This window comes from Trachurus japonicus, chromosome 1 (assembly GCF_045865225.1).
Source record: "Trachurus japonicus isolate A0001 chromosome 1, Traja_1.0".
NCBI classification, from domain to species: domain Eukaryota; kingdom Metazoa; phylum Chordata; class Actinopteri; order Carangiformes; family Carangidae; genus Trachurus; species Trachurus japonicus.
Window position 1 is genome coordinate 3599606 of NC_140907.1, and position 72089 is coordinate 3671694.

At 41.5% G+C, this 72089-nt stretch overlaps 4 protein-coding genes across 4 annotated transcripts; 1 reads left to right on the forward strand and 3 right to left on the reverse strand.

The window, feature by feature from the left end:
- Positions 1-351: 351 nt before the first annotated feature.
- Positions 352-3418, forward strand: LOC146991192 (keratin, type I cytoskeletal 19-like). Its single transcript, XM_085789521.1, has 8 exons — positions 352-859; positions 1280-1362; positions 1484-1640; positions 1740-1901; positions 2052-2177; positions 2822-3042; positions 3153-3166; positions 3277-3418. The coding sequence occupies exons 1-8, from the start codon at positions 431-433 to the stop codon at positions 3324-3326; spliced, it is 1242 nt and encodes a 413-aa protein (XP_085645647.1). The 5' UTR covers positions 352-430; the 3' UTR covers positions 3327-3418.
- A 6277-nt stretch (positions 3419-9695) lies between these two features.
- On the reverse strand, positions 9696-19593 carry LOC146991193 (stromal membrane-associated protein 1-like). The gene is made up of 10 exons (XM_085788284.1): positions 19319-19593; positions 18667-18800; positions 18065-18150; positions 17895-17958; positions 17719-17781; positions 17527-17602; positions 15760-15887; positions 14717-14924; positions 12408-12745; positions 9696-10369 (listed from the first exon to the last, which is right to left on the reverse strand). The coding sequence occupies exons 1-10, from the start codon at positions 19434-19436 to the stop codon at positions 10235-10237; spliced, it is 1350 nt and encodes a 449-aa protein (XP_085644410.1). The 5' UTR covers positions 19437-19593; the 3' UTR covers positions 9696-10234.
- Positions 19594-20676: 1083 nt separating this feature from the next.
- cenpk (centromere protein K) lies at positions 20677-27358 on the reverse strand. Its single transcript, XM_085789152.1, has 10 exons — positions 27216-27358; positions 26844-26945; positions 26670-26726; positions 25218-25281; positions 24932-24978; positions 24731-24813; positions 24494-24592; positions 24260-24395; positions 24099-24152; positions 20677-20984 (listed from the first exon to the last, which is right to left on the reverse strand). The coding sequence occupies exons 1-10, from the start codon at positions 27216-27218 to the stop codon at positions 20829-20831; spliced, it is 801 nt and encodes a 266-aa protein (XP_085645278.1). The 5' UTR covers positions 27219-27358; the 3' UTR covers positions 20677-20828.
- Positions 27359-31851: 4493 nt separating this feature from the next.
- lbx1b (ladybird homeobox 1b) lies at positions 31852-34591 on the reverse strand. Its single transcript, XM_085789015.1, has 2 exons — positions 33900-34591; positions 31852-33370 (listed from the first exon to the last, which is right to left on the reverse strand). The coding sequence occupies exons 1-2, from the start codon at positions 34225-34227 to the stop codon at positions 32883-32885; spliced, it is 816 nt and encodes a 271-aa protein (XP_085645141.1). The 5' UTR covers positions 34228-34591; the 3' UTR covers positions 31852-32882.
- Positions 34592-72089: the final 37498 nt, after the last annotated feature.

Below are 72089 nucleotides of genomic sequence, written 5' to 3' on the forward strand. Positions count from 1 at the left end.
TTACAGTAGGATACAGCATGACTGGCGTGATCCAGACGAGAGCTGCAGGTGTTGATGAAAGCATACAGAGACCATCACATACTATACTTGCACATATATACTCCCACAATGAGGTCCCCACAGACCAATAGGAGCCCCCCCTGCTACACACACACACACACACATTCCATCACAGTTTCCTCACAGGAGTGGAAAGAAACCGAATCCTGGTCCTTAAAGGAAAACAAATGGAGGTTCTGCCAAGCCTGTGGCTGAAGTGCAAAGGAAAACTCCCTCCACCTCCCTCCTCCCAGTCAGACCCGCCCCTGGTCCAGCACTATATCAAGAGCCTGCCTCCCTTTATCAAACTCCACAGTCCTGCTACAGTGTACAGCTGTATCACAGTCCTCTCTCCTCCAGTCCTCTCTTGATCAGCAGGCAGTCAGCCATCATGTTTTACAGCCAGAGCATCGCCACTGGTCCCATGATCACCAGACAGAGCCGCAGCTACACATCCAGCGCTCCTGCCCAGAAGGCTCACAGCGTGTCCGGCCTCAGCTTCAGAGGAGGCCCTCGCATCTCCTCCGCCAGCTCCGTGCGCACCTACTCCTCCGGGTATGGCGGTGGCATGGGGATGGGCGGCGGCGCCGCCTTTGACCTGTCCGGCGCCCTGGACCAAAGCACCGTGCATCTGAACGAGAAGGCCACCATGCAGAACCTGAATGACCGTCTGGCTTCCTACTTGGAGAAGGTCCGATCTCTGGAGGCGGCCAATGCCAAGCTGGAGAAGCAGATCAGAGAGTACTACGAGCAGAAGGGACCAGCAGCAGAGAGGGACTACAGCAAATACTGGGCCATTATCAATGACCTGAAGGACAAGGTATAGTGTGTGCCAGCCTGAGTAGTTTTAACACCATACAAGTCAAATGTTTGCAGTTCTGTTAATTATTACCAAGGGAGGATTTTAAGAGGGCTCAAACGTTACCATAAACTCTCCTGCCATAACCATGACGTAACAGCTTTCCCCAGAGACTGCATGATCTGTTCTGTGTATTCCCGAATCCTTGGTGGTCCTTTGTCCAATAAAGTCTCCTTAAATATTTTCTCCTTAAGATTTCTAAACAAGAAAAAGTGGTCAAATATTGTGCATGGCAATGTGCTGAACCAGATGTAGTTTAAAACATGTGAGGTTACTAGATTGAAATTAAAACCAATTTATGCTTGTTCACCAGTGTGCAAGTAGTTCTTCAATATAAATGTTTGCATTTTAACCCACTCCCTTTGTCGTTGCTCTTCTCAGATCGCTGGTGCCACCATTGGCAATGCCAACATCCTGCTCCAGATTGACAACTCCAAACTGGCTGCCGATGACTTCAGGACCAAGTAAGTGTGAACCATCTCCTTGTCTGTGGACGCATCTTTATCATGTTTCAAACGAGAATGAAGAAATGAAGCTCCAGTTGTTTCTCATAACTCCAAACTAACTCCACTCCAAACTAATTAGATTCGAGCACGAGCTGATGATGCGCCAGTCGGTGGAGGCTGACATCGCCAACCTGCGCCGTCTGCTCGACCAGACCACCCTCACAAAGGCTGACCTGGAGATGCAGATCGAAGGCCTGCAGGATGAGTTGGCCTACCTCAAGAAGAATCACGCAGAGGTGACCGATGCACTTTCTTCAATTATAATGAAAACTGCTTCCCCTGCCCCCCAAAAAATCTCCATGCTGACCTCTCTCTCTCTCCCCTTGGTTGTTTAGGAGCTGGAAGCAATGCGCGCGCAGCTTACAGGTACCATCAACGTGGAGGTCGATGCCGCACCCCAGCAGGACCTCAACAAAGTCCTGGAGGAGATCCGCGCCCAGTACGAAGGCATCACTGACAAACACCGTCGCGACCAGGAGTCCTGGTTTAATGAGAAGGTGAAAAGACTTCCTTATAAACAAAGGCTCTACAGTATATCCTACTCTTTGCAAATGACTGGGTTCTCTCCCTCAGCAGGTCTAACATGTAATTAAACATAATCTTGTGTGAAAGTGGACTTCTAACTGTGACTTTACTTCTCGCTCTAGTCGGCAACCCTGAGCAAGGAGGTGGCCATGAGCACAGAGACAATCCAGACGTCCAAGACAGAGATCAATGACCTGCGGCGCTCACTGCAGGGCCTGGAGATCGAGCTGCAGTCTCAGCTCAGCATGGTGAGGAAAAAAAAGAACCCTTAAACCCAAACCATCTGTTCTCATTTCACTGATCTTGCCTTATATGAGCAAAATCCCTAGATCCCTGTCTTGTCAGGAGGAAATGGAGAAGCACACACTGATAGAGGGTAAAGAGCAGAAGGGAGGGTAAAAAAAGAAGGAGGCTTTGTTGAAAGAAAGAAAGAAGGAAGGGAGGGAAAGAGAAGAGAGAGAGATAGAGCAATAAGAGTGATGGGAGCTATGGAGAAGAGGAGGGAGGTGCTCCTGCTGAGGAAAACATTTTACAGACATCTGCTCAAAGCTTGCACAGAAAGCTGCAGGAATGCCAAACTGGATTATACTCCCATGTATTATCTGTGGCGAGCTGGAGTTAATCATTCAACACTCTCTGCCCACTGCCTCCCTCCTCACAGTGGAGGAGCAGCATCAAAGACCTCTACAAAGGCCTCCATAAAGGAACGCAGACATCCTACTGTAGCCTACCTGTCTGATATATATAATCCAGGGCGTGGCCGGTGGTTGCAAATCTGCCTGAACTGTCACAAAAGATGCATTATGGCAAAGCCAGCTTGTAAACGTGAACAACAGTGTATGTGTTGCAATGTGTGTGTGCATGGATTCAGCCACTTTCCCCTCGCCAACAGAAAGGGGCTCTGGAGAACACGTTAGCAGAGACAGAGGCCCGCTATAGCTCCATGCTCGCCGGCTACCAGAACACAATCAACATGCTGGAACAAGACCTAGCCAACGTGCGCGCCAGCATCGAACAGCAGGGCCACGACTTTAAGATGCTGATGGACATTAAGACCAGGCTGGAGCAGGAGATCGCAACCTACAGAAGCCTGTTGGAGACAGAAGAGTCCAGGTAGACACAGTGACACACGAGCATGGACCTCTGCTAATGCTAATAAGGTGAGATCACGCCTCTCATCGTCTCTCTCTCTCTCTTTTTTTCTCCTCTCTCACTCATTATAGACCCATTTCTACAGGTAAGTGTCGTCTGTTTAAACAAGACATTACACAACCACGGTGTAGTCAGACTAATAAAACCTCATAGCACTGCCATCATCATCTTTTTTTCCTTCGTTTTTTTTTACAGGAGGCGGAAAGACCACAATCACAACCACCACTGTGCGCTCTTCCAGCTAGAAGGTCCAACTGGCAGGACAAGCTGTTCTCGGACACACAGACACACACAGACAATGACTAATGAAAGCTGTTACACGAGATAAGTGAAACTGTACTGAATAAAGGACTGAGATAAGTGAAGCCCGTGTTAAAGTTGAAGTATGAAACAACAATGTAACTCAGAAGAAAGTCTGACACACTGTGTTTGTGTGTGTGTGTGTGGCCTGTCTGAAAAATAAATCTGCTGGTGAACATAAGAGTTGTGTTATTTTGTGACTTAGCTGGTCTTTTTCTTTCTTTCTTTCTTTCTTTCTTTCTTTCTTTCTTTCTTTCTTTCTTTCTTTCTTTCTTTCGGGTCTTCATTTTTCCATAACATCGCTCTATTTATGTAGTTGTCATGGTAACAGCATTACATTCTGGGAGGTGGGATATAGGGTTGCGGAAATCTGAGTTACGTAACAGGGGCTGTTGTCAGGAAAGGGTGAACAATGGTTTACAGCTCCAGTGTGGAAAGCATTAGGGGTCCGAGAAAAAAGAAGTCAGAGCGCCGTGTTGAGCTGGAAGCTCTGAAAACTCAAACGGCACAAGAAAACAGTCAGAAAAGTGCAAGTTATATGACCAAACAAAGAGAGTGACCCCAGAGTTTGACCAAAGAGGTTTTTCAAACAAGACACACCCAAATGGTTGACTAATCTTTGCCCTGGAGACTTTTCAACAGCGTGTTGCATGAAGTCTGTCACCTAGTAACAAGAACACATGTAGCTCAGGACAGAAACACTGAGTGGGAATGCAAACACACTGACTAACTGAACAAAGAGGGTCATTGTGGAAGCAGGTGCTATCGGTGCTGCACTTTGGCCACCTTTATGACCCTGCGTTGATAGTGCCTGACCACAGAGCCGTTATGATAAAGCATCGTGAAGGGTGGGGTTACTTTGCTGCTGGTGACTAAATGTATGTTTGGTGTGAAAGAAGGGAGGAGAATTATTACATCCATGTGTTGTACGTGTGTGTGTTTGTGTGTGTTAGGGAGAGAGGGAGTGGAAGTAGGCTTTGAGGCTCTGCACAGGTCAGCAGTTAGCCTGCCTGCAGCCTTTTAAAATTACAGTGAAATCCTGTGAAAGCTTCATAATTCTCAAATGATGGTGTAATGTTGGTTTTGGAGGAGAGAAAGAGAAGCCAACCCCCTCCGAGGAGCCTCGCTCACCCATATTTGGACCCGTTTGTTGCACATCAGCGTCTCTTCCACACTGTTATAATGATAGCTGATGACAAAGCCCTTCCAGTAATGCTTGTAATTTGATATGAAAATCCAAAGCAGAGGTCATAAAGAGATGTTACACCAACATCAGACCGTTTTACCCACATCAGTGTTAAAACCCAGTGGGGCAAAAAAGGGGAAAACTGTGCAAAACCATAACTAAGCATTCAATTATAAGCAAGCTGAAGTCAAACATGATGAATTCCACAAAGATAGATACCACTATCTGTTAATATTTGAATGTCAGGCGTTCATTTGCCTCTAACGTGTCCCACACTGTCTCTTTTAGTTTCAGTTTGTATAGTAGGCTATAGTATATAGTTTAGTTTGTATAGTCAAATGCTGAACGTCTCTGAATATGCATTATGGACTCTGTCCAAATCTTTAGGTTGTATGCCAGTATGTGACTATAGGTGTAATTGTTAAATATTTGAGAATGTAGACCTGACTGATGAGATTTTGTGCAAATAGCCGTTGTTTAATTTAGATTAAGGGTTTGTAAATATATATCTTGCAGAGAGCTGGATGAGATCCTGACATCTGTAGTCTATACACCAAACAGAGCCAGCAGCTTCGCATAGCATAAAACTGTTAGTTTGGTGTAAAGGTAGGAAAAATGAAGAATCTAAATTCACAGTTCAACAAATGTATCTTATATCTAACCGGTACAGAAAAGTAAAAGCAGTTTCTGCCATCTTGAGTAGCTACTTTTGCTAAGCTAACAGACCTGTGGTACTACCTACAACTGCGCCCAATCCAAACATAGGTAAACACTATCAAACCACACAACAGAAGTAGTTCCCCACAACAATACACAAAACACTTCCCAAACCAACTTTATCTTACATTCCTCCCTCTCTTTAAATGAAATGTCCTCATTTCAGAAATGAATGAAAAATAAACTGTATACATTAGATTTATAGCTGGTCAACAAATATCAGAGTGGCGTTAATCATCATGTCATTGCCTACTCTCAGCAAAAAAAGGAAAAAATAATTAATGAATTCATTAAAAAGTTAGGCCTATCTAATACTTACATGGAGTCTCAGAGTTCTGAGCAGACAAATCAGAAACTGAAAATCCAGCTAATCCTCTGGGGATCATGATCAAAACATTAATAATCTCAAATTTGCTCTAGGCCAAACATGTTCAGTGGAGCAGCACAAACAACAAAGTAGCGCTACAACTGCACCTTACTTTTATAACTTTTATGAATGATTACAATAGCCTACAACCTAGGCAACTGAACTGGAAATGGGAGCTTGCTTCAATTTGTAGTTGAGCCCCACCTTAGCACTGAGCTGTCATTGTAAAAAAAAAAAAAATTAAACATGATCATGAAGTTCTGTTTAATGAAGGATTTAGTAGATAAGGACAAGACAGACAAGAATGACATGAAAAGACCGTCTACACGTGGCTGCACAGAGCAACATGTTAGAAATCAGTGCCAAGCTGCCAACAGTCATTTCTCCATGTCATGGCTGTCTGCCATTCACGCCAGCCCGAGGCTAGAAGAGTGAGCTCATGAGAGGAGAAAATTAGATGTTATTCACTTGATGTCATGAAATACTTGGCCAGCACAAGAGATTGATTCAGTTCAATTGAAGATGAGTTCATCCTAGAACATGGCAGCCATTGTCGTTTAGGTACTTTGATGTAGAAGTAACGGTAACTTTCCCACGATGTTTGTAATCCTTTCTCGTCCTGCAACTATATCTGTTAGCTGTAAGCCAAGTTACTGTAACAAGTGGTCCAGGGCTCCGAGCTACACAGAGAATAGCACTAATTAGAGGAGTAGTTTTGGGAAGTACCCTTTGCTGAGTGTAAACACTTGCTTCACCGAATTGAAAAACCTAAAAGGTCCCATCAGATACCTCGGTCATTTCAGTGCAGCCCTGTTATATTTCATTGTGGTATTTTACAAACTGACATTAAAGCTTTCATATCAGTGAAATGTTTAGTTTAGTATTAGTCATGTCTGCAACAGTTAAACCAGAGGCTGACGCCCGTATCAGCAGCAGGAATGTTGCTGTCTCAGGGTCAGAAAGTCCATTAAGGGGCTGGGGAGAGAGAGAAGGAGAGATAGAGAGAGAGGCAGAGAGAGGGAGAGAGGGAACATTCTTCACTCGGCTGGCGGACTCTATTCTGGAGCAGTGTTAGGTTTGACACACAAGCTTACAGGAATGCCGAACCTCTTCGCTAAAGGTCTCAGACGCCGTATGGCATCAGATGTTGCTGTGAAAGTTTTCAAACTGTACCGGAGCAGCAGCAGCGAGGCGTAGGAACAGTTGAGAGGCAGAGAGTGGAACGAAACCAAATACATTTCAGGGGCTTTCAGACCCTGCCAAGCATGAGACAGATGCGATTTTTCATCCACTTGCATGGCTGTGAGTTTGGCCGTGCTGTGCAGGCACAGTCACTGTCTATTACCGACTTTCAGTAGCTACCATGCCCTGGTGTTTAACCAGTACTGTTTGAATAAGACAGCATGAGGTTCAGAGTGGGGTATGCAAGGAGGCTCCAAGGTGGGGGTTTAACAGGTAGGTCTGGTCTGAGGAACCACACCTCATATACAAATCCTAGAGCACGAAGACCAGGATGGACCTCCTTGGGCGTGGCTCAATGGGTTCTACATACAGCGCATGGTGTTATATAAAAGAGGGAGCTGATGCAAAGAATAGTCCTGATGCTGTGGCATTTTTCTGCAGTGACGGTCAAAGAGATTTTTCTTACAATACGCACTTTCAAAGCATCCCATGGGGTGGGTGTATCTGTACTGGAGAATATCCCAGAATGCACTGGGTGGGGAAAGCCAAACCTAGGCATATAGTGTGTGATTTAAAAAATACATTTTGTTGAAATCTATTCTATGACACACAAAACTCACAGAGAAACAACCCAAAAAGAAAGAAGAAAGAAGCATTGATGAAAACCACTCAGAGGTAGAATGAGGCACATTTTCCCTACAAAGCTGCTACTGCTGCTGCTACTGCAGCATGACTCTGATTTTCCAAATTCTGTATGTTTGTGTAAATGGGCCTCGAGGGCTCACAATAAACTTCAACAAAAGTGCATTCATTACACCAGCGTAAAAAAAAGAAAAAGAAAGCTGTCGTAATGGATCTGGTGATCAACAAATGGGGCAGGAAGGGGAAAACAAGAAGAATAAATTAGATCAGCAGAGACCATCCAGTGATGGGATCACATCAGCTGCAATGTCTGTCAACATGGTGACATCCTGACCATTACCAATACTACTATTATTACATGAGTACTCACTACCATACCCGTCTACAAACCTGTCCTTCACTTTGATCTCACGTACACACCTGTAAAGATCCATGACTGTATCTAACACAGCTGTGACACATACGTAGCTGTGACACTATCAAAGTCACAAATCTGTCCACAACAGACAGAGACGTTCAGACATATAATCACTGACCAAAGTCCTCAACACCTCCTCTGTGGGTACTCCCACTACAGTATAGGTGACTGCAGGAAGTTTTTCCATGATGATACACACAAACACAAACACACACACACACACACACAGAAAATAATACCAGTTACACTTTTGTGACAAGTAATGAATAAAATACAAATAAAAAACAAACATATTACATGATTATTGGGACAGTGAGATCAACATGTGGAGTGTTGGTTGCTTTAGCCACAGACTTCACAGGGCACCTCCCCTCTCTCTTACAAAAGTCAATACAACACTGCCACCACCTGCAGGTTTACTCTGCTCTAACAGTCGGGTGTTTGTCTTCTCCCAATGAAACCATGACTAACACCTGTACACTGTCAGATGTTGCACCTTGAGACCAAAACCCGAGCCAAAACCACACAGTGATTAATGTGTGAAGCAAAGCTGATTCAATATGCACGACAAGTGCCAAACAAAAACAAATTAGCGTTACTGAACATTTGGTGATCAACAGAAACTTAGTTCGCGTGCAAATTTGAAGAAAACATCTGGCACAGTTGATGATACCAGGTATTGCTAAATGGGAATCAACCTAATAAAAGATCTTGAAGTGAGATGAAGGAGCTTTTTTGTTTTGGCACTGCTAGCAGCAGCACCTAAGGTGGAAGACTTCTTATTTATGTAGTGCACAAAGAACAAATTAAACAACCCTGAAGTCAAGTGACCCTGAAAATCAAATGTCTCCCACGCCATCCTCTGCAAGCATTCAAGTGTGACACACTGCTGAGAGACTCCTCAGGTTTACAGGCCTCACTGCTTAACTGCCCACCGAGACTTTCTGTGCTCACCATGTTTTTAGTGTGGGTCCACTAACCAAGTGTGATTGTGCTGTGAAGCATTTTCCATTAACAATGCTGCCACCTAGCGGGCAGGAACACTAATATAATGTCCATGTGTCCAATAGTGGGACATGACTGTGTTGACCACAGATGATATAACACATGAGCTCCAACATTACAATACAACTATTGGTTTTTAATGAACCAATATGAATTTTAGACAGTGGATCTGATTTCCAGACTAAATATACATACAGGGCTGTTGTATAGGGGAGAAAGGTGATGATAATTCTAGGGGCCCAGCGCCCAGTGGGGCCCACAAAAAAACCCAGTAGTCTCATCTTTGTATGACTGATTTATTGTGCTTATACCCTGACTAATACTCATAGTAATGCTGCATTAGCATCAAAACAAAGTAGGCTAAATAAAAAATGATAATACATACGCAGTCTAAGAAAAAGTGGAAAAGTCAGGGGGTAGGGGCCCACTTTATATTGTTTCAGGGGGCCCAGAATTCCTAGCAACGGCCCTGTGTATGTACATACACTATGTGTTGTGTTAAACTGAACCTCAGAGGAAACCTGAATGTCAGATGGCATGAAAGTGAGTCCATCCATCCATACGTTAGCTGTTCCTTTGACAGTGGTGAGCTCTACATTTTCCACCAACTGACTGCAGCCACATTTTATGATCTAAGGCAAAGATTAAGCTACAACCAATATTAGAACAATACACTATTAGGTTTGATGTAAGTCAAGACCCTCTAAAGGCCTTTGAAGAATTTAACTAAAAAACTCAAAATGTTTCCCAGTTTTGAGCTTTTACAAAATGAACAACAGAAGACACATCAAAGCAAATTATTTATTATCACTTTAATTTTTATAGGGGAACCACAAGTACTTTAAAAGAAGGTTATACAGCGCTGTACATCTGGGAGCAGTACTGACAGACTTGATAGTCATATCATCTCCCTTTAAATACGATTCATTTAAATGATCTATAATCTTATAATGATACAGTGATACAATAAAAGCTTGTGTAACTGGTCCTGCAGCTTTTCTGATATGTCGATATCATTTTTGTTGGGACTGTTATTTCCTTGTAATTTTTTTCCCAAAAAAGGAAAATAAAAGTTATGATCAAAAACCATACGACAGGCAGAAACTGCCAGGCTGTAATCCTGCATGACTCCCAATTCACTCACACAATAGAGAGAAAGAGAGACAGAGAGAGGGAGAAGGAGAAAAAGAGAGATACAATTTTCATGTTCCGAAGGCTGGTCCGTGATGGAGAGGGGCATCAGTTCATAGTGAAGAACAGAGAAGCACAACATATATTTTTGCGCTTTCTGCAGCCTCGACTCTTACTCTGCCCGACCATCAACCCGCTCCAAGGCTCACTTCCATAGCTGTGTGCTCAGAGTCTGGCCGGATCCAGTTGCAGCCCAACCACCCATAGCTGATGGAGGCTGACCGAAGGCCATCTGTCCGCCCGCACCGTTCAGGGTCATTCCTGACATCTGCTGATTCATCTGAGGATGTTGGAGAGATGGGTGTGAGTAACAGTAAGTAACTAATACTACAGTTTTTCTCAATTGCTAAAACACTAAACCCTATTGTCACTCTTTTGACAAAACCATCAGCACTTTTCACCTGTTTAGACACAACTCGCCAACACATTTTCATTGTGATGCACCTGTGTTGCATAATGCTGAGCACAAGTGGCAAAAGTCAAACAGAATTAATGCACAGGTTTCACCGGTTGAACACAACTCAAAATTGATCACACTTGTGGCTAATTATGTGAGGGAACATAATGCCAGTTCAGGATGAAGTCCTGTGGTCTGATCCAGTATGGAGAAATGATGCTGTGGCTGAGTAATGCACTTCTCATTTCTATATTTTTGTACTTTATTTTTTACGTGGGCTTACTGTATACAAGTGCTAAATGCACAAAATGTCTGTTTGTTTTTGTACTGTACAAGTGCTACATGTGAATACACAGGATTTGTTTTTTTGCTTTTTACTATGTACAAGTGCTAAATGCACAGGTTTTTTGTTTTGCAACATGCATTTAGCCTACAATGAACAATAAACATTTATTTCTACAGCTTCATGTGCTATTGTGTTTTCTATTTTTCTATGCAGTGTTTAGTGACTGCTCAGTAGTGTTTTTAATTAATTCATTGGGGCACGATTTGACAACATAGTTCAGTTTTGAGCACAGATTAAACTGTTTTGGGGTGAAAGTTTGGTTTTGCAAGAAGAGTCTGAGGATTTGTGAATGTAGCTTGAAAATTGGGGTTTGTGTTCACGGTTTAGAGAAAAGGAGAGCCGCTTTCGAGAAATGTGTTTTAGCAATCGAGAAAAACTGTAAGAACTGTCTTGAGGTTTATTAAGACATAATTTTACCAGTCCTTATCCTTTTCTGAAGGGTGCTTATTTGACATATCAGCAATGGACATAAATGTGGTATCAGAAAGACGTTGGGCTGTAACAGTAGAATTTTGTTTCAAGCCCATTAAAATGGGCTTGATGTTTAAGTCCAACATTATATTGTGATGTTTTAACAGGCATGTGACATTTAGTCAGTGTTTTCTGTTACTTGACAACGTAAAATCAACAAATATCAACGTCAGCCCATCGTCAATATTATACCTCTAATTGACGTTGACATTGAGTTTTAGTCACACACCATCACAAACCACATTCAACCAAATATCAACGCCTAATGTTGATTGGTTGGCAGCAGCATGCCTGCAGCAGAATCCTTTTGCCTTTGACATCGTCCATGTCTCACAAACTGGTTACAGAAGCTGCTAGAATATATACATCATGTGTTATCATTCTCAGGTTGTGATGACAAGTGGGGCCTGCTTTGGTTATTTGATCAACTGATCAAGAATGATTCTGATTGGTTGTTTACTTTTGTGTATCCAAGAACCATTAGGTAAAAGAAAATCATGTTATTTCAATTTCCTTTGTGTCAAGCTGCAGAAATATGGTTAATTTGCAATGACAAAGCTGAAATGATTGATTGTGTGGCCCTTTGTATGCAATATTTGTAATCCGCATTATTTACAGGTAGTGTACTTTTCCTTTTTACTGCCAATGAGAAACCATACGCACCACTGAACATCAGTTAAACTGCAGCTTTGCAGAGTCCATTGCTTATTACACAACAATGTTGTTAGTGTTATCAATTATTAATTTTTCTTTTCTGAGATTTCCCACATCCTGCTGTATAATATTACACAGTGAGGATTCGTCATTGGTGGAGGTCTGTGCAGAATCCTGTGCAGATTTGTGACAAGCCTAACTTTAAAATTATGTATGTGCTGCCATCTAGTGGTTCAGAAATGCTCTGCATCACAACTTCACAGAACGACCTCTGGTTCTTGTGCAATGCATCATCAGAGCTGGGTGTGGTCCCATAAAAAAACAAACAACACCTTGTCAGGAAGGCCACACACTTGACACAGCCTAACAATACAAGACTTATTGTGGGGCTTGTTAAATGATGAAAAGCTTAGAGCAACATTTACGTCATAAATGAAACCAGCTTCGTACCTGACCCATGTTCCACTGAGCCTGCTGGCCAGGCTGGATGGCGTACATGCCCTGAGCCGGCACCATGCCTGCAGGCATCGCGCCGCCCTGGGGTCCCATCATTCTCGGGGCCATGCCCATCACACCGGTGGCGGGCGCGTTTCCCATGAAGCCGTTGGGCATCGTCATGCCAACCATCATGCCTGGACTGGGCCCCATCATGGCTGCCCCGCTCTGAGCCATCATGGCGCCCATGACGGTGGTCGGTGGCATGGCGGTGCCCATGCCGGGGAAAGCCTGATAACCAGCAGGGGCCTGGACAGGAAACTGCATCTGGGAGGGGCTCATGAACATGCCAGCTGAGGAGGGATGGAGACATGCAGAAAAGGAGGAGAACATTAATAACTGTCACTCCAGTATTTTTATGTTTGAGGTGTGGTGTGATTTCCAGAACTTGTAAAAAAGAAAAAGAAATCAGTTTTATATCTCAGATGCCTGTTTGTATTTCAGACAGATGTTAGAAAATCCCCTGAGGCACGAAGTCAGGAAATGTGCACAAGTATCTACTTGCTCCTCTGTGAGTCTGTTCTACACTGCATGCACAAGTGAGTATTTTCACCTTATTATCATACATATTTTTCAACTTCAACCTATATAAACTTGAATATTTGTTGGATTTAAGCATAATGAGGTGACGTGTATTGAGGGAGGGCGTGGCCAAAGTGATCAACACCCTATATTGAGGTGTGCATAATAGACAATTTCTCTACCTCATCTGCAGACAGATTTTTCAAACATTTTATGGACAGATGAAATGAGACTGCACTCGAGTACTTGGAAGCATGTGGTGGAGTATTGTGCTGTATAACAATCATGGTGATCTTGAATGCGCCTTTTTCCTGTACCACTGCTTGACGAAAGCAACATCTAAAAACTGGCAGTAAAGGTTTGGGAGTTTATTTTAAGACCATCTTCAACCAGAGAAGGTTCAACTTAATTAATTGTTAATTGTTGTTTTGTTTTGGGGACTACGGATGTAATTTAGCACATGGGCTAAATCCGGTGTATTTACTGTGGGTACTCTAGTACTCACTGTTCATTAATATGCATTGTCCCGACTAAATAAACAAATAAAGTAAAGTAACTAGCTCATTTTTAATAATAGGAGCCCATACGAGCACTGGATCACTACTGTGACCAGTAGTGATCCATCTGGTCCGTCAAGAGTTACTCTCATTCCATATGTCCATAATATGTTCTGAGTCTTGTTTAGTGGTGGTTGTTTCATCCGTCCTTGCTGCGGCCATGTCCCTGAGCACTGAACACCTTGTTCTTCTGGACACTCAGTTCTGGACTATGGTGCACTGAAGGATAATGGGTTCCTGGCAGCTTCACATCTAATTCTTTTCAAGTTTTTTTCTCCACACAATTCTTGCAACCCTATTGGCTATGTACAACAGGGTCTTTTCTTTTACTTTTCAGAGACCATGCCCCAATAATTTAGCTACTTTTAAGAGCGCTGCATCCATCTGAAAGGCATTTTACAATTTGTGACTTTTCAGAGTCTGTTAAATCTCTTTTTTTGGCCCATTTTGTCTGAGGTAGAGAAGTTGCCTAATAATTATTCACTCCTATATATAGGGTGTTGATCACTTTGGCCACACCATCCCACAATACACAAATACGCATCACCTCATTATTCTTAAATCTAACAAACATTCAAGTTTATGTAGGTTGAAGTTGAAAAATATTCATAAAAGTGATAATAAGGTCAAAATACTCACTTGCCTAATCATTGCAGTGTATTGATGTCACTGCTTCACTGGTGAGTAAAATGTTACTACAGCTGATAAGAATGATGAGAGAAAAAAAAACTATGATCACCATGGGAAAAATGTGGTTTTACCCAACCCTAAAAACTAACAATAAATGGTTACAATTTTGTGGAAAGATGGTTTTAAGATTGACCCAGGGGCTGGGTATAAAAATCCAATATTTTGGGGTTTTTTTTCTGAGATGTGACCAGAAAGTATGTTTTGCCAATTTGGGATTATTTCAAACAGTCAAATTCTGGAATAGTTACTCGAGTTAAGACATTGGCCAATTGGGAACGTCCACTTTTGATTCATGAAAGTACTGGTTTTGTTCAGAGGGAGCAAAAGACAGGGGTCATAGGCCTGTCCTGCAACCCCAAAACCAGTAGTAAAAGTAAAAATCAAATTTTCAATTAAAAAAAATAAGAGACACCTCAACAACAACAAAAACCCAGGTCAGGGGGTATTTCATAAGAGCTTGTGTGTTGATTCATTTTGAAGTGCTGTGGTCCTCACCAGCAGGTGCCTGGTGGGACATGCTGTTGGTTCCATAAAGGGACAGGATGGAGTCCTTGGACAGGGGCTTCTTGGCCATGTCATCGGTTTTAGTGGTGCTACTGCTGTCACTGAACAGATCGAGGTCTCCCTGTCCAGACCCTGAGCTGGCTCCGACCGCTGCTGCTGGAGCTTGTGTCGGAGTGCTGGCCGCGTTACTGGAGCTCACCTGGAGGGGGGAGGAAAATTGTGGAGACGCTGTTGCTGGTGTTGATGATGATTTAATACTAATTTACACTAGTCAAGAGGCTCAGCTTTGATAATCAGGCAACATATAATAACCGGTGAAAGAGATACGTTTCCATTCCAAATAAATATGGACATAAGTGCATTCGTCTGGTGTTGCAGCAATGGGGTGACAACAAAAACAGAGGCAAAGTACAGGTTTTTTTTGTCCTGTGTAAACAACAGAAGGCTGGACACAGTCTTTGGGAGCACAGTATTACACCGTGCAACAACAACAACAGTATTTAAAAGAAATGGCATCGTCAATCATAAGAAAATGATACCATGATAATTCAATAAGTAGAAAAATCGGAATAATAGAAATATTGTTTAAAACATTTCATAACGATTATTACTAAAAGCCTAGGCATGGGTTACATTGGCTTCTGCCACTGGGTAACCAGACACTTAAAGGACATGACCATTTGCTTGTAAAATCTTCATTATGGCCATTTATTGCCATTTTTAGAAAATGTATAATCAACAAATGAATTATTATTTGCAGTCATGTCTACATGTTTAGCCAGGATTGCCTGATTGGCTGCATTCATCTTGTGAAGTGTGTTCCTGCCTCTCTTTCATTTGAGTTCACCATCCCTGAGTATTGGTGTTGGCGTCTTGTGGCCCATTGGTGCCGACGGTAATCGTTTGACATTTTATTTTTTACTGCACACTTAATTTTTGTTTGACAACCTGACAACCATTACTGTTTAGCCCTGCTGAGCAATATTTAGACATTAGCGCTAAATCAGGGCTGGGGAATTCTGCCTCGGTTTTACCTGAGAAAACTGAGCTGCAGGCGTGGATGCGGGGAGGGGGTTGGATACCATGGGGCCGAATATATCCAGGTCGTTGTTCTGGCTTGTGCTCGTGCTACCATTGTTAGCTGATGCAGCTGCTGGTGCTTCTGTGACAGGAAGGTGAAAGAACAGGTTTTACAGGCTGAAACTAAGTGTACACCATTAGGAAAAACAACACTGTGTGAGCCCTCAGCATAACTCACTGACAATTTCCCAACAGTATTCAACCTGTATCAACTCGGAACTTATGAAAAGTCATAAATAAAATCATAATACAGCCATAAACTGCTGCGAAAAAACTGTCTGAAACCAACAAACCTGTTTGCTAATGTGGAATATATGTTGTCTTTGTATTTATTTAACTGCTCTGCCCTCCCAGAGCTGCAGAACTGCCCACACAGTGAGAATAGTGGTTAGTACAATAAAAAAAAAAAATCAGCGTACCCTTAGTAACCCGTTGGCCACAACACAAACATAACAGTAAACATTCCATCCAAATAACGCAACACTCCTCCAAGCCACTCGGTAACATCAGTATGTCATCGTCTTTAAACTGTTGAAATGAAATTGCTATAATTAAGTATCATCATTCAATTACTAATGCCTGTACTGTTGCATTGAAAAGACAGCTCACAAATGAGCAGATAAACAATAACCTGCAGTGCAGTTCAATCCCAACATTTGATTATGAAAAACTACAAATTTTCACAACGACCTCCGCATCGAGACAGAAATGTCCACTAACTGACACTTGCACACTGCAAGATTTACTCTAAGTGATGCAGCAATGGATCCATGAACAAACCTTTACTTGAAAACCAACAACACTGGCCACTTCTCCATACGTTCAGATGCCTGTGCTTCTCCTCCTTAGTTCTGTCTTTTGCGTGACACTTAGCACTGATTCTTCAAAAAGGCACCAAAGTGTTGAAATCTAGATTTTAAAGTGAAACAAGAAGTTGCTACGCAGTTGCTAATGGTGCATGGCAGTAGCACTTCCTCTAGCTAACTCAAAAAAAAAAAAAAAAAGCCTTGTGGTAATTCTGTGTAAAAAGCAGCAGGAGGAGTTTTATACTTTGCATTAACAACTACTTAAAAGAATAACAGACTCCACTACAGCTCAACAGACGGCAAAGCAGATACGAGATCAGTGGCAGGCTGCCTTTTAGCCCAAAGAGAAAGCACAGTAACAGCGATGCCTGTGTTACACAGCTGCCAGGAACTGAAGTGAAAAGGGAAGACAGCCAGCCATTTAAAGATGTCACTTTCTCTAACGTCCGCAGCCTGATTGGTACAGAATGAAGCCAACAAGTTCACAGTGACAACACAAGCTGAGGACGGAGACGGTCATGATTTAACACTGATTGCGTCCTGAACTACAATATCTCTGCTCGGTGCAGTTCTCCTCTGCTGGAAGGGCAGAGTACAGATACCGTACAGTCATAGAAAACACAGCATCGACAGTGGTTACCGCAACCAACTCCATATACACACGGAAACATCCTTGTTAATATCAGTGATCAAAAACAACACGGCACCCAGGGTTCATAAAAGTTAATCTACAGGCTCATCAAGGTCTAATCACTCATTAAAGCAAGTAACAGTAGTAATAAACAATAGACAGAGGACAACTGCAAGTTGAAACCATATTCAGCCTGATTCCATCAACAATATCTCAGTTCTCACAATCATAATGGCCTTTTTTTTTTAAATTTTCTTTATTTCTTTCAGGAGAGAGACACTCACCAAGGACTAGTAGGTTCACAGAGGGTTCTGAAGTCTTAGAGGGACTGATTTTGGGAACTGGCCTGGACTCTTCATTCTTTAAACAAGTCAAAATAGTTCAAATTAGCACATCGAAATGAGTGTAAGACAATAAACAATGGAGAGGAGCATGTTTGTACAGCTCTTATTCATGAGGGAATGGATGAGTGATACCTTGGTGTAAGGTGACACCTTGCTCCCTCTGTCTGGCTCCCTCTCTTTCTTATTATCTTTTGGCTGAAATCACAAACGAAAACTCACACGTGAACCACAGGCATGAGCAGATGAAACAATGACAGACAGATGCATGCACTTTATATTGAAATGGTAACGCTGTGGTCAATACATACACTGCTCTTCTTGCTGTAGTACTTCTTCTTCTCATATTTATCCCTGATGAAGAATTCCACTGCTCTGAAGTCAGCGTTAAGGAAAAAGGAGCAGGTCACAAACCTAAATGAATGACCATCTACAGTTTGTCACGTCACGTTCAAGTGCATCAGCTTAGAGTGAAGGATACTGGTCTGTTTGAGGTCTTCTGAAGCTATCTGGAAGGTTAGCCTCATAAAGCTGCCTGGCATTGGTGTTGCCCATTTCCTGTATACTCTGAAAACAGGGAGGACAGGGGAGTTCATTAGGAGACAGAAACAATTTATGAAGGCATTCTGAAATATTTAACAGTGCACGTGACTGTATTGATGAACACATTTGCTGATCCTGAGCATTGCGACTACGATGTATGAGAAAACTACTCTGGCAATGTTTCATATCATGGGTTCAGCATCATTTGACTAAAGGTCTGTGTTGTAAACTGGGGGTCTGGTGAGAGATCCAAATGCCCAAATGCAGCAGCCTGACTTGCTCCCTGTAAGTTGCATTATGGAAAATTTAAGATACAATTTTCTTTAATAGAATAATACACACCAATGAGTAAATGGCAGATTGTGTTGACCTCTGTTGCACAGAATCTGACCATATTACTAACATGCAAATACACTTTGCATTGAGGTAGTGCTGGATTACTGAGTTGTGATACTGTCACAGCTTTACTTTGAGGATTGGGTTGGACCCTGACAATGGAAAGAACCGGGTATAATTTAGTGTTTTGTGTATGAACAGTACCTGGATTTGGTCTGAGGTCCATTGGTCCAGGTTGACTGACTTCACTCTGGATATGTGTACTCCCAGGTTCCTATGGATACCTGCACATCGGATGCAGATAAATACTCCCAGATTCCAGGATGCCCATCTTGGACCTGATAAAGTAAGAAAAAAACAAAATGAGCCAAAAGAAGCAAACCAAAGGAACCAAACAGCTGCAGAAAATGGAGAGATGCCTGAGGAAAAGCATAAACATGCGTGATCTTGTAGTGACTTAGAGTGCCAAGAACAGCCTTTGCATTCTTTATCAATGAGTTCACATGAAAAGAGCAATCTGGTTTATGTGGATGAGCTGCCACAGTTTGTCAAAAGCTTGTAAAAACCATAGGTGAAACCGGGTACCGAGCTGAAGGCGGCGGTTAGGGAGGGAGAGGCGCTGAGAGGAGCTTATGTAGATTTAGAGAAGTTAGCTTGCTAGTTAGCCACTTAGTTTAGCCTTGAGGGTAGAGGTGTCAGCTGACTAGACTAAGCCAGATACACACTAAAGAGTTAGCTTAGCGAAGCTAACCAACGCATATGCTACATGGTTGCTAGGCGCTAACGGTGGATACTGAGTGAAAATGTTAACTTTGTGATGTTACAATGAAAAACGTCGACAGTGTGAACGTCGCACCTTTCGCCTCGCAGTCGGCGCAGTACTTGTTGTCTTCCTCTCTCAGCATTTTGGACAGGATGGCCTGGTGCTGCTCGTTCAGTTTCTGGGCCTTCTCCCTCTCCGAGCGAGTCGCCATAATCGCGCCTTTTGTGGGTCTTGCTTAATGAGAAGATCTTCACTTAAATCGGTCGTCAATCGAAAAGATGCTTCTGGTAAAAGACCATAATCAGAGGTATGAACGCCTCCGAGTGCGATATGAAAACACCCGGAACCGGAATCCCTTCTCCGCCCACAGGAATTCTAGAGCTGACGGGGCGGTCGCACCGGATTGGACGAGAGTGCTGACGTCGTCTGACGCACAACGTTGAATCAAGTTTTACATTTTCATCAAAAATTCATATGCACTCAAAGTTTATCCCCACTTCCCATTGATAATCTTAAATCGAAACATGCATATTGTTTGTCCATGTCAATGTGATCATCATGATTTTGTTTTTAATCCAAACACAGTATAACATCACATCACCACAGCTGCTTCACACGTTTATTGGACATCAACAAGACAAATATATACAAACATTTAAGACTGTGCATATATACAGTGACATGGGTATGTTAAGGCCTAAGAAATATCAGCTCTTAAAACTTTAAATAAAACTGAATTTGAGAGCAATTTATAGAAAAGAATAAACTGCATACACTCAGATTAGCTGCCAGACTAATAACAAAACTACTACAATGTTTTAATACAGTCCTGCAATAAACCCTTCCTCTTTCCTTGAAGGCTACATTGTTGAATGGATTTAATCTGTGGTGCTGTTGATTTATATTGTGTTATGTTACAGGTGTTTCTATCGTTTTGTCTGTCTCAATTGAGGGCGGGCTAAACAACAGACAGCCCTAATGCAATACATTTCAACATCACTACAAACTGTAGCCTCCACAGTAATAAGACAGGTGAGCCAGCACCACTTCAACAGTTTCAATAAAACTGATCATTAAACCTTTATAAAAGGACATTTTACAGGACTGTTACATTTATTTTTTAAGGTCTTAGTCTACATCAGTTTAACCTATGTGTTCCTAATAAACTGACAACTGAGGGTGCATTGCTCATTGCTACTTAAACTGACTTGACTTGAAATAAGTAGTTAAGAGTGATGGGAAGACCTTCAGCCATACTGAGTATTAATCTTGAGTTTATATCTATAAGTACAAAGCAATTTACAGTGGAAAAGCATCAACATGTATCTCTTATGCATAAGAATACTTCCATAACTTTAACTAAGATGTTATCAGAGTTGTTTTTTATAAAGACCAATGTTTTACTCTGTACATAACCTAAAAATACTAAATGGATAACGTAGAAAAAACTAGTTTAGTTATTCACTCTAACAGAGACTTATGCTGTCATTACAGTGAATCACTGATCTCCCTGATTGTTCAGCACTGATAGCACTTCACAAGAGAACAGAAATACTAACACTTGCAGATAAGTGGTGCTTGAGATGGAAAACGCACCAGTGCCTTAAAAGTAGTTTTCCAAGCGGATCTTAAAGTTGTTCTCTTGGTGCCTCACTGCGATGTCATAGCGTAGGAGGATCTCTATGTACGGGGGCCAGAATGTGTCATCGATCGTCACATAGGGGTCGTGTGGTGTGTTCAAGGCCTTGTTCATGAGCACCTGGAGGGGTGCAGAGGACAGTTAGATGGGAGTTAAACACATCATAGTCACAGTGCCGCTTTTCAAGATGGTGATGACTTATTTGATAATACATCCTGGACTGAGACAGGAAAGATTAAAAAGAGAGATGGCATGTGGCAAAGCTGCTGCCTCAAACTTAAATAATGTTTACATGATAGAATATTTACAAATTTATGCAATATGAAGTTGTGAATGGGACACTATTTTGTGGCTGAGAAAGAATACACTTGAACTTGAAGACTAGAAAAAGCAGAGCAGAGTCGGTTTTGTTGTTTGGTTTTTTTAAAGGAGAATTCCGGTCATTTTTGACCCCTAAATCGTTGTCCTGATAGTCACCCAGTGTTGGGGGAGCAAAAACGCGTCTAAAATTGATGCAGGCAAACCAGAGTTACACCATGGCTAGACGGCGCTAGGGATAGCAACAACGCTAACCTATGGGGGCAATTCTTTCAACCACAACAAACACTCAAAAAACAATCAAATATCTATGGTACATGAGTGGAATCCTTATGACACACCACTGAACTCATATAGTGTACAGTAAACAGTATAAACTTTGTGTTTTTGCATGTAATCACTCACCTCAGATAGCTGAACTCTGAAACATCCTGGAAAGACATTACTATCTGATCACAGAGCGCCTGCTCTCCCCGCCACAGAAACAAACACTTTTTCCTTGTTGTGATGATTTCTTTACAAAAATAAACGGTCTGAGATATTTTGGACATTACCACTGTGTCAGTGCCCGATCCGTACCCGGAACACGATCCGTTCCAGCGCTTCTGCGCATGCGCCGTTTTACGGCATTAGCTTCAAAGCTATGCTAACTGATAGCCTAGCAGTAGAGCAGCTAAAAGTCCGCCGTAGCGTTGTTAAAACGTCACTTTATTAATTTTAAATATTTTTTCATGCGAGAAAGTCACAGTTTAGAGTCCTAATCTGTGGTCAGTTTATCCAACTGACGTCTGTTTGGAAGTTTGCTCCGGTTTTGGGAGAAGTGCAGAGCTAGCTGGGAGCAGAGCTGGGAGCATAGCTGGGAGTAGCCACCGGGAGCTAACGTTAGCTCGCTGCTCGGCTCATCTCAGAGGCAGCAGCCGGCCGGCTGAGGTGATCGACCGGTCACCCAGACGTCGTCATGCCGGTGGAGAAAGCGAGCAGATTAATTTATGGTCTCATTGATTAGTTTGTGTAAATGAAAAGTGAAGCTTCAGGAGGAGCTGGTCAGAGGAGCAGTGCTGACTTGCTGCTGTCTGTATGTGCAGAAATCACCACATTTACATCAATAAATAAATGTTTTACAATTAACTGATCGGTCTACATTACATTTAATTTAATCAGAAATAGAACAGAGGGGAATTCGTTGCGACGTGCTTGTGTTTTTCCTCATAGAACGTCTCTGTTTTCATCCATATCCGCGGTGTCTGCCGTAAACTAAAAGATGGGGGGAGTGCGCATGTGCGTGCGCATGCGCAGAAGCGTCCTGGAACGGATTGTGTTCCGGGTACGGATCGGGCACTGACACACTGCACTGCTTGACCGTTTATTTTTGTAAAGAAATCATCCCTAGCGCCGGGTAGCCATGGTGTAATTCTGGTTTGCCTGCATCAATTTTAGTCACATTTTTTGCTCCCCCCAACACTGGGTGACCATCAGGACAAAAATAGCCATGTTTCCACTGCAGGAGTTCCTGATAAAGGGAGTAGGAACTCCTACAGGAACCGTCCTCTCACTCGGCCCTCTCAGTGGCCGTGTCTCCACTGCAGAGTAGGACCCCTCGGCGACGTCATGAGTTTCGATCGCCGCTTAATCGTTGTGCGACGTCACCCAGGCAGGTCACAAGCACATGCACAAAAATCATAACAACAACGAAGAAGGATGGAAGGAGCTGAGGTGGTAGGCGCGTTTCTGGTTTGTGTGTTTGTGCGCATGGCGGTTGATTGTAATCCTGCTTGAGTTTTTTTTTTTTTTTACTTTTCACGGCATTGTTTTTCGGCGTGATGGATCCCCAGTGTGTCGAGGTGCGCTGATATTTTCATTTCGCCACGATGACTCAAACCTCCTCTGAATCTCCTCGGTGCTGTAGACTGCAATCAATGTCTGCACCTCATCGTCGGTCCATTTGTCGTACATCTTCCTGCTGTTTTCTTGTTGTTTACAGCGGTGTCTGCTAGGCTAATGCTCTCCTTCTGCTCCCCCTTTTAAAAATGCCGGTTGTTTTGGTGCTTTCTGGTAGCGTCAGAGCCTGCTCTAGCTTTAGCCAATCAGTGCCGGGTTAACCTCGAGCCCCACCCAGGAGCTTTTCAGGCTTTTCTACCCTGGAGTAGGTACTCCGTTGGCCCCTGTAAAAGTTCCTGTAAATGGCCCTGTGGGGGAGGTTCCTGCAGTGGAGACACACACCAACGGGGCTGGCCCCGTAAAATTAACCCGAAGTTCCTGCAGTGGACACGCGCCTAATGTTACTAAAAACGGAAAAACGGCTGGAAAAAAGAGAGAATAACTCAGTAAAAGATGAGAGTAGCAGTAGGCCTGGTAAAAAAAAAAAAGAGTGGTAAATAGGCGATCGCGGGATTATGTGACGATCGAGACGGCATTTTTTTTTTAAAGAAAGCGTCTATACTGACAGAAAAAAACAACATGAGCAGTAAAAAAATAAAAAAAAACGCTGCACAACGACCACGCAATGATCGAAACTGTTGCACATCGCCGTTAGGGCCCAGTGGGTCCTGTCTGCAGTGGAGACACGGCCACCGAGAGGGCCGAGTGAGAGGACGGTTCCTGTAGAAGTTCCTACCCCCTCCTTTTACCAGGAACTGCTGCAGTGGAAACGCGGCTTAAGTGGACCATTAATCACTCTCTTATCCTGACAGAATTACAAAAGCTTTTATGTATTGTGTTGAGAATTATATTTGCAATGGAAACTTTGAAAAAAAAAGTCTCATCTTCCTAAGAAAAATGCAACATTACATAAAACCTCACTGGCAGACCAGTCACCTTTTATCTTAGATGAACAAAACTAAACACTGGATGGTTTCAGTTAAACAAAGAAACAAAAAAATCCACATCAGCTGTGATAATGTGGTGCAAGAAACTCACCTCCAGAATTTCATTGAGTGGAATCAAGTTTTCATTTAACTCCGGTTCAATGTTCTGAAAAAGAATAAATGATAAGCAACATTGGAGTAGTGACAGCACGTTTCCACACAAGCAGGGCTACAAAAGCACAAACAACCATGAAACACAACACATCACTGTACCTTCTTCTTCCTGCTCGCGCTGGATTCATTCTGCGGCAGAGGAGCATGGTTCTCCAGGACGTCCCCCAGCGTCTCCATCAACCTGTCCTGGTAGACTTTCAGTTTCTGAATGTTTGCCTTTTTGTCAAGCAGTACACTGTGGAACACACGTTCACACACTTCATTATTTAATTATTGAGTGTCAGTCTTCACATGCCTCTATGGCTCTACAGGAGACTTGGCCATCACACTCACCCATGTTTTGATAATTTCTCTTTTTCCGTTTTAAGTCCTTCAACATGAGCGGTGGAAGCTTTCAGCACCTGCTTCTTCTCCTCCAGCCACCTCTGTTCACTACAAAACACAAACATGAAACATTCAGAGCAAAATAGACAAGAAGCCTGTTCATTCACCTCTGAGAAGCTGATATGTAGCAAGAGGCAGGATGGCAGAGTGAAGGAGAGGCAGCAGTATAATCAAGAGGTTACGTACAGTTCTTTAGTTTCTCTCAGTTTGTCTCTTTTTGCTTCACAGCAAGGAAGAACCAGCTCAAGTTCAGAGCACAGCTTGAGCATCTGTGGGAAACAAAGTAGGACAAATGCACTGCGTAACTAAAGCAACACACTTTTATTTGGCATTTTAGTGAGATATATTATATTCAATGATGTAGTTTGCATAAATACATAAACATACCTCCTCTTTTCCAGCTTGTAGTAAAACTTCTGAATTTGTTGCCAACACTGAACGGTGCAAATTAAGTAAATAGATTTTAAGAATGCAGATTTTGTCATATCAAACACTGCATACAGCAGATGTAACAATTGTAATTTCAAAGTGACTTAAAAACAATTAGCCTAAATCACAAAAATCTGAAATGAAATCTGGTGGTAATGGTTTGTGATAGTCATACCTCAGTTGCAAAGATTCATATTAGATTATGGTTACAGCTTCGATCGCAGTGTTTTTATCGAGGACTTACATTTTGGTTTCTCTGTCTGCCAATTCTTCCGTTCAGCTTCTGTTGCCGTCAGTCGATTTACTGACTGTTGATGTTGAATATGCACAAAACACAACACATTTAGACAACCACTGAAGGTATTGAAGAGATATTAAGTTATTGATAGACACAAATATCAAATTCCACCTCCTTATCTACATCCAAATAATTGACCAAAAAAGACACCTTGAGTTTCGACCATTTAATTGAAAGGTTGTATTCTAAAATGATATCTAATGCATATAAATGATTAGGTGATTATGGGAAATTAAATGAAAACTTTTTTGACAGCTAATTTATCGTTCAAAGCAGAAATATTAAACATTCACTGGCTGCAGTTTCTTTAATGTGATGATTTATACTGTAACTGGATGTCAAACCACACTTTGTTTACTAAGCCCCGCGCTGTGTCTGGATTCATTGCCTCCGATTTTCTTAAAACGACCAGGTCCTCCTCGGTGATCGCGGCATGATGTTCCGTTTTGTCGTGGCCCGCTCTCCTGAGAGACTTAATGAGTCCACTAAACACGTTGTTAGACGTTGTGAACTCAGTGTCCTGCATTAGACACCATGCGCGACTGAGAGGAGGGTCGTTGATGTACCGGTTGATGCCTGCCCTCAATCCGACGTAGCTGCTGATGGAGTAGTGCTGACCCTGGCTGTTTTTTGCTGACCCATAAAATTCACGAAGAATCCTGTTTAGTTCTTCTTTTGTAACAGTTACAAAATCTACGTCCTGCTTGGTGCTTTTCAGAAATTCCTGGAAACATCTGACAGCCCAAGACGTTGATCGGGACGTGGTCTGTTCGTTCCTGGACAGTTCCAGTTGATTGAGCTCTTCATGTGACATGGGCACAAATCTTTCTTCTTTTGTCATTTGGTTCTTCTCATCCTCCTCCAACCATTCATCCAAACTGAGACCGCCAAATAAATCAAAATTAACAACAAACGGATCCATTTTGTAGCGTATTTTTCAGCCGTTTCCTGCTCCAGCTCTGACAGTTACAATGTTGCCATGGAGATGGATACAATGTTGCCACAGACTTGGCGGAGTAATATTTTTAGTGATGAGTTAGGCGTGCTGTCATGCTGATTTGAGCACGTTCTAAATGTCTTGTTGACCAATCAGATTGCTTGGTCGGAACTACTTGTTGTATAATGAAACTTCATGTACCAGTATTTGGACTGGCGATTGAATGAAACAACACTGAAACACATCTCACTGTGCTGCAATAATAACAACACAGGCCTACACTTCCCATTGATATCTGCAATTTAACAGATCATATCATGAATCAAGAAAAGTGTTAGCAAACTTCTTTGTTAAAACTTTTCATTTGAATGTCTTCCATGCATTATCTGTGCCATCCGGAGGACACTGCAGAGACAATGAAGTTCGTAAATGAGCAGGCAGTGAGTGATCAGTGACCTCACCTGCTCTTGTGTGTTCTCGCAGGAATCTGGTTCACACACGATGATCTCATGCTGAAGCTGCAACACAGAGACGCACAGTTTGCACTTTAAACCTCTCATGTACTCCTCTCGTGTTTGGCTAAAGGCTAAAGGTTGGCTAAAGGTTTGGTTTGGTTTAAACGCGGGGTCATTTACCTTTTCCAGCTGAGCGAACCGCTCCTCACACAGCTCCAGCAGCTCAGACTGCGCAGCCTCCGACAGCTCAGCCGCTGGCTTACCGCCTAGTTGCATCTCGGCCTCCACACGGAAACACAACAAGTCAAATAACTCTCCGTTTCAAGTCTTTTTCTTTTAATATTGACTAAGTAAAGCGCAGGCAAAGCTGGCACAGTGGGCTGGTCAGGTCTGGTTGGTTGTTCGTACTCAGCTCACCGTGGGTCGATGAAAATGTGTGAGTTGGAGTTAACAGAGCGGATATTTCCGGTAATTAATTAGCAAACATCGTAGTCAATGTTATTATATACATGTGTGAATCAGGTGAATTGGAAAAAGGTCCTGTAGTCTTACCATAACTTATATTTTCTCTTCAGCCAGCGGACCACAACAACAGTCGCCTCCTTTTCAAATTACCGCCAACTTTGATGACGTGTGGCCTGCGACAGCGCGCAGTGATGAGGCGCTTCAGTGCTGCGTTGAAGCTGCGCAGGACCCAGCAAGTAGGTTACCAGTGTTTATAGCCTTGGTTTACAGTCTGTGGTTTACATGTATGATTTGCACGTTAGGTCTGAAACTCCACTGCCAAATATTTGTCTGGCAGGTTTCCACTGAGGCTGTAGTTTCTGGGGAAGTGATTAAGTCAGTAGCTACAGAACAACTGCTGCTTCCCTACCTGTAAAAGACACAGGATGAATCTTTACAGAAATGCAGAAATCCTATTTATCCCCACTACCTTCTACTATGGCCTGTCGGCTAGTTATGTTGAAGATCAGTCTTATACAATACCTAGGCTACATGATTGAAAAATTGTCTATATCCTACAGGGAACCAAAGGTAAAATCATTCCCAATCAGAGAACTGCTTTAGCAACAATAATCCAACAAACTCCATTTTGCAACTATTTAAATTGACAATTTATTCTTTCTCTGGTGAAGTAAAAGTTTAACAACTTGAATGATGTTATCCAACTCTGTGAGCTAGTACACATAAGGCACAATGATGAGTATTTGAATTATGCTGTTAATTTTTTTTGTCCGTGTCCTATTCACGGAGCCTGTAAAACAGTGTGGATGTGTTCATCAGATGTTAGAGGGAGCATAGTGAAGGTCTGTTAATGACTGTGCACAAACTGTCCTTTTGGGTCCAAATGAGCTGGACAGTCATACAACATTACACAGTAGGGTGAAACTGCCACCAGAGGAGTAAGATTTCCATGAATATGGTATATGGCTATTACTGGCTCACAAAGTCTGATAAGACATTTCTTAATAAGAGTGAGAGGGAGAAACTGCCTGTCCACTAAGCCTATAAAGACTGTACTGAACTCTCACCCAAGTCAAACTTAATTGCCAATAATTTTGCAGATTTTCAGAACAAGACTAAATTTACTTTGGGGGAAACCATATAGCAGCAGTTAAGTTTGTTAGCACGTCACAGTCTGAGACTTGTTTTTCATACATTTTCTAAAGCAGCTTAAATCTTCCACAACCTGTCAAATCAGACCAACTGTGATGATGCATTGCAAAATATGTTTGCAAAATGAAATATTTATGTAATTATTTAATTCTGTAAAACACACACACACACACACACACACACACACACACACACACACACACACACACACACACACACACACACACACACACACACACACACAGGCACCATGGCTGATTAACTGCTCAGTGTAGTGGAGTTCACTGTCAAATAAACACCAGCAGGTGTCTCTGTTTGCCTCTCTCCTCGGTGGCCAAGCAGCTGACTGGAGTTTGCAGCTCTTGTTAAACATCTGCACTATCTTGTTTTTTTTCCACCACTCCCCCCCTGTTTTTCATTTCATGTCACAGCCAGTTTTTCACAACCAGCATTTTGGTCTGACTCCTGATTTAAATGATGGATAAGTTAGATTGGGATGTGCCCCCAGATCAGTTCCACTTACATCACAAACACCTCATGTTCACCCCACTGTTCATTTATCATCATAAGTGTTTTGTTCTGTAAAATTAAGTTTTCAAGTTATTACGTTATTATTTATAACTTTACCACCTAAGGTCACTTAGGTTCACTTGAAAACCTCTTTGCATTTAAGTTATTTGGCTGAATTAACTTCATGTTACATCGATCTGCACATTGTTTTCTGAAGCCTTTTGTTTATTTGGTTTTTACATCTCACAGTGTCAGTTTGGAAGCTGTTTCAGCATTTATAAAATTGCTCTTTTTTATAGTTCAGCTGCCTCTCTGTAATATTTAACATCCCACAAACTTCAGACGCCTGTGATGTGAAACCTGCTGCTGCCTCAAAGACTGTATCACTGCGGCAGAGTGACTTCCACATGAACTAGCTGGCAGTCTATTTAAAGTTATTACTACTAAACAGAACAGAAATGTTTGTGCATTAGCCAGTCCGCATCTCCTTTTCCTTTCTCTTTCACTGTTTATTTATATTACACAGGCACACATGACTCTGCTGTTATTTGATCTATCAGTGGATTTGATGCAGCACGACTAGAGAAGCAATGTCCAAACAGCCAGGCTGACTTTCTTACAGTAGCTAATGTTTGAATCTGGAGGACACACTGCAGTATGAGTGGGGAATGTGCATATTTACTGATTTTCCTGTTATATGTTTTAGAGCTTCAGCCAAAAAATCACATAGCCTGGATTATTTGAATGATCAACTAGAATTTGATTAATATGCAAATTTGTGAACAAACCGTTCCATTTGAGCCTTCAGCGCAGCCTAATTAATCAACAGTTAAAGGAAATTAATACATACATCAATTCTGTCAGGAACATGCTTAGTTCAATCGCCCGTAAAATTGAAGTTTGAAGTATTAACTGGCTCCACAGGAAGGCTATGATTAAAACTCTACAATTCAGCTCTATTTAGATATATAGAGTGATTTAACTCCATGCAGGCAAATATAAAGTCATTTACAGACATCCTCTTTATACTTATTCAATAATAATAATAAAAATAATAATAATAATAGACAGTTGATATTGATATATATTATTGTGTTTTTTTCCTGCAAACATTAAACTAATTGATTCCATGTCGTGCTGAAATGCATTTGACCAGTGTCTAATCTACACTTTGTACCTGAGACTGTCAACAAGGTGCAAATAATAAAAGAGAGAGGAAAAACAGACAGACATAGAAGGGGAGAGAGAGAGAGAGAGAGAGAGAGAGAGAGAATAAAAAGGGGAGGGGAGAGATGAAGAGAGAGGGCTGTACTATTGTTTCAGTAGGGACTCATGCATCAAACTTCAATTTTCCGGACGATTGAAGTAGTGATTTTTTCCATCTTGAAGTGAAATACTGAAATACACTTAAGACCTCCAGATTAATTACCACGAAGTGGTCCCTCAGACTGTAGTATTACTTATCAGCGGGCCCGCCTGACAAGCCCTCATAAAATAAGCAAGTGAAATCCATAAACTTAGGCTGCCTTAACACTCTCTCCCTTCATAAATATGCTTGATTCAGAATAGGCTGCAGAAACACACACACACACACACACACACACACACACACACACACACACACACGCAATATCAATATAGTATTCAAAGAATAATATTTAGTTTTCTTTTGAGGTAGGTATAGAATCAAAGTTTACATCGTTTGATTAACAAAACATTTAGTTAGCGTTTTATGACATATTACAGCAAGTAATATGTTATAAAACGCTAACTAACTAACTAAATGTAGAAAGAGAGAGAAATACTTCCATCAACAGGGAATTATATAACTATATTCTTCTATAGGCTATATTACTAAAGTAAAACTACAAAAGCTGTAAAAACAAAAAGAAAAAACTAACACTATAAAACACCTCACAAGAAGACAGCTCTACTTATCATTTCTGTTAACAAAGAGGGTTAAACGGGAGGTAGCCTTTTGAGTTGACTCTCTCTCTCACATCACCATGTTTTCAGCTTCATTAAACTCCTTAAAGACAAAAGAAATAAAGAGGCAGGAGAAGAAGAAAAAGATGAGAAGAAAACAAACAAAAGGCTCCTAACCAGACTTTGGCATAAATGTCACAGTCTAAACTCTTTATGGCTCCCTACTTAACATTAAAAACACTTGCAACAAAATCCATTTCTTGTTTGGAAACGTTCTTGGACAGAAGTCAAACATATTATTCCACAGCTAAAAAGCAGAGAAAGACAGGCGGCTACAAAAAGGGCCAGTTTCATTGTAATTCATTGACTTGTTCAAAACGCCAGGCAAAGAAAAGGGCTAGACATTAATAGCCGCAGATGCCCTCATGAAGGGAGAGTCTATGTCGGCATTATGGCCTTTGTTCGCACCCAGTTAAACTGTTTAAATGGAGGGTTAACTCAATCCATCAAATTGTCTGAAATTGTGAGGAAATTTCAAAAACCATATGGCCTCCAAACGTTTGCGTCCTTTTTGTGCGGTGGGACACACTTGTCTCAGTATTGCTGCCTGCGGGGGACCGGCCCTGCTCCTTTGTGGCTCGTCCCATCAGGGAACGCTGCTCATTTGTCCCCACTTTTCATGCTTTACGCTCAAAATTACGGCCCAGTCCCGCAGAACAAAAAAGGTCTATAAAGGCCCGGAGAAACTGGCCCAAAACTTTGTGTTTTTGTGGCATCCTCGTCTTTTTTCCCCCGGCACCAGATTTGTGTTTCTCACATAAATTTTTGTCACGAATGGAGAAACACGTCTAAGGGTCAAGAAGCCACGATACGCATTTAGGATGTGAAAGGGGACGTGAGATTCCCGGCCACAAAATGTTTAGAGCATCCTAGTAGAAAAGACACAAAGGGACAAAATAGTTGAGTATAATAACTCTAAATGGGCCGCTTTTGATACACTTACCCGCCCACATTTGGCAAGGAGAGCATGTTTTCAAAATATTTTTTTGTCTGCAATAATAAAGAAGACCCCAGGCTATTATATCCAGAATAAAAACCTCCATATTAATTCAAGAATTGCAACAGAAAAAAAATATATTCAGAAAAGCCATTTTATTCCCATAGTAGCCTATATACATTACAGTCTGTGCATTGGTTTTCAAATAATGTCCTGATTTTAGAAAGGCACTTACAGGTGTACAAAACATAACAAATTTATAACTGTAAATCTATTGTATCCAAACAATAAATCTAAAAAGTAGCCTATAGCTTGTCAAAATCACCGCAATATGAATTGTTGTTTCTCGCCATCGCTTTGAGCATTCCCATAAAACGCGGAGCTGTGAATGTCCCAGTTTGCCTTTTCCGATCATCATCATCATCATCATGCACCGCAGCATCGGAACCAAGTGAGCTGAAGTCAAGGGTTACAGTCAGGTGATGATGATGATGATGATGATGATGATGATGAAGAGGAGGAGGAAGAGGAAGAGGAGGAGAAGGAGAGCCGGCAGTGACAAAAAACAGAAAAGACTCAATGGCGACTTGGCTCACAGGAAACACAAAAGCATTTAAATTAAAAAATAAAAGTAATAATCATGTAAAAATAAATAGATAATGATCACAAATCAAATCATGCATTTACATGCAAAAACATGGAAAACTGGAGCACTTTGATAGTGGTGTGTGTGTGTGTGTGTGTGTGTGTGTGAGGGGTAGGCCTTTAGGAAAAGCAATGAAACAGGTGTGTGTGTGTGTGTGTGTGTGTGTGTGTGTGTGTGTGTGTGTGTGTGTAGGTGTGTGTGTGTGTGTGTGCGTGCGCGCGCGCGCGGATGTGTTGGTCTATAGTGTAAAAAAATAATAAGTTCATGTCATCTCAGACCATATTGCTTTGATTGCAAGAAGTTACAGTTTGCTAACGAATACATTGTAAAATACCACTGCATATTTCTTGTTCTGTGTTCATGCTTCACTATGAATAGGTCTATCTGTGCCGATATAAAAGTCATTACATTTTGGTACATGTTCTGAGATATGGTATACAATATAAGCAGTAAGATACAAGTCCTCGGGAGGGTTTTAAATCGTCCTTTTGTGTGATGGACTTCTCAGCCTCACGCTGCGCCATCAGTCATCCACATCAATCTCCACGTCCTCGTCCTCTGAGCACTCTTTACTAGTTGTGTGGTCTGAGAACGGAGACAGCGGCGACGACCGCAGTTTCTGAGCGAGCTCGTGCTCCTGCTGGCCTCCCCGCGCGGGGGACTCGGCTCGCGGGTGGCCCAGTGTGCCGTTGGCGCATTTCTCCAGGTCCGCCAGCTTGGCCAGCTTGTCCAAGGGGACCTGGCCTACGGCCTTTGCCGACTCCACGTCGGCCTTCATCTCCTCCAGGTCCCGTTTTAGCTTGGCCCTGCGGTTCTGAAACCACGTGATGACCTGCGCGTTCGTCAGGCCCAGCTGCTGCGCGATCTGGTCCCGGTCTGCGGGGGACAGGTACTTCTGGTACAGGAAGCGCTTCTCCAGCTCGTAGATCTGGTGATTGGTGAACGCCGTCCGAGACTTCCGACGCTTCTTCGGGGTGCTCCTCTGGCCGAACAGAGTCATCCCGTCCCGGCCTGTGAGGGAGAGAGAGAGAGAGGGGGGCTCAGTGAGAATCACCGGCTCATGCAGGTGCACTGCTGCACCGACGCGCGCAAACCTGATCCTAACCGAAAAATTATAACCATGAATGTGATCTGTTAAACACAGAAAGCCCTAAAGCTCTTATAGAGCAGGTGATTACATTACAGGAATATTACATAGGCACCACCGGGAAATATAGAACATCACACACGAGGCCTTAATATTAAATAAAAGCGGTGGCGATTCATTTTTGCTGAGGAATCAGCAGAGAAAATCACGCCTTTGTCCGATTAGACATCTCTAAATGAAAACTAGCACTCCTGAATTCAAAAGAAAAATATCCCTGGCTGCTCCATTTAGGCTAATTCATATATTCCATCAGCCCATAAAGTGCAAAAAAAATATAAAGAGCAAGCAAAAAGTCATTTTCTGTGTGGTTTAGGCCCTTGGATAAGAAAAGGGGGTGAGAGCATTTAAAAAAAGGAGTATATCTCAATGGTTTTCAGTGGGATGGAGATTTACCTTCTGCAGCCTGTAACACGCTGACTTCCAGCCCCTTGAAGGTCTTGCTGGCCAGCTCCTCCAGCGCGCAGAGCGGGGAGGTCTGGGTGAGCAGAGCCCGGCTGGACAGAGGGATGCTGGACGATCGGTGCTTGTCAGAAGACGAAATGAGGTGAGCTGTGCCGCAAATTGTGTAACTTCGTTTCACAGACGGTTTGTTGAGGATGTCCTCGATGCTGAAGGGGGTCAGCGGCTTGTTGGAGTTGGCAGGAGGCGGCAAGTGGTCCAGCGGACTTCGCCTCCTGTTTTCCACTGCATCACATTTGGCCACCTCTTTGGATGTCATCATTGGTTGTGCGGCAGAGTTTATACTGGACTGAAGTTGAAAAAATATTCAGCGGTTGAAAACGAGGGGGAAAAGTCACATAACAGTTTGAGGGTGGGGGGTTAGAAAAAATAAAACAAAGAAAAGACACGGAATGGGGAGAAAGAAGAAAAGAAAAATCTTATTCCAAAACGGGCTGTCTCCAAAGTGTCGATCCTCGGGAGCAGCAAGTCCGCAGGAGTGAGATGCCTCCCTGAAAATGGCGAGGTCCAAAGAGCTGACGATTACTAACAAGTTATCATTGATTGGTAGGTAATCAATTATCTCCAGTGGCACTTTCGCCCTCTTCCCTTTCACTCTTTGACTATGTTGCAGTCCAGTGCAGGGCTTTTTGCGACTGGGGGTGTCCCATTAATTAGGACGCATGGCTGGAAGGAGGAGGAGCCCGGCGGAATTATAATGCTTTGTGCTCTTATCATCTTTGGTCTAATTTAGTCGTGTGGTGAGATACCGGAATAGGTAGGCTATATGGGGTAAATGAGGGGAAGCAGAAAGAGAGGGAGAGAAAGAGAGAGAGAGAAGGAGAGAGAGAGAGATGAGGGGGAGAGAAATCACAATGCGTGTAGCCTATTTAAGCGTTTTTACGCGTAAAACTTGAGTTTCAGTTGAGCAGCAGGAGTTTCTAGTCCTTTATTGAAAACTATTTGGATTATCCGGATGGTGTCAAAAAGACAGGTCGGCTCAAGCGTTAGTTTAGCTGCCGCAGCTCTAGTTAGAAGGATATTTCCCTCGACCCAAAGCGTGGATGATCCTTTGTTTTATAAAGGTAATGTAGAGCTGGGCCATATATCAGCTCTGATGATACCTCCTCTGGGGCGGGAGAGAAGGAGCAGCATGCATCCCTCTCAGCAACGCCAAATCCGGGCCATAACTCAGGCGAAAGGGCTCCTTTTATATCATCCGAGAAATAGTTCATCTCCTCTCAAATTTCCCCGCGTCCTCCAGCAGGTTTGACATGATGGCTTTATTTTGGTGCTGCTCTGAAAAATCGAATAAGAAAACGAATTTATGCAGCAGGACGAATTATGGGCTCTGAAGCCTGTGTGGTGTTTTTTTTTTTTTTTTTTTTCTTTAAACAAAATGATCTTTTTTTAATGCACAGGAGGAAATGATTGTTTTTCATCTCATGTCGTTTCAATTTGAATTTAATCTTTATTATAGCAAAGTTGTCGGTAATTTCAAAGTGGAAAAAAATGAACTATTGCTCATAAACCTCTCACATAAGACTAGGCTATAATAGTAATAGTAATTATTATTATTACTATTATTAACATCATTATTAGCAGCCAGTATTTGGTGTCCTTCGTTGTTAATGCTACCGCTGTCATTTCAATAGAGAAAGCTTTATTTGTTTAGCTTCATAATGATGTCAGAGGCTGGAAGTCAGTATCGCAATGTTTATAGTTACACGTCACTAATGGACGCGCCGGAGAAAATAAATAACAGGACGATGATGATGATGATGATGATGATGGTGGTGGTGGTGATGATGCTGCGAGGTGCATGGTCACATTTTCATATTTGGATTTTGCCGATTGTTTTTTTTTCTTTCTTTCTTTCTTTTTTGTTGCTTTAAATGTTGTTTCTTTTTAAAAAAAAATTATGTCCAGTGTATTTTACCATCCAGTTCCTCTGCTTTAGATCACAGCATCTTATATCATTAATTTGATATTATCCGACCACACGTTCTGAACAGGGCTCAGAGGGGGCAACACTGGAAACACAAACTAACGAAAAAGTGATGTAAAGACATTTTATTTTGACAGTCTGCCCCCTCACCCCCCCGATTATATTAATTCAGATTAAAACAACAATTGGATGAGTATGAAGACCTTCATTTTAATGAGATGTTTACTTTTCGTTTAAAAATAAGAATGAGAGAATGAGTAAAAGAAAGAGAAAAAGAGATAGAGATTCACTCTCCGTTTTAACTTCTTTTTTTCTTATTCTTTTTTTTCCTATTAGGTTATGGAAGCAAAAAGCAGCAGCAGCCACTTTAAAGCTTCCACAGTGTGTGTTTGCTGCTGGTGGGGGGTGAGATCTGATTTTAGAAGTGGAGGTGTTCAGCTGCTGGAATACAACTCGCTACATTTGTTTGTCACAGATTTTTTTTTTCTTTTTCTTTTGTTTACCTTTCCCAAACACCCACTAAATGTCTCCACTGTTACTAAAAAAAGAAAGAAAGAAAGAGAAAAATACTGTTGAAAAAGCCATGCAGGAGGAATGAACAGGCTGATTAAATAATAACAACAATGGTGACAATAATATTTGGCAGGCCCTCTACATTATATTGTCAGCTGATTATTTTAAACTAGTTTCATTTTATAATATTATAATAACTGGTAACCTATCTGACAATTCAATAGACTTTCAAAAATGAATATTTACAAAACCATTATATTTCATCACTCACCACTTAACACATTTATAACCCAGTTGGTAATTGAGAATGAAAATATAAATAATAAACAATGAAAAAAAGGTTTATTACCAATGTTGTAATTTTATTCTTTATCTTTTTTAAATAACCAAACTATAAAACACATCAAGTGGTGCACAGGGGCATTATAAAGTCCAAGGCAACGTTTCTTCACTGTTCATCAAAATGAGTGTGTTTCCAGGTGGAGGCAGGTTGTAGATGGAGGATCATGGTGTTCAGTGCTGCACCAGCCTGTTTATTAAAGACAGATATTTGTGGTGGTGTGTCATCGTCTCTGTCTCTGGCTTGCCAAGGTCAACGACACGGCCGGCCTCTCAGCTCTCCTTTAGCCAGAGAACTTAATCTCTTAAGCTACTAGACTGTGTAGGGGACAGGACACACCACATCACTGACTCTGTCATACACTCATATGATCACTCATGATCTCTGCTCTCTGACGTGTCTAATGGATGCTTATGGGTCTAGTTGAGTTTATTTGGTTTGGTTGGAAGGTGTGCTGGATTGGATGTTGCTTGTTGGACTGGTATTCAAACGTGTCATAAACTCTAAAGATCTCTGGTTAGCCGTAATCCAGAGGAGTTAGTTTAATGTATTGACAGTATCCTGCAGATCTGCCATTCGTCATTCATCGTGCATTTACAGAACAAAACAGCTCCTTCTCTTTCCAACCAGGTGTTGATTTAGGCCTTCCACACTGCGGTCTGTTAGCTTAAAGTGCCATCCTGCAATATGTGTTAGTGACCTCATGCAGGACAGCGCTCACTGCAGGCTCAGACTGCCATCAGACAGCTGCAGGGGAAACTAGCCACATAGTAGCCATTTTGTGAGACCCCAAAGATGGGTGTCATGTCTCCTGTCTCCCAAAGGCCTGCCTGTTATCTCACATGACACCAGATATAGATACAGAGAGGGAGAGGGAGAGAGAGAGGGCCTAGCTGGCTCGGATGTGTCTCTCTGTTTAAAACATGTACTGTATAAATCACACGTCATTACCAGAGGTCACTGGCTGAGGTACACCATTGGATGGTTTCATCGCGAGGGCCAGTCTGGTTGGAGGAGAGTGGATTTATCTGGCAGTTGGATCTCTGGAGAGGCAGCCATATTTTATGTGGCTAGAGATGTAATAACAGGCCTCTGACAAATCCCTGACGGCCCGGCTCTGCCTGCCTCTGCCTCTGCCTCTGCCTCGCAGTGCAGGGCCACTGCTGCTGGAACAGTGGATCATAAGCAGCACCATTATCACTGTGATACACATGGACTGCTCACCAAACACTTTTCTCCAGAGGGGTGGGGGTGGGGGGTGCAATGACTTTCACATGTGTCTTGTTAAGGGGTCTGCTCGCCACAATTGCAATAAACATTTTCTCATCTACCTCTATTGGTTTGAAGCAATCATAGTTGTATGTGTCAGTGTCCTCAAACTCTGATTTATATTGAGTTGAGACCATAATTACAAATAACATAATACGTTACAGTAATGATAAAACAATGGCACATTGGGTGGGGGTGCAACAAAAGCTCTTAAATAGGGAATGAAAAAACATCAAATATCTTATATTAGTCTTTTCTATTTGTTTTTTTTGTTAGTTTTTTTCACAATTAAAATGTTAAATCTATAAGTTCAAAAAACACTAACACTTCCTCATTTTAATTAACTATGGCATCATAAGCTACTGGTCATACAAAGCCAAGTTCCTATATGTATGTATATATATATATATATATATATATATCTCTATCTCTGTATATATATATCTCTCTCTATATATATATATATATATATATATATATATATATATATATATACAAACACATATATATATACAAACACATATACAACACAAACAAATTCCATTGACTTCTATTGTTTAGAAGTGGCCATATAAATCCCAGAGATGGAAATTATAAATCTAAAAAAAAAAAAAATTGTTGCAGCCCTAATGGGCATCAAATTATTAGTCTTAAATGAAGTGCACATAAATAGTTAAGATATAAATATTGTCATGTAAAAATTCTCTAATAATATCAAAAGTCCTCAAATTGAGTCGTATTGTTATCAGCAAATAAGATCAAGATCAAAGATCTGGCCGTTTAACATTGTAAATGTATTAATAGCATTTATTTTTCATTACATTTGAACTACCTTGTACAAACATGTTTCAGATCTCACAACAAAATCACATTTTTATTTGTAAAGGTTTAATTGGCAAGAAACCAGCTGTCAGATTGATATAATGGGGGAGTATAAGTGTGAAGGTGAGAACAGAAATACTAAACTTACAAGTTGTAAAAATTACACTTCAGTACATTATATAAATTAATGTGTATGGTTTATTTGATTATGACCATATCTGGTTTAGGTGAACTGACCCTTTAATTGTGAAAAATGATCTGCACTTTTTATTTCTCCCTAAACTGAACAGAAATAGTTATTTTTCATGAGCTCTGACATAAGAAAAAAAACAACAACAAAAAACACTGACTTACTGATTGTGTCCAACCCCACAAACAAACCACAGAAATAAGCAAAAAAAGAAACATAAAGATTGGGTCAAACACACCAGTCAATAAATTACAAGCCACGACCTTATCCCCATGCAAGGAAAAGCAAAAACAGGTGCACAGTCTCCCAGGAAATACAAGAAGTGCAGAAGTTACCACATGGGGAGTGTATAATGTAGAGTTACTCTCTGCTTAAAGAAACCTTGTCACGGCTCTCTGGCTGGAGTAGTACAACATATACTCACCACCATGGACTCAATAAATAGCTTGACACTAATGTTTTAATGCTAAGAGGGTGCCAACATGTTTTTTTTTTCCTTTTTTCTTTTTTTTTTGTCTTTACTCATGATGGCAATAAAACCTGCACCACCTAAAATCTGCTCCCTGTGTATTACCTGGTGGAACAGTTGCTGCTCTCCCCCTCCTCTGCCAGCCAGTAACAGACTGGCTTCATGCCCCTGATCATACTGGTGTGGTTTGGGGCCTGTACACTTGTAGTTGGCGCATCCCGAACATAAGCATTCCTAATTTACAGAAAGCACATTTGAAACTGCACATATGTGGCCACTGGAAACGAGTCTGTGCCAGAGCAATTTTGACCACAACCCCATCTCTGAAAACATGTTTTTCCCTGTTTGGTTTTTTTCCCTCCTGTCTTTTCACAATCTGTCCTCTTCATTTAAAAGCGATCAGATTAACAGTCGTTTCCACATGTTTTCAGTGAACACTTCTCCCTGTGCTTCTCTATATTCACTGGCTGCTGATGAATCCCTCCGTGAGTGCCATAGCGCAGCGGCAGATAGTGCTTCATTTAAATGTTCTTTCTTTCTCATCTACACTTCACCATAAAACACAGTAAGCAGTGATGCTGAAGGATTGTGTTATTTGGGATGGCCAGGGTGGAAAAGATTATTCACCGCCTTTGGTAATAAAAACTGCCAGAGGAGAACTGGGGAGAATTATGACAGCAATCCTTTAGTTTTCGTTGGTGCAGGCTGTTTTTATTCTATTTATTTATTTATTTTGATGCAAAGTCTCACAAAGGAGGATAAAGATAAACCTTGAGGTGGGAAAACAACTGAAAATCCAATTAGTCACATTCAGAAGTGTAAATACCAGCTGCACTTCCTTTGATTACCATAGTGGAACGAAGTGGATTTGTAATACTTGAACAAACGCACAGTGTCATCATCTGGCTACTGACCTGAGATCCATCATCATTCAGGATATCTGATCAGGCTTCAGCCAATCCAGAAAGGAGAATCAATAATGCAGAGGTATGTCAGCCATCTTTCACCCAACCACAGCTTATATAATTCAAACATGTATTTAAAATAGGATAAGACCACGGGGCCACTCTAATTACATGAAGTGGCTTTGGGTTGTGTTAATTCAATGCCCATAGGGGCTTTTCCAATATGGCCGCATGGGAACAAATGCTGACAGGTCAGCTGTTCTTTCTGTGACGAGAGGAATGTCTCTCTTTCTTCTTCTCCTCGCTTCCTTCTTCTTCCTCATTCCCTCCATCCTTTGTCAATTATTTTCCTCCTTTTTTCTTTCCTCACTCTTCTTTACGTCAAGCCAACACACACACACGCACACGCGCACTGTCTTTGAGAGATGGCCTCTGTCTTTCAATTAGCCTGCAATGGCCCTCTTACAAGGCTGGCGTCTGGCGAGTAAGGCCCGCAGCAGATGCTGCTGTGGATTGGCCGTTCATCTGCAGCCTGCAGACTGTATTGAACAGTCATTAGGGTGGAGCTGACTATTCATGACAGAAGAAGTGCCTTTGTGTGGGAGGGGATGCTACTACATCAGGTTATCTTTATTCTCTTGTTCTCTGTGGGGTTTTTACAGTGGCGAAGAAAGGGGGCTCTGATCAGGAGGATAAACAGATAATGAATAGTGACTCTGACAGGCGTCTTTAGTGTGATTTCTTTTTAAATGCTTCTGTTGCAATGCTATAACAGATCATTTTGATCATAGCTTGTGAGGGAAAGGCAGAGTGAGAGATAGAAAGAGAGAGAGAGAGAAACAGCCACAGAGCAGCCCCCTGTTGGGCAGAAGAGCCACGAGCCAGTCTGTTGCATTTGTGTATGATTTGTCGACTCTCAGTGGGTCCGTTCATGAAGCACCTGGCAACCCTGCACAGAGGAATATGGTGGCTGCCATGACCATACACCAACACACACTCAACCATATGCCCCCATTGTCATTCCAATGAGCTCAGACAACATTCACTTTCCCCTCCTTTCAGCAAACTCTATCAATACAAACCCCATGTGGAGGGGCCCGGGTCAAGAGGGAGACTCACTACAAAGTGGCCGCTGACACACACAGAGGCACAAGCAGACACGCACACACACACACATGCATACATACATACACACACACACCATGCTGCCTCCCTCTGCTCCTCCTCCCCCTCCCCTCCTGAACCCCCGTAGGCTGGACTGAGGAAATGTGAATTAGCTTCATCAATGCAGAGGTTAACATTGCGCAAAGACGATGTTGACCTCTTGTTGTATTCTTGGTTTGATGTCTTTCTTAGGGCCAAACGCTTATGAATAAAAATGGCAAGGGGAGAGGTTGACAAAGGGATTTGTCTGACTAATGCCGAGGGAAAACCCCTCAGGGAAAGCCTGGTTAAACCCAACACCACTGAATCCCCCCTGCAGTATTATCAATCATGGAGTGGCTCACACAGCGTTGTTATTGTTTTTGCCATAATTGTGTCAGAATAGCTTTCATTTGTCTCTAATGAAAAGTGTCTGCATTCATCATGCTAATGCAGCGACAACATAAATATTACACATGGCGACCTATAGCACCTTCTTAAGTGTGTTCCATTGAAAAATGTGCATAAACATATGTGCTGCCAGATTGTCTCTGTGTAGTAACACACAATTTCATTTCACTTTAATATGTAAACAATGCGTCAATTCACCCACATCACAAAAAGACACGTGTCGTGGAAATTATGTATTTCCTTAAAGGAGAAATGAATAAATAAATGATGAAACAACAAGCAGTTGTCTTTTGTATTTTTAATAAAGTGATAACACCAAATATAGAGTATAACAGAGTTGGTCTATTACTGCTGGTACATACATCATAAGGGAGACACACACATACAGAAAAAAAGAAAAAGTGAAAAAGAAAAAGAGTACATTTACATCAGGTCAGTTGAAAGCTTACACACAAAAAGGCCATATATATAATATATTTATTAACAGCAGAATCTTATGTTTATAATAATGATAAATGTTGCTATACAGCATGGTGCTGTGTGGACATCCGGTTTTGGTTTTACATTTACAGATTTTTAGAGTTAACTTTATGCTTCTGTCCAATTAAACAGAGGTGAATGGAGCTATAATTATAACTGCAGCACCACAAAGTTCACTTCAAGAAGCATTACATTAGATAATCAACTAAACTAAAATCAACTATTTCTTTGGTCTAACATAGTTTGAAGAAGAATTGGTCACACTGAGGACACATTGCCACTGAAAAGTTTAAAAGTAACTTTAAGTCCATCCACCCTCATTTCCTTGGTGTGGGAGATTGCAACACAATCTTTTTTTGGAATATTTGCGAACTGACCCTTTAAACGATTAACTTGCAATGTGCTTGCATTCTTTACAATGTAAAAAAAAAAACCCAAAACATCTGATTTGTGTCAAATGACGCGTTAATTCAGCAATTTCCATGGCAGATTCAACAGAATCAGCATTAATTTTACAACCGGTTTTAAAAGGGATTGGATGACATCCTCTATAAAAGTGTTCATGGTAATAACCATTGGTAAGAACATTAACAGCAGAAAACCTGGGGCGAGAGGGGTGAGGCAGGTTCTCAACCTTTAACCCTGATATAATTGAAAAGCATGTCAGTGTTGGTTGGTTACACAGCAATTTAAAATGGTTTGTTTAAGAGTGATGCCACATTCAGAAACCAGAGCTTATCTCACAATTAAAAACAGACTTGTTGTGACTTTTTGTGTGTGTGTGTGTGTATGTGTGTAGATGCAGGTGCTCATCTTTGTCTCCGAGTCTTGTTTTTTGTGCGTGTGCAAACAAATTAAAGACTGCACACTCCCACACACACTCACACATTATATGCTCCACAGGGCCTGGGCTTGTCTTTATGAGTTTATTAAAAGCGTCTTGTTTCATATCATGCTCTCCCAGCAAAGAAGCACACACCCAGTAGATCATCACACTGTTATTGTAGGTAATTAAGTCCAAAAGTTGGTGTTATACGGCGCCTGTTGTGCATAAGCAAAATTGACCATTTTAATTGCCAAGGAAATATTTGCTAGCACTTTATCTAGCGTGAAAGATAGTATTACTCTTCTTAATATTGAAAGAGGAGGAGGACCCAGAGAAGATAGCACAGGCATTCATTATACTAACAGTCCCCTTTAAAAATGAATGGTAATGAGACACAACAGCTATTTACTTTTCTTTAATGCTGTGGCAAGTAGCTAGCAAGACCCCCCTCCTTCCTGCGAATGCCCCCGCTGCTGCCCTAAGCTTTTTAAATCTTTGGACTTGTTACACTGCAAAATACAACAGTGGCATTAAAAATGTAAGAGATATGAGTAGAGCTCAGACTCCTCATCCTCCTAGTGGCTGATTATCCTGCTAATCAGAGCAATCTGCTTTCTGCTGCTCCTTTATTCTCACTTATCGGTGTTATCATCATGGAGCAAAAAGAAAAAAAGCCACAACATCCTCATCCATCCATCATCATTTTCAGTCTCATATACCCATCCTCCCACTTCTTCTAGTTTTTCTGTCTTCTTGTTTGTCTCACTACCATGCAGTGTTCGTCACAGCGAGCCTCGGAAAAACCTGTGTCTCTCCCTCTCTCCCTAACAGATGAGTGTGGCCTGGAGGAGAAGGGCTGCCATTCATCCAGATCTGTGCCTGTTCCTGCCGTTTAAACCCGAGCAGGCTCGACTAATGCCCCTGCTTCACTTCTCCGCCGCGCTGCTGCTTTATAGGCTTTGTTCGAGGCTGCGCCTTTATTTCCCCCCCTCTATCCATCTTTTTCATATTTTTCACCTCCTAATTGCTCTCCCTCCTTCTCTCTTTCTCTCCACAGCTTTATTTCTGTCCTCTCATCCCACTCTTCCAACACTTTCTCTGCTTCTCTTGTGCTTTCATTTCATCACCTCTTTTACCTTTTTACCATCCCTCCTCAGCAGTTGCTTTCTCCATCTCCTCCTCCTCTGTGTTTTTTTTTTTTTAAACAGGGCCTTAGATGAGAAGTCGGTGGCGTTGAGCCGAGGAGGACACACTCCACTTAGATAAATATCCCCATTGCTCTGAGCAGAGCCAGGGAGATTTATTCATCCGCCGAGCTGGCAGAAAATTGACTTGTTTCATGGGGGCAGGCTAGTGACGCATTGCCATGAGAGGCAAAGAGACAGGAAAGAGGGAGGGAAGAGGAGAGATAAAGAATGATAAAGGGAGAGAGGCACATGGAGTGGGGGAGAGAGAGAGAGAGAGAAAGAAAGAAAGGAGGGAAAGAAACACGGCGGAGAGAAATGAGGGGAAAAGAGGGGAGAAAGAGTAAAGCGATTTAGGGAGTGGGGAGGGAGAAAAACGATAAAGAGAGATGAGAGAGAGTGATGTCCCTCCCCTTGTACCAGAGGATAAAGCCAGTGGGGTGGTGAAACAGTGATGAGGGAAATGGTACAGCTGACATTTATATAAGAGGATATTGATGAAGCAGAGACAATAGCAGACTCAATCCACTCCTCCTCTTCCTCTTTTTCCTCCTTTCTCTTGTTTACTACTTTTCACTCTCCCCCCACTTGTCTTTTCTCCGTCTCCTTCTACTCTCTCTGTCTTTGGACTGACAAAGCGCTGTTATTGGCCACTACATCCTCATTGAGAGAGAAGGGCCACAACCTTGGGTGACTTAAGACTACAGGCGCCAATGGCAATGCATCACAGTGATAATCTCTTATTTTCTCCCTTCTACTACCACACACACACACACACACACCTACACGCACACTCCAGCCAGCTTGCAGCAGCATCATCCCTTAACAGAAAAAACTACAGTGTTCCTGTGTTTCATATTGCATCCATGCTAACACAGCAAATAGAGAGGAGACGAATGCTGCCTCCCCTCGGCTTTTCTTGAAGAGGAATGGAGATGTGTGTGCATATGTGTGTGTTTGTGTGTGTGTTTGTGTGAGTGGGTGGGTGGTTTTTGTGTGTGCGCTTAGTTTGTATGTGTGTTTGTGTGTGTCTGTAAGTGCGTATGTGTTCTGGGAGCGATGGGGCGTGGAGGATTTCTGCTTGTATCAGCACCTGGGCTGCACTGAGAGAGAGGTATACAGGGGAGAAAGATGGGGGAACTGGGAATCTGTGTGTGTGTGTGTGTGTGTGTGTGTGTGTGTGTGTGTGTGTGTGTGTGTGTGTGTGTGTGAGAGAGAGAAGGGGGGCAAGAGAGAGCGGGAGAGAGAGAGAGAGAGATGTAGGGTGGGGGTGGCTAACACAGACTGGTGTATAATTTAGTCTCACTGAAGCTCAAGGCTCATGTCAACCTTGGATAGGGACCCAGGATGATAATTTGAATTGGGAATTAAGTCACCAATCAATGGTTATATTTATGCTGAATCAGTGGTTTATTAAGAGAAGAGAACTCAATCACCGGATGTATATGTGTGTGTATGTGCATGCACGTGAGATGCAGCTGCATCTACACCACAGTGAGAATTAGCACTCTCCTTTTCTGCGAGATCACAGCAGCTGATTTATGCCATATTTGTTTGTCAGTGGAATAATGCATCGTTTGCTGATGGCTGTATTTTAAAGTCTTAGGCAAACAAACAAGTCCTCCAAACTACTGGACAACACATTATTTGTGAATGTTGTCCCACATACATGATCATCACTACTGTACCTCTAAGGCAATAAAACTGTTTTTTTAGTATAGGAAACAGCAGGTTCTCAGTTAAAGGAGGGACTACTGTTACTGTAGATTTAAGGACATTCAGTTCAGTTCAGTCACAACTCATCTACTACAAATTGTGTCACACTCCAGTAATAATCTCACAGAGCTGTGCTGTCAGTAATTTTACAATCCACACTTTTTTTGTTGTTGATGTTTTGGATACCAGCACCATTACAATGCATGAGAGTCCTGAAACCAAATTATTTTCCTTTATTTGATTTTCCAAAATTAGTCAAACTTTCCAAATGTAAATGTTGTCTTACTTAAAGCAGCTGCACAAGAACTTTCCCCAAATCAAATGGTCAAACATTTGCAAAATTATAACGAACAGATGGTATAAATACTTCACTCAAAAACCTTAGTTTAGATTTAGCTTGAAAACCTAATTTCACAGTGAAAATGATATTAAAATGTATCCTCGTATCCTCTTTTTACATCCATTTGCTTGCTTGGTATGTTCCATGTATTTTCAGTCAAAATAGGCCTACAGCCACATACATATTCTGCCTCTTGATAAACTGGTTATCATGACACTAACATTTTACTCTGCTTCTTTTGTTAGTTTTGTCATAATGCAGTATCTGAAGTGCGTCATTAACAAATTAAATCGATTTACAAACAAATAGAGTACAGTTCCAGACAGTGTGTGTAAGAGTTAATATGGGATTTTACTTGCAACTGCCAGCGATGGCACATTTCACCATTAGTTTGGTTGTTTTTCCTCTTGTAATAGAATTAAACAAGACTTTGAGAGAAATGTGAATCACGCTTTTAATTATGGGTTGTTATAATGTGAATTTTGAACAAATGAGTTTAGATGAACTTACTGACTATTAGACAGTTCTGTAAAAATCGTATCGTTTATAGGTTTTCTGTTGCAGAGTGTTCCTTTGAGGGTATAGCTGGCAGATACACTACAAATCTGACAAAGTGTTTGATAGCAGCTTTATGCTGGTTCTATAGCTACAGATTCATTTAAGTTGGTGGGTATGCTACCCAGGACGGAAGTGTGAAACCCGGCCCTATACCAAACACTATCTAATCTGTGATCTAGCACTATAAAACACCCTCAAACAAACAACTTATACACATGCCAATTTTTTTATGACCTCAGGTTTCGTTGAGGGACTGTAAGGTGTGTATGTAATTTCCACATATGAGAGTGTTTGTACCTCCTGAGTCGTGGCAAATGTGAGTGGCAGCCGTGCTGGGGAGGCACCGTGACCTTCTCTCTCTGGACTGTAACTCAATCAGAGCTCAAGGCGTGACACCGTAACCCTGCGTGGCAGGAAGCGGCCTGGCTGCGCCACTCTGCTAATGCCTTCACTAACGGCCGTGACCACACCGCACTCATATCCCCCCAGAAAACCAATCTGCTCCACTGCCAGTTCCTTACGAATGAGAGATAAGCCCTTTTTTTTTTGTGATTCACCGAAAAATGCGTGTTCGGGATGACAAGTTCACAGGTTAACTTCTCTCAGGTTACAGGTTCATTAAGGGAATTAATGATGCTTCTGTAGCAGCTGGATTAAGAGAGTATCTGCTTTCCTTTCGGGCATGCTCTCCAAAAAGTCCATTGGAAACAACGTGTGTTATCCACTATTATTTTAAATGGCCTATAAATGGACAATGGACACTTTAAGAGCATGAGCCTGGTGTTGATTTTTCTCAGGCTATAAGATGGCATTAGGTTAGGTTAGAACACTTGTAGATGTTTAGATAAGGGGAACTAGCTAATCTGATTATGTGCAGTTCATTACTGACTCTAAATGGTGGAGCCTGGCTGTGTTTCATCAGCTGCTCAGAGGAACCACACAACTTATGGTGCTGTACTTACAAACACCTGCATACTCACCCCCAAGTGGGTGGTGTGTGTGTGTGTGTGTGTGTGAGATTACCTTTGTACATTTGGGGACAAATTTCAGACAAAAGACCAGCTAATTGGGGACATGTTGTCTGATTGGAGATAAAAGCCGTGTCCCCGGGCTGATTTTTGGGTCGGTGCTTAACGTTAGGGTTGAGTTAGAGTTAAGCAAATAGTCAATCAAAGCAAATCTATAATCCTCAAAATATCAGGCTATTGTTTCATGTTTTCAAGAGATTACGTAAATTAGTGAAGATTGATCAAATCATACAATATGTGATTGTGTAGAAAAAAGGACACATATCTTCTAATTCATTAAAGGGACAACGAGGAGTTTCTCCAGCGGCAGAACAAAAAATTCCACGACAATAAAAAAGTCTCATATTAATATGGATGAATCTATGTTTTCCACACTTGTTAATGGGCCCATTTTTGATAAATATATTGTTTTGTCTCTATCGTTATTTTGTTATTATTAGTGGTGGCGGAAATGACCAGCGTTTCCTTACTTTCGGTTTTGCGGCGAGTCATGAGAATAACACCGCCGAATCGCCGTTTATGGTCGGAACTACGACGGTAAGTGATCATCTTCGAACCTCCGACTTTAATTCTTGATGAATGAAAACATGAGTCTGTCTTGCGCCGGTCAAAGAATTTCACGGTGCGCGCGGAGGCTCATAAATGTAGTGTGAAAATGCTTTGCTTTTCCAAAACTCCTCGTTGTCCCTTTAAGTAATGATAATGAGTCAGTAAAAATAAAAAAGCTTTATAAGGCTAATCTAGCTCATATTCATTTTAATACCTGTTATTTCTATTGAACAATCAACCTACTGATAGAAACAACTTGTCAGGTTGTGATGATTATTTTGCTTGCAGCATATCACCTTTGTGATATTGCTCATCAGCCTGACCTCATAGAGCATTTAATCATTTCTTGAAAGAAGCTGCATTAATATCAACATTAACAGCTGAAGATTGTTTTAGTAGTCAAACCCTTGTTAGGGGCTTTTTTCTTTCTTTCTTTCTTTCTCTTTTTTTTTTTACTACAAACGTCATGGTGAAACTGACATCAACAACTCTAAGATCATTAATTGACACAGAAGTAATGGTTCTTTAGAGATGGGTCACAGATAGCTTTCATTAAAAAGAGAAACAAAGAAAAGAAAGAATAAATGCTTCCTTCCAGCTGGGCACTCTCTAAGGAATATGACTCAAACAGAAGTAAGTAAAACATATTTAGGATCTACTGTATTTCCAGCAGTGGAGCAATAGTGCTTTAGCTCTAGTGAGGTTTTGCAGCAACAAGAAGCTGTGAACAGGACTGACTCAAAATAAACTACAGTGCAGATGTTCATCATAATGAAAGAACATGTCGCCCGGAGCAACAGTGTCGCTCATTGATGTGTTTTAATAGTTTTTGGTCACTAATGGGGGCCTACGGCACAGAGAAATAAGATGTATCAGGGTGATGCTATTTACTTTGATCAATGCATTCTTGGGTTTAGTCTTTTCATAATTTGTTGACAATAACTGAAGAACAATCACTCACTAACTGGACAACCTGATAGGTCATTGACTTTAACTACAAATAAAAGAAGAAGAAGGAGGCTTATGACACTTAAACAGTGAGTGTCTAAATGGTATAAGCCAGTTTGGATACTGGTTCAAATGCACTGAAGTGGTTCCTAATAAATGATTTATCAGCCATTCAAACAGCAATGTTTTAAAGTGTCATTTAGTCATTCAATCATGAATGATTAAAATAGACAGATCTGAGAGATTAGCATCAACAAACACTATCAACAATGTCTAGGTCAAAGGTAAAACTCATTTAATGCCTCATATAGAAAAATCTTTTTTTGCATTATTGCATCAGCCATTAGTGAAGAGGCAGACAGGAAACATGGGAGAGAGCGAGAGAAGGGGTATGACATGCAACAGAGGTCAGATTTAAACTGTTTGACGTTGCTGTTATGTGGCATTCACTGTAAACATTTGGCCACCGAAACATTCCCCAATGAGCTATACGTTGAATGTATAAATAGATAATCAGGCCTTTATGTTCATACATGTGGTGGAACAGGTGCAGCATTTCAAACGAGAGCAGCCCATTCTGATCTCTTCTTCCTCAGAGTCTGAAATGGTGACGGGGGGCGAGGTCGTTCCAATGAGATGAACAATGATGACCCGGCTCGTAAACACCGAGGTCTCCGCGGATTAAAAAGAAAAAATGTCAAAAATTCACGTTTGGAAGTGATGGAGAAGTCTTTCGTGCTTTGTGTCAGTATGTGCGACTTGGCCCCCGCGTGCTATTTCAGTCCGCTGCCACTTTTTTGTTGAGATGCACATGCAAAGTTCTGAGTCAGATTACAAGCAGCAGAAGGAAGAAAACACATCCAGAGAAAGGTGAAGCTGTGCAGGCATGCGCTCACACACGAACACACACATGAAGTCCACGGTGGTGTGCTCTCTGATACTCATGTTTATTATCATGGCTGGTGTTGAGGAAAGAGCTTAGTCGCAGGTCGGAGGTCACGATGGTGGGATTTCATGGCTAACACAGAGCTCGGGCCACTTGTGAGAGAGCGTGGCCTCGGAGAGGTGCAAAAACAAAGAGGGTCCCAGATGGTCACACTGGGCAAACAGAGAGGAATAACTGGGGACGACATCACAGAGAGAAGAGAAACTGTTTGTTCCGTCTTTCAGCGAAGAGAAGTCATCAAACATAGCCGAGAGAGAAATCACAGCAGACAAAAAAAAAATAGAGAAGAAATGCGTCCAACACAAAGCAGAAAAAAGTAAAAACTGTTAATATTATTTACTGTCCTTATTTTCTATCTCCGCTCACACCCAGATTTGCATGTGTTTGAGCTCTCCATTTGTCTTTGCTGGTAAACACAATTTAATATTAGAATAAATTACAAATGGAAGACTGATGCCGGGGATAGATTTTTCTTGCGGGAAGTTCAGACTCCGCCAACATTAATGTCCCTTGCCACCGTTGGAGGCATAAATCTCTTTTTCCCTCTTTTTGCCTTGAATCATATAGGGATATTGAATTACTCCCCTGCTCCGCACACATAGAGGCATTGTGCATTACATTGACTGATAAGCTGTCACCAGCAGTTTAACTTAGAGACATTCAAAGAGTAATACACCAGTTGAGGATAAACTAACCCCAGTCCCCTTAGAGTAAGCTGCGGCGCTGTCACGGTGAAAAATACGACGGGGGCATTTCATATAACATGCAGCATCTGGCATCTGAAAATAGAGGAAAATACCTCTGAACAATGCTTGGTTTATGGCTGTTTTCATACAAGGCGACAGTTTTACCCTTGAACATAAGGGAAAGCTTGGATCAGAGAACCAAAGTGCCATAAACAGTTGATATAGAAGCTTCATCGTGAGTCTTTTGACTCTGGAAGGTTAAGTTATTAATATAAAACTATGTAAATTGTTTTATTATCAACTGTTATTATTGTATTCTCTTCCTCTTTACAACCAGAGGTTAAAATCTGAGCTCATGTGTGTGCAAACCATCATAATTCCTGTGATGGATCAGTCTCATTTTTTTTCTTCTTCCTTTTTTTTTTTTTTTTTACCTCTTTACCATATTTATGAGAGCAGCTAAAGGGCCTTTTCATGCTACAATCTGGGAACAACCATTAACGGCTGGAGATGGACCAATGGGAGCGAGCCGTCTCTCACTCGTCGTAGTTGGCATGAGAGCGGGCTGATCCATCACAGCAGGTTTGGCAGCGTAGAGACTTGTGGTTCTGTGAGCCCCGGTGCTTCAGGGTGGTCTGTCCAATTCAACATCTGCATGAGAGACTCCGGCAGTGCAGCTGTGTACGGGGATGCTCCCGGGTGTGTGTGTGTATGTGTCTGTGTGTGTATGTATTCTGGTTGGTTTGGGTGCTAAAGTGCTGCATTGTTACTGCCCAACCTCTGAATGAGTAGAAACTGGAGACAATGTTTCACCATTTATAACATACTGCTTAGATTAATGCAAGAGGAAGAGAGGAAAGAAGGAGAACACTTAGTGGGGATGGAAATGTCTAATTTTTCTAGTGTCCTTCAATTTATAATGTGGGGAATTAATAGTATGAGCAAAGGCTGACTGACTGCAAAGCTTGTCTGACGGATTTCTAGGTTTTTGGACTTAATTCCACGAGTGTAGACACATCCTGCAATGGATGGTGAACATTTAGAACAAGTTATGTAAAAATAAGACCACTGGGATTTGATTTCTGTGTGATTTTGTATTTCCAATTTTCACAAATTAAGAAAAAACATCTTTATAACCATTTTCCCAAGGCAGGTTTGCACATTTAGAAGATGTTACATGCAAATAAGACTCTGACAAGCCTCAGAATTGGTCTGTTCTTTTATTTGCACACACAGGATGTCAACAAAACAGCCTTTTTTATATATTTTGACCACCATGTGCATGTTTTTGTGAGTGTTTATTAAGTAAATGAGTTCCCAGGGTTTCTTCCAACACCAGTGGTATGTCATGTACACAGAGAGCTAGCTTATCTTTTGAATATTTCTGCAAAGGATGAATTCAGTATCTTTAAATCCAAAGCTCAGCGTGACAAAGAGCCGCTTAAAGGTAAGGCTGTAAAAATGTGATATAGCAAAGGACTGCCACTGACTGAGAGGCTGAGGGAGGACATAAACAAGACGAATGCCCGTCCCCTTTAATATAACATAAAGACTGAGCAAGAGAAAATAAAACACCCCATTGTAATGAAATGCGTTTACTGCAGCACAGGCTTGGAATCAGGGAGAAGTGAGCACAAATGTCAAAAGAGCTCTCCTGTTGAGCAGAGCGGCAGAATTAAGAGGCCTGATATCTAATCCATTTCCTGTGAAACCGGCAGTGTAGGGGACATCAAAGAGAGTTAAAGGGGATTCAGCGAGAGCTGTTGGAGTGGCAAGGCGATGAAATATGGCACATTTGGTTTCTTCTCTCCCCCGGCACTGGGCCTTTGGAATAATTAGAGCCTAATTCTGTCTAATTAACGGACTCAATTACTCCTGAAGAAAGCTCATCAAAAAGATGGCGGGAAAGCAGAGAAGAGAATGGTAGCGTTTTTTCTTTAATTAATGAACTGAGTTGAATAACGGCCATGGAATTAAACATTTCCCCCAATGTGTATGAATTGCAAATTGGAGCATCGTTTTTTTTTTTTTTTTTGCAAGACGGGAGCCCAGGGGCTAACGCTGCTGTCAAGCAGCTCTCTAAAAAGTCAAAGCGCCGATGCAGCACTAACAAATTACTTAAGATTACCATCTTTAGCACATGCGGAGGTCCTAACGAATAGCGATGAATTAATATGCCGTCTGTGTTCCAGCCCTCCCATTGGCTATGAGTTTCACTGATCCTAAAAGAGCCAATAAACCAGGCACCAGCATGAACTTTATGGAACACTTTTCTTCCTGTACAATTGGTTGTCTGTCGATTGCATATTTCACATCCTTGAGACGTTGATATAAGTCTTGTTAAATTACTCAGCTGAGATAGAGCTGTGCATACACGAGTGTTTTCAGGGGTTGAAAACTTTTTATGTGCTTTCAGGGCCGTGTGTGTGTGTGTGTGTGTGTGTGTGTGTGTGTGTGTGTGTGTGTGTGTGTGTGTGTGTGTGTGTGTGTGTGTGTGCGTGTGCACAAAGTGCTGTGCTGTGCTCAGCAGCTTTAAAGGCCCAAGGGTCGGCTAAGCTAACTCACTGCCTCAGCACTCTGTAGCTCAGCTCCTCAACACATTCGCTGAGGCACTGGGAAACAAACTTAAAGGCCCAATATTATCACCCATATGTAGACAAGGAGAGCAACACAACAGCACAGGAGACATTTGGTTTTCTCCTCTGGAACCAGCATTGGTCTACAAACTGACACAATAGATCAGATATAGGTTTCTATATCTGATATAACTGGGTAGCCTTTAACATTTTTATATTTCTCCTATGAATAGCTTAAAAAGCATTATCACAGCACAAGAACAGTGTGTTTTCACTTCTGCACTGAGATCAGTATTATATACAGAACAAATACAGTTTAACTGAATCACAGACATGAGTCCTTGGCCAAGACTTTGATTCTTTGCTCTAGTGCATAAAATAGGAAGTAACACTCCCAAAGTACAAATGAAAGTCTGAGTCTCAAACAGCAGCAACAACAACAACACCAACAAAAATCAACATCACGGATGTTAAATAGCTCTAGGATAAAATTACCCAGCTGCTAGTTAACGGCAGTATTTTCTGCTGTTGTGGTTTCTTGCCATTATAGTCTCCTCTGCCATAAGTGGGTAAGTTGTATCTGAACAGTAAGAACATATTGTGTCAACAATTGCAACAACAGTCTTTATCAGAGAAAAAGAAAGACAGAAAAAAAATCTGTGCTACAATTTGTAAAACAGCATTTTCAAGTTTTTTCCTTAGTTTACCCTTTTATTGATTTCTGGTTATAAAAAAAAGAAAAGAAAAGAAAGAAAGAAAGTAAGTAAGAAAGAAATAACCCCATTTATTTTTTGTTCATTCATTCATTCATTCATTCATTCATTCATTTACTTAAGAAGAACATTGAAGTTATCACGATGACAGCACAAAGCAAAAAAAATGTGATCGACTACCCATTTTATTACTGTTTATAGGACTGTACTGTTTCTCATACATTTCAGTTGGCAAATCATCTTCATCTGACTTTCAGAATCCTCAGTAATTACACATGTGAATGTAATATTGTGACCAAACCAATAATATGCAAATAATAAACTCATTATTATTATTATTATTATCATTATTATTATTATTATTATTATTATTATTATTATTATTATTATTATTATTATTATTATCTGTGGACTATCCTAACATGCTTGTCTTGAAATACACAAAAAACAAAGTAACAGTAAAGTTAATCAACAAGTAATATCACTCACTATCAATTTATTAGAAACAATTATTTATAAAGTACATTATTGATGTAAAAAATAGAGAGAGTGAAAGAAAGAAAGAAAAAAAGACATGTTGGTTCAAGCTTGATGAATGAGAGCATTTACAGCTTTTCTTTTTACATCATTGTGAACTGAACCTCTCTGGGTTTTGCACCACTGGAGGGATAAAAGAAGCAGAAGAAGCAGACATCACCTTGTGCTGTGGAGTTGTGATAGGAATTCTTCACAATATTTAGACCTTGTATAACTAGTTCTCTGAATAAATATAGAATTTATAGGTCAATCAATAATGGAAAAAGTAGGCAGTGTGACATTGTTTCCAATATCAAAACCAATTGAGGGTAATATTAACTGACAGTGTGGATGGTCCTGCTCTGAGCAGCCCTGCTTCTGTTTTACCACGAACAAAAAAAAGACCGAACGCATTGATGTTTGTTAGGTGCCACACAGAGAGAAAGAGGAAGAGAGAGAGAAAGAGAGAGAGAGAGAGAGAGAGAGAGAGAAGCTGTTAAACTTCTGAAAGGCATTTTGGGGCGGTTTCTTAATTTGGTGTTAGATGTGCCATGACACGCCTTGTTTACATTTGGAATTGGGAGAAAGGACTTTCAGATCATCCAATTAAAGTTGTACCCCTCCAGAGACCCAGTGCCCTTCCTCTCCTCAGCTTATTGGGCAGCACCCACTGAGAAAAAGCATTTGACTGCATTAACAGTAAATGAGGCCAACTTCGTTTTGTTCATTAAGGCTCCATTCTGAAGATGATACAATTGATAATAGTCAGCCGCATGCATTTCCAAATTCGCACTCTTAATTTGACGTATTTCATATTTTGGGCGGTGGTGGTGGTAATTGAATACATTTATAAAAACAAAAACAGATATTGTTACGGTTCGACTGGCAATATAAAAAAGATGTATGATAGCCTGCTATTTCAGCACTGTCTCCAATGATCATCGTTTAGGAGCACCTACTGTGTTTTTAATATCCTGTAAATCTAATTAAGAAGCAATACTGTGGATTTGGGGTTGTGTGCAAACAACTATTGGCCCACAACACCATTGTGGATGTAGAAATTGAAATTAGAAACTCAACTAAAACAAGCCAATCTGAGGCCTCATAATTATTTATGTCAAAATGTTAAAATCAATAACTGGGGTGTGTATTTCTTTAATCACTTTCCACTCAGTTTGTTTGAATTATGGGACTCATATCTCTAAAGGGTCCCCCGTGTTATTATAAAGCAGCTGAAGAGGAGTTTGCAGGTAAAGTCAGATAGAGCATTTCTCAGACCAAACACATTTAAAACGCTGGAGACAATGCAGATGGCTGGGGCATCCCATCTGTTAAAGAAATGGTGCAATCTCAATCCTGAGGGTTGTTTCACTTTTAGACTGAATAGCATGTGGTAGGGCATAAACAGTATCCTAGCTTATAAAAGGCTTCGCTGGTTTTACCATTTGTAATTAGCAAAAAATAGACACCAGTAATTCGCCCTCTCGTAATAGCCTACAAGAAGTCATTAGTTCATCACATTAGTTTGTAAAGTTCAAAGATAATTCTGGACGATGGGGAGAGCCATACATAGCTCTGACTGATAATGAGACTCCAGCTAAGTGTGTGTGTGTGTGTGTGTGTGTGTGCAGAGGAATTGTTGATGGCCATGAAATGTCATGATGCAGAAACCTGTTTGTCGGGAAACCAATAAAAAAACCAAAAACTTTTTTCACTAGCGTCGTCATTCTGTGCAACGCCAAAGTAGAGACACACACTCACTCAGCTCACAGATGCACACAACAACACACACACGCACACACACATCCACAAAGGGGCAGGTTCCACTGGGGGGCATCCATCTTATGGTAAGCACAGCTGAACCATTAACCTCATTAGTATAATGGTCACACATGAGTGGAATGCAGCCTCCATGCTTCATGAAGGCAAATTGATGCTGATACACTCCTAATGTTGCTTTGATAAATACAGGCTGGAACAGGGAACTCACACAAAAGTGGTATATATCATTGTTAATGAAAAGAAGCTACTGCTGCAGCCATTAAGGTCTCCTGGCTGCTGATGGAGGTCTGTTTACCGACAGAAAACACGACGAGGTGACAAAAAAAAAAAAAAATGAACGGTGCCTTTTGAGCTGCAGAGAAAAATTGGCAAAATGGGCATCAGGGGCGTTTGTTTTCATGGATTCAGTGAGCTTTTGAGCTACATGTGATTACGGCCTGTGCAGAACTCACTTGACTTTCATTTTATACTTTTAACAAGCTCCCTAAACTTATAAAAAATCCACCGCATGTACCCACACACACGCACGGAAAGTGACCTGTGAATCCTTTAAACCCATAAAGATTCTTAGCAGCATTCGTAGCCTTTTGAAGCCAACCTTGGTCCAGCATATTGAGTCAGACTAAGAGCCTTAGAAAGACAGTCAGTGTGTCCACGGTGCAGTGCGCAGGCTGTCTGCCATGACGAGGAGCGCGTGGCTCAGGCTGCGTCCCAGTGTCCTGCAGGCACCCAGTTAAAAATGTCACTGCAGGGAACGAAATGGCCGCCCCGGGGCATCACGGCCCCCTTTTTTCCACGGAGATGGAACACAAATTGCATCCTGGCAGTCACGATGGCTCTCCAAATGTTAGATTTCAGTATCATTTCCTCGGCACAGTGGCCTTGGAGAAAATAAATAAAGAATATGTTTATAAATATAAATACATTCAGAGGCGGCAAAACGTGTCCGATAGGGCAGTAAATGATAACGCGGCGGGGAGCCATGTGGAATGTGTGTTTATCCCTTTGGAAGGCAATGACCTCTATCCCTCCTGACATTTCCCTGCCGCCCATCCCCAGTCAACGCCAATGGGGGTAGAGTGTGTATGTGTGTGTGTGTCTTACTACTTTACAAGAGGCTAACACAACATGGCCCCAAGAGGTACCCTTTCCAGCCTGTGCCATAAAAACCACCAGCTTCAGCCTTTGGAATCATTCAGGATGAAACATCGGCAGTTCGGTATTAAGTGTTTTTGATAAATCACTTTTATGAGAAATGCTTGGAAAACAAACCGTGGATAAACTGCAGTGGGCAACAGCGAGTGAATTGAAGGAGAAAAATGTCTCCACCACATTTGGATAGACATGTTCATTAGTCTTGCTTACTAACATATGGCATGGGGATAAAACAGAGCTGCTCCTCCAATGAAAAGTGTATCTTAAAGATGCTAAAGCACTGGCATCTTATAGGGATCCACAGAAGACAAACAAGACCAAACAACAACTGACAAACGTGAGGTGATAATGGAAGAGTGAAAGAGGGAGGGAGGGAGGTAGGAAGTTGTAGCACCACTCCTCCTATTTGGCCTTTTGCCAAGGCTCCAGTTTGGGTTGGATCCCTGAAGCATTAGCATCACACGTTCAAGCTGTTCCAACAGCCTGAGTGCTAACGGGCTAATGGGCTAATGGCTAATGGAAAGACTGCATCATGGGCTCCATCTCACCAAACCTGCACGATAACACAGACACATGACAACATGGCAACAAAAACTGCGCTATCATTAATGAATCTGTGGGAATACCAAAATTAGACGTATGAACCTATTTCGCTAACATCTGCCCGGCTAATTTTAATTATGTTAGAAAAAGTCCATCAAAACAACATCAAAATGTGTCTCAGTTGATGAATTTACTTGTTTACAGCTCCCAGTTTACTTTGTCATTACTTCATTGGCCAGAAGAACAACCCCTACGGCTGTAAAAACACCTTTTGTATTGCTGAAATAAAAGTTAGCTTTTGTACAGATAGCTTCTTAACGAAATTGAAACCAATGGTTGTAAATTTAGAAAAATGATTCTTGTATGTGTGTGTTTCCAGCTGAATGCCTTATTGATTAACTATAAGCCACAATACCAAGGCATTGATATCATCAGCATTAGGGTTGCTGGGTTGTGAAAACCAACTTTGGCTACCTTCATTTCTAGAAAAGGCTACCGACAGTCTGGACCAAAATCCATTCATTGATAAACACCACACAACATAGACTGCAGATGAATTACCATTATCAACATAAAATGAATAAAAAGCCTACCTCTCATTTACATTTTCCATAACGTCGCCAACCCAGAGAGGTCAGAGGGAACAGGCAACGAAATGTAGGCTAAATGTTGTGTGTGAATGAGAGGTTGTTTGTTCCTGTCCTAAGGGAGACAATAAAGGTTAATCCTCTCCTATCCAGACCCAAACTGTTTTACTGGTGACTAATCTATGTAACATTAGAAAAAAATAGAAATGATTTATTGTACCTCTGTTAGCCTTGTGTTTTTCATTTTGCATTGACGGGAAGAAGGAAAGTTCTGCGTTATTCACAACAACTTTTTTTTTTCTCAAGCAAATTCAATAATCCATATTTCATGATCTTGATTAAGCTTCTCATATCATTAGAGATAATTAAGGTTTGTGCTTTTTCATAGTTGCAAACATAGTAATATAGTCAAATTACCTTAGACTAATTCTACCTCATTAATTTTTCATTTATTTAATGGTAGCTGCTGATGTAGTTGAGTAAGTAAGATACCGCCTGAAATACTGTGAAATCCCTACACTCATATATCATTTCATTTATTCAGTGGCTCTGTCAGCTGATCATCACTGTGTCTGAGGACCCTGCGGTAACTGAGTGGACTGGTTAAGTTGTCTGTGGTGTAAACTACTGCTATCTAGTGGTGTGAGGTTCCATTACACTGCAGGCGGGAATAGTTTCCCCTACAGATGACCAGAGCCACCAATGCCTCACTTGCATGTGTTGCAGAGGAATAGAATAGCAAAATAAATGTTTTTCTTACTGTACATTAGTTTCCTCTTGCTTTTGCTATATATATGTAATGTAACAAAAGAGAAGTTATAACTTTTTTTTAAAATGACGGATCCTTCATTGCATCTTGTCTGCTTTGATCCGACTTCAAACCAAGGGATAAATGAATTCAGATGAATGAAAGCCCCTGAAAATAAGATTACAAATCAATAGCCAATCAACAATGAAATATTTGTGACTGAATAATTGCTTGCCAAGTTCAAGACATGCCTGGGTTGTAGGCTACTCATTTGGCATTTAACATTCAAAGACTGAGCTGATTGGTTTCATTAGTACTGCGTGAGTGTGGTTTCATCAGATGTGATTAACAGTTTTGGCAACATACACAAACAACCCCACGGCTGTCGTCATGTTTTGATCCAAATGTTGTTACAGACTAGTGCTGATTGGTGCGATGAAAAGTGTCTCATCATCTTTTTCCATTTGAGCTTCAAACAAGTGAGAAGAGCAGGGACACATATCTGGATTTTACGTTCACATAGGACTCAATCTCTTCTAGTGAGATGTCTGGGGCTTTTTATAAAAGAAATTGTTTATGTATTAGACAGAAGGGCTCGCAATAGTTGAATATTTCCATATGCCTTTGGTTCCTCAGTCAGATTTCAATTTAATTGAACACCGAGAAGAGATATTGAACTCATGTGGTCAGGGCACCTTTAGAGCAACACTCATGGTCATATTGTTTTATTTAGAGCCATGTCACATCTGTGTGAGACTATACAATTTGAGGTCATCTTGTGCAATAAATACATGGTAAAAAAAAAATAATAATAATGATGAAAATTATTAAATCTGATTGGCTGATCAGTGGACAAGGGGTGTAGTAAAGATCAAAGTGTTAGAATTTGATCCTAAATTTCTGGCGCCCTCAGAATCTTGAATAGAATTTAGTCTTTGGTCATCAGCAACGTTGGCTATTTTCATTGTGGACAGACCCTTTAATGGAAGCTCAATCCCCTGTCTGTAACTTCACTCATTCTTGCTCTTTAATCAAACACAGATGACACATTCACTGCCAGTCTTATCACAACATTCAAAAAGATTCTTCCTGATAAAAACTAACCACTTCCACTGCCTCCGATACCCTCACATCACCCGAGCACCACCACCACCACGCCCCCCACCCGCAGTGACATCTCCATTGTCCCCCTCCCTTCCTGTCCCCTCCTTGTCCCCCCTGCTCTCTAACTGAAGTGTGGCGGGAATGAGTGATGAGCCAGTGTTTGGGTTAACGACAGGGACGGGGTGTTAAACCTGAAGTGTTTAATTAACCCCACAATGGGCCTGCCTGTCAGCCTGTGCCCATTCCCTTTTGATGAAGACTTCAGCTCACACACACACACACACACACACACACACACACACATATGCATGCAACACACACAATCACAGACAAGTGTGCACACTCATACAAATTCACATGAACGCACACAGGCACATAGGCCCTTGGAGACACACATAATGGCAGGTGCACACACACACACACACACACACACACACACACACACACACAGAGACAGACACATAAACGCACACACCAGCCCGGGAGGGGAGAGGATGAGGGGAGGGGAGTAAAGTGATAATGCTCCGCCACAAACGCAAGATTGCTTTTTTTTCTCCCTCTCCTTCTCTAAAGTCCATTTTCTGGGTCACTGCATTGCATTCATTACTGTCTTTGAAGACATTGGCCTGGGAAGGAATAATGCTTCCCTTTCACTCGCACTGAGAGCGAGTAGAGAGTTGTGAGCACCAGAGTCAGGGCCAGAGGCCTGGGAGGGAGGAGAGGAGGGCGGGGACGCGGTAATATGTGACATCTTTATCTGGTTTTAATTTCAGTCATAAATATTGAATGCTTTATTTGCTCATCTGCAGCTGCCTCCACTCAGTTAGTGTTTGTGTCTCTTGTCGGGTTTTTTTTTTCTGCTTTGCCAGCACACGCCATGTTTCTTATTGTTGTAGCTCGGGGCAAGAGACAGAATAGGATTAGGTAACGATTTTTCCATTTTCAAATGAACTCTAAAATGGACTTTAGCCGATTGAAACACTAAAAATCCAGCCTGTGGATCCCCTCCAGATTGAAGGAATATGAATAAAGCATGATTTAAAATACTTTTGTCTGGTATCTGCATCAGCAGACAGGGAGGAGACGGGCTATCGGCCGCTCTCTGAGAGGGTGACACTGACATAGCGAGCATTGTGGGAGTCATCTCATCCCCTGGGTGAATCAATAGGTGCCATATGACAGTGGCTCACCCATCAAGTGGTGCGGTGACTGGGGGTGCTGCTGGAAATTTGCTTAAAGCCTACACCAATTAACTTCAACATGACAGATTCAGGCAGCCAATGAGTGAGCGCTTTGCATTCTGCCGCCTGCCCAACTCTGTGGGCACAGAAGGGAAACCTCAGCTGCGAGACGGATGGCGAGCCTGCTTTTGTGTGTCTTCCTCCATGCACACAAGCATCAACCCTTGTACATTTGCGTATGCATGCTAAGACGGGGTGCACGCACGCGCCCGTGTGTGTGCGTCGTGAATTTGTGTGTGTGTGGGAGAGGGGGGAGGAGGTGATGGGGAGTAAATCTGCAGTGATTCAGGCCCTGCTCTCGCTCCTTAATGATGATGTCAATCTGTGAAAATGCACGCACACATTGGAGCTGTCAGGGCCTCATCAATCAGAGAGGGGTTTGTCAAAGGAGCCCAGGCCCAGATTAACGAGGCGGGGACAATGACAGCGGCCCATTTGCATAGAAAATTACCCTCATCTTTAGGAAAGTGATAGCGCCAAGGAACGGAGGCTGACAATGGGGATGTTAGTGGGTGTTGTTGCAGCAGTTATTGAGGAAAGAAAGTACTTTGATCTCAGTTTTTGTATTTAACTCGAATGTAGGAACATAATTATAACATTGATTGTATATATTTCATGACATTTACTCTTGAATACGAACAACACACCTCTTGGATTTCAGCTGCAATAAATAATTGAATAGGTTTTATCAAAACAAATAAAATGAGGTGGCTTTGTGCTTTTCTCTGCTGACTCCATCTTCAAACCTCCCTATGGAGGTACAACACTAGCACAGTGTAGGAATCCCCCCTGCTGTCCGTTTGCTTTCCTGCCCAAATGAGACAGTGATGAATCAAGTGGGTTTTACTTCTGTTTTTATGAACTCCTCCAAGAATACACACCGAGTCCATCTTTAGCCGCAGCTCCGGTGAAAGCTCATCCCTCCCCGCTCGCTTTCCATTGTCAGGCAGAGGAGACAATGGTTAAAGCTACATATTAACTCAGCCTGTTGTTCGCAGCCATTCGGCGCTGCTGCCATCTGGCTGAATTGGCTCCTCTCTCCCTGACAAACAGGACAGTGAGGGTCAGGTCACCTGCAGGGACAGGCCAGAGTACATGAAGGCATAGTAGCTGAGCTCCACTGTGTGTTTGTTTATTCATGTGAGTGAAAGAGGGTATCAAAAGGAGAATTGTTTCTGTCGATCGTGTAGATAGAGAGTGTGTGTTGTGTGGGAACTGTGATTCAAACACAGTTTGTGTGCGTGTGTTTGTTTGCGCACATGGCTTCCTGGGTGTGAGTCTGTTGTAGTTTGTGCACAAGTGCATGCATTTACATTTGCACCTGTGGTAAGAAAAGAGAATGACAGCACACAGTTTGTGTCATTGTGTTTGTCCTTTCACCACCAAAAGTGTGTGTGTGTGTGCGTGCATGTATGTGTGTGTGTGTGTGTGTGTGTGTGTGTGTGTGGTAGCAGGGGGCCTTCCTCACTGAGCCAGAGCAGGACAGTTAAGGTGTCAGCGTCATGATGGAGAGGGTCCTCCTTCACAGGAGGCCAGCAGCTGCCAGGTTTTCAGCAGCTTGTGCCGAGGACTCCACATAAGTTAGTGGTCAGAGGTTTGGGTAATGTGTGACGAAAAGGCCCAGAAAAAGACAAGATTTACAGCAAAGGTCAGAGGTCGGGGGTCAAACTGTGGAAGGTCGGATGCTGCAGTCTCCCGAGCTCACGCACGCACATTCACATTCAAGCAGAAGAACTGTTGAAAGCTAATGCTGAATAATGTTGTGATGCATTTGCTTAAATCGCTAACACTTTACAATAAGGGTCCCTTAATTAACATTAGTTAGTACATTATTAAGCATTAATTAACTGTTTACAGAAATATTAATAATCATTATTATGTATTACTTAGGTTTAGGAAACACATTAATGTAGCCTATTAGTAAGCAGTTAATTAATGTTTACTAGTTAATAAATGTAAAAGTTGAATAATGTAATTAGTTATCATTATGTATGCATTGCTCAGCATTAATTAACACATTAGTTTATATATTAATGCTTAATAATGTACTAACTAACGTTGATTAAGGGACCCTAATTGTAAAGTGTTACCCTTAAATCTATTGCCCTCTTTCAGTTCACTCAACAAAATAACTAAACACACATGTAGCCCTACGATATTATATGAATCACTCATAGTGGTGTTCAGATAATTTATTTCTTATTATCACTATTAAGTTTCTCGCCATGCTTAATCAGCTGAAGTTTTTATTTTTTTAAATCTTTTATTTGCTGCTTAATTTTATTCTCTTAAAGTTGTATTTAAATGTCTTGTTTGTATCCTGACCTCCCCCCAGAAATTAAGAATAGCTGATAACTACTTTCTCCCTGGAAATTGTAATAAATTAATCACCTGTAAAATAAAGTTATCCGTTTCTGGTGCAAACAGCTTACATCAATTTTGTTCATGTCTGGTGTAATAAGTCAAAAATACTGGAATCAGCTGAAACGTGCAAGGTTTTCAGTGCAGGATCTAGACTTCCCCAAGCACACGATGTTGTCATTGGTAGCTACAGCACTGCTGGCTGCATGGCAACACACCAGCAAAATAAAATAAAAAACATAATTTTTCTCTATTTTGTTGCAAACATTTTTATGTGTCATATTTACAAGCATAACCAAAAAAAGGACGACACCAACAATAGATGCTTGAGTTTCTTCTGTGTTTCCAAGATGACCTTTGAATCTAGTTAGAAAGTATCTCAACAAACTGTATTTAAGGACAGTAAATAAATAAATAGCCTCATTAATCACCTCCAGATCAGAGTAGACACTTTAACTCCCTGACAGTCGACTTGGCATCTCCCCATTATTACACTGTCATGAACCAATAAACACCCATGCCAGCGCCACTCCACCAATCAAACACCTGGCATCTGCAGGTCGTTAGGGATGACGACGAATCAGATGCCTCGCTCACGCAGAGGAGGGGGAGTGGGCTCCGTGCCCGGATCCTCCTAATCTCACCAATGGGAATGCAGCTCTCCTTGTAATCCAATTAAAGGAGCGTAAGCGGTTTGTTAGACACTGTGTGTTAATGTAAGCACTATCCAATATAGTCTGGGCTGGTAACAGCATGGCTGGGGATACACTTTGGTCTGTGGAACATAGGAGTCGTATACAGCTGGAGGGGCTGCTGTGGTAATATTAGGATCAGCAGATTTCCATGGTATTTGCTTTGGCCTTTTGGAGTCTCATTTGTACCATCTCAAACCAGGCTTGTGAATACAGCAGAGGGGTGGGGGTTGGGGCGGGGGGGGGATATAGCTCTCTGAATGATAATACTGCTGACCTTTGGTTGTTCTTCTTCAGGCCTAATGATGAACACAAAAGAGATTTAGGAGATGAAGGATGAGAGAGGTCATCTACAAAGTCACTGACCAAACCTGCTCTTCACAGTGTCGTATATATTATCAGTGTTTTTCCCCTTGATTGCAACCTGTCACTCTTATCCAGCCCCCCGTTCACTCTCATAGTGTACAGTTTTGCAGTCCTAATAGTATTTTACTGTAATTTGTACCGTTCGCAGTTACTGCAGATGTAAGGATGAGATTTTTTTTTTTCTCACGCTGGCACTTCCCATTTCCTCTGATCCAGCAGCTGCACGTGAACACTCTGCATCCGACACAGAGGAACTTAATCATATCTTCTTTTTTTCCCCCCATCTTTCCCAGATGCACCGAATTGAACTTAATTAGATGCTACATCACCTCAGTGAGGGGCTGCATGGCAAATCTTATTAAGAAAAAGCAGTGTGTTTCTCCAACGCTCAGTGATTCCTTTACATCTTGGCGTCTGTGGGAGAAAACCCCGCCGAGGCGTATTCTCCAGCCCCTGTAACTAATGACGGCGTTGCCCAGATCTGACAGTGAGCTGTGTCTGTATATTGTGCTTAATATCATAATAATAATGAGAGCAAATTAGAACAATCAATTTCCATGGCTGGTTGTTGATTGGAGGAGGAGGTGGAAGTGACAGGGGGTGATCCATCATCCTCTGCCAGTCACATTAAGGAGAGCGCCGAGGAGCAGGTGGGCTGGGCTGGAGGCCAGCCGCAGCCAATGGGAACGGGGCAAGAGGGGAGGAGGGAGATCCATTACACCCAAATCAAGTGCTAATGTAGCTGTGAAGTGGGTGAAACACAGAGCAGAGGAAGAAAAAGAGGAGAGAGAGGATGACAGGGTGTCGCCGAGACTTATGGCTCTTTCAAGTGGGCTCTTGAGCGTGTGTGCAGTTTGGCACATTTGTCTGTCTGCCACCGTGCCCATTAATCCTTTAGCACAGAAACACCACCACTCTGAACCAAACCTTACACAGCATTTTGTCTTTTGTTTCAGTTCACAATCACAGTCACGCTGCCATTGTGAACTGAGACTCACATCCCACAAGAGGTCACTAAAATCACACCTCCCCAGTCCCACAATCCTCCAAAGCTCTTTGCCTCTTAGATATTCATCAGCACAATGAAACCGTGATGTCACACTATCATGTGCTGTTTCACTTTAAAAAAAACACACACAGGTCTTGAATATGCATGCAAATTAAACCACATTAAAAATGTTCTGCTATGAGCAGCTGACCCCGCAACAAACACAAGGCAAACTGCTACAGCCGAGTTAACAATTGTGAAAACAACTAGCACAGAATCACGGCTTGGTTAATGACAGTCACTCCACTTCATGCTTTTTAAATGTATAAACTGCGCCGAGTGACCTCGCACACTCTCACACAGATGCACACTTCATTTCCCTAACTGGTGTTCATCACACACACCAAGAAACACAGCCATCACTCAGCGGTTAATGTCCCGGGCTTCTGTTGGAGCTGCTCGACCACAGCCAGAACTGGTCAATTTTCGAAATCTGAGAAAGCAACATTAAGTATATTTCCACCTTTTATCAGCTCATGTTGGAGTCTTTCTCTCTAATCCTATTTCTGCTAAACGATGGCATGGGGCGAGTATATTAGATTTCATCAGCTGCCATCAATCATGGCCGCACTTAACACGATCAGCTCCCCAGTTTATTCAGAGCGAACAATGGGGGACAGGCACGTCCCGCCTGCAACAGAGTAAATGAGGAATTTAAATACTGCACAAGAGACTACGGCGGCTCGGAGGGGGCTGACTGATTAAAGGCCACAATATCTGCTTTTCTAGGCAGATGATCTGTCAACGGGATGCAAGAGGAGGTTTATTGAAATAATGGGCTGCTAATGTGAGGTTAGTCTGCACTTGCTACACACACAAATGCTTGGGAGGATACCCACTGTAAAAATGCAGTCATTCAGAGACCTAAAACTGCCTGATGAAAAAACACACACTGTAATTTTCACACATACATACACATGCACGTGCACATATCCTGTTTCCCAGCGCGGCATCCCCTACTGTTTGGCATTGATGGGTGATTTATCAAATGGCATCTCATTCTCTGTTGAGAAATTAAATCACATAGTTCCAAATCCTGATTACGATCATGAGATGTCCCTCTTGTAAATTAAGCCGGTAATATGTTCATTTCTTTTCACAGCTTTTTTTTTTTTCATTCACATCTCACTTTGATTTTCTACACAAACCTTGTGTTTATGAACTGATGCAACGAGATAGTGAGGATGGGAACAGAGGCTGGAAGAATGCCATTTTTTATGTAAAGATCAACACTTTAGATTGCTGTGGGAGTCTGGGCAAGAAAGGAAGTGAATTATGTAATTTTTTTTCAGTTCTTAGGTAGAAAATTGACTACGCACAAACACCAAAGTCACATGAGCCCCATGGTGTCTTCTGTGAGGGGGCGTATATGTCGGTAACAGAATGAATTAATTATAGTAATAATAATAATAATAATATGATGCTGTTTAAATAATATGCTGTAATTGTGTTATTGAAATTGGTGGCTGATTGTGAGTGTGTCTGTTACAACCTCCAATCTTGGCCTTGATCCAAGACGCCTGTGAGCAACAAATGAGTGGAGACCTGACATTGATTAAGCTTCATCAGGAGACACAGAGCTCAGCCTCCTCATTCATTTCAACAATTCAGATTAACTGGTGAACCTGCTCTAGGATGCAATCCTTTCTGTCTGATGTATTACAGCAGGAGGAATCAGCATCTGGGCTGTTTCTCTGTGTAGACTCACCTATCTTTATTTTCTTATGGTCTGATGATTTAAAATAAAATTCTTAAAGGGACAACGAGGAGTTTTGGAAAAGCGAAGCATTTTCACACTACATTTTGAGCCTCTGCGCGCACCGTGAAATTATTTGACCGGCGCAGACAGACTCATGTTTTCATTCATCAAGAATTAAAGTCAGAGGTTCAAAGACGATCAGTTACCGTCGTAGTTCCGACCATAAACTGCGATTCAGCTGCGTTATTCTCATGACTCGCCACGAAACCGAAAGTAAAGAAACGCTGGTCGGCTCAACCAGCATTTCCGCCACCACTAATAATAACAAAATAACAATAGAGACAAAACGATATATTTATCGAAAATGGGCCGATTAACAAGTGTGGGTAGCATAGATTCATCCACATTAACATGAGACTTTTTTTATTGTTGCGGAATTTTTTGTTCTGCCGATGGAGAAACTCCTTGTTGTCCCTTTAATGTTGGAATTGGTTACTTTGCTGATGCACATTTGTTACATATTTTGCCCCCTAACAATATATTCATATGTATTTCCAAACAAAATAACACACAACCACTGAGACATAATGCTCCTGCCCCAAACCATACCTTCACCAGCTCTACGATTAAGACATAACAACTAAACAGCCACATAAGTAAATAATAGAGAAAGGGAAGAAAAGAAAAGCAACTTAAAAATACAACTTAAATACATACACAATAAAATAATAATATAAATAATAAATAAGTAAAAAGGGGGTATACACATTAACTAATTGTACCCTGCTCATACACGTTACACATATGTTAGTAAGCGGGCAAGTGAACTGCAGAGGTCTATGGGTCATCCCAGGAGCTTCTATTATTTGGGATAAGTCTTTATTTGCAAAAACATTTCTAGAAGGGCCCCAGATGTAGATGCAGGCAATTGCAATGACTCTTTGGCCAACTACAAGTCTATGTCTAAGAATAATCGTTGTTTCTTTTTCATTTTAAAGGATAGATACCTAATAGGAAAAGTCAGATTCTAAATGTATTTTTATCTCTAATATTTCCTCCACAAACTTTTTCACTTCTTCACAGAATTTCTTTATTGAGAAAGAGAACACTGCCACAAAAAGTGTAAAATTGTGCCCTTTTCCTTGTCACATTTTATGCAAACATCTGATATGGCACATACATTATTTACATGATTCATCACAGAAATATTTTCATCACTTTTTTGTTTTGTTTATTTTGTAACGGCCAAACCAAGTTGTATGCAACCACCTGACCTGAAGCAACAGGAAATATTTAAAGCTGCACTAATCAATATTTCAATTTTACCAATGGGTCATATGACTATCTCTGTGATGTGAAATGTGTCACTTGTTGAAGGAATGTATCACCATGCTGCAGTCCATCTGAGCTCTTCAAAGCTCTTTCAGCTCACTGTTTTGGATTCAACTTTAAAGGGATAGTAGCATTTTTCTTAAAGTGGGGTTGTATGATCTACAAATAGCCCCTAAGTACTTTAATTGCAGTAGAAGACTCTTTGCACTCCTTCTGTTAGCAACGCCAGCCCATAGCCCTGCCCAGAGATTTACAACATACAGTATTATGAATGGACCCAAAGAAACGGCCTATTTTCGTGGCCTAAAAGAGGTTTTAGTAAAAAAAATGCTACTATCCCTTTAATGTTTCGGTTCACTCTCACCACTCTCATTCGTGTGGTTTGTAGCCACAGTCTTTTGGCCAAAAAGCTCAGATAAAGCAGCTGATCTCTACCTGCCCACAACCAAATGATAGACAGATAGCAACTAGCTTTTGAACACATTACTGGAACATTGAGCAGCTACAGAGCAGGTATAATTTCCCCCAGGAGTTGGTGGACAAATGTTGCCGACACATGCTCAAGCTTAAATCCCAATAACAATTTCACTGATTTTAAATAAATATATTTTAAAAAGGTTACGATGACTAATGAGTTTGTCGTTATGTATGGGAGAGATTGATCATTCTGTATTCACTCATCCTGTCCTCTGAGTGATTTGTTCTGTTGCACTGCAGCGACTGTCGACTCCTCTTCCTGCATGGTGTCAGAGGTATGTTCGTTGTTTAATTGATTTTTTACCCATAAGCAGCATGATGCCATAGACATTTCACAGTGATAGAAGTCATATGACACAAGCCATTTGTCTTGCATGATAGTCTCAACTTGGCTCGTTGGGTTAAAGTTATAGCAGCACAAGTCTGAAGGTCCATTGGCTGTGTACATGTATTGAAGGCCACATTTATATGAATGTGTACTGTACAGGTAGCAACAGCAGGGGGGAGGAGAGTAATGGAGGCAGCATTAGGCAGATGATATTACAATACAGGGGTTAGACATTAGCATGTGTTACTTGAGGACTTCAGTGGTGTAATAGAAAGAGCTGCCACTGAATTCTGCCGATCATCATCGCACCCTTTTATTATTTAATTCCTGTGATAAATCACATCTCAGCCTTTTGTGTGCAGTTATGTTATACACGTCAGGAGCCACTTTGTCCTTTGAAAGAGACACTAGTCTTTGCTGAGTTGTGTTGGAGCAGCTCTCTGTATCTGTGCCTTGGAGTCAGAGCATCACCAGCACCACCTGCTCTACAGAAAAACTGAGTATACAGTGCAAGTCTCTTTTCTCTTTTCACAATATTTACCATTCAGGAGTGTAGGGATTTTTCGCCTCAAGTGTGTCATGTGGATGCCTTAAAAACAACAAAAATTCATCATACCATGAAATTAGCAAAGAACTGCAGTGCCGGAGTCATATGTGAAGCAGGAGACAGTGTGACCAAAGCGCATTAAGAGATGGTCGGGCAGGAACACTAGCAAGAAAGTCATGCGTGAAGAAGTGATGCAGAGCATTATCAGTCTTCACATCAAGACAAAACCTGCTCCTTATGTGGGATAAAAAGGTCTTGTAAGTGTGGAGGCTTTGCCATTCCCTTTGTTCTCGCAAGTTTAAATTCCATTATTTGAATTATTCATTGTGAATATTTCAAATCAAAAGACAGAAAAGAAACATTAGCGATATAAGTGCTAAAATAGCTCAGACTGTAAATGAGAAAAAAAAAATCCAGGATGAACCTAAAAGTCTGTAAAAATGATTTTTGATCAAAGGATCCCATCGTGATGTGACCACGCAATTAGGACAAAACAGGAACATGTCCCTCATCAACATTTCATAAAATCGCTCTCAATCTCTCACTGTTTTACATACTAAAATATTTTGTATGAAAATACATGAAACATGATAAAAGAGCCTGAACTCAATGTGTTAGTGTGTTCTCTACCCTAATTTTTTTTCCTTCTTACAATATTTCATTTTATGGATTAAGGGAAATGAAAAACATATCTAACCCTTTTATCCTTTTATAACCTTGGTTACTTTTAGCATCACAGAGCTTGGGCCCTGTCCATCAATCAATAAATCAATTATCATGTCATTTGTCTTGAAGAGAAGGTTGAAGTTGGGTGGTTTTATGTATTGTATTGTTGAACAATTAAGAGTAGAATTACAGTTGTAAGTGTCATATTCTCTCTATACATCCAGGCACCATGAGATCTCGACCTGACAAGCCCTACTGGCACATTAGATATGGTCATCATGGCACTCGTGGTTCCCAACCTTTTTTTTTTTTTTTTTTTTGCTTGTGACCCCTGTACTTGTGGCCCCTCACTGCAGTTTGCATTTCTGCAATATCTGTAAAAGTGATTTCTTT

Coding starts and splice junctions, on each gene's coding strand:
- lbx1b (XM_085789015.1), bottom strand. CDS start 34,227: ATGATGACATCCAAAGAGGTGGCCAAATGTGATGCAGTGGAAAACAGG. Junction 33,371..33,899: donor CGTGTTACAGGCTGCAGAAG/GTAAATCTCCAT, acceptor TCTCCCTCACAG/GCCGGGACGGGATGACTCTG.
- LOC146991192 (XM_085789521.1), top strand. CDS start 431: ATGTTTTACAGCCAGAGCATCGCCACTGGTCCCATGATCACCAGACAG. Junction 1,363..1,483: donor GCCGATGACTTCAGGACCAA/GTAAGTGTGAAC, acceptor CAAACTAATTAG/ATTCGAGCACGAGCTGATGA. Junction 1,902..2,051: donor AGTCCTGGTTTAATGAGAAG/GTGAAAAGACTT, acceptor TTCTCGCTCTAG/TCGGCAACCCTGAGCAAGGA.
- LOC146991193 (XM_085788284.1), bottom strand. CDS start 19,436: ATGGCGACTCGCTCGGAGAGGGAGAAGGCCCAGAAACTGAACGAGCAG. Junction 17,782..17,894: donor ACTACAGCAAGAAGAGCAGT/GTATGTATTGAC, acceptor TTGTGATTTCAG/CCAAAAGATAATAAGAAAGA. Junction 17,603..17,718: donor AGGTGTCACCTTACACCAAG/GTATCACTCATC, acceptor ACTTGTTTAAAG/AATGAAGAGTCCAGGCCAGT.
- cenpk (XM_085789152.1), bottom strand. Junction 24,593..24,730: donor CTGAGAGAAACTAAAGAACT/GTACGTAACCTC, acceptor TGTGTTTTGTAG/TGAACAGAGGTGGCTGGAGG. Junction 24,153..24,259: donor GCGCGAGCAGGAAGAAGAAG/GTACAGTGATGT, acceptor ATTCTTTTTCAG/AACATTGAACCGGAGTTAAA.